The following is a 56,558-nucleotide window of genomic DNA, read 5'->3' on the forward strand; positions in this document are numbered from 1 at the left end:
GGCTGGCAGAGGAATTGTCAGGAGACTGTGTGTGGCCAAGACCAGTGAGAGGGGAATGCAGGAGCTTCCCCAGGGCAGGGTCCCTCCTCTCCTCGGGAAGTGGGGCCCAGGCCAGGTTGTGGACACCTGCAGGGCACCCATGCCTGCCATGTTCCCCTCTCCAAAGGCCCAGGCCCTGCCCTTCAGCCAGCTAGGCAGGGACAGAGCAGGGCCTCGGGGGCAATCTCACAGGGACTCTTTCACAGGCCTACAGAGGTGCTCACTCCCAGCGGCATTTGCTCTCTCCCTTCCAGCATGCATGCTGTGTTGCTGGGCAGAGGCTGACCCAGATATCTGTGGGTGCAAAACAGTGAAGAAAGGGCTCTGTGCCCACACCTATTGCTTGCTGAGTTCTCCCAGGGCTCGTAGCTTTATGGCAGGGATGGTCCCTTCCTTGCCGATCTAATGAGCTCCTGGCCGCCTCTGCTCTGCAGCTTCTTGCCAGCAAGCTTTCCCTGCAAGAGAGCAGGCAGGGGTTTCTCATTGAGGACACCAGACGTGCAATCCAGGTGGCAGCCCGTAAGGTGAGGATCTTGCAAGCACAGGGAGGTTTGCACCAGGAGGGGTTTGCGGGTGTTCTTCCTGGACCCCAAGAAAGAAATGCCAGCTCTTCCACCAGGTTTGGGACTAATGCCTGCTCCCAGCAGCTCCACAGAGGCTCTGGCACAGGCAAAAGCCTTGTGCACCAGAGGGATCTGCAGGCTGTAAGCCAGAAGTGCCCACAGCCTATGATTGCCTGGAGGCATTGGGGCTGGTCACGCAGGCCCTGGGAGTGCTGCTGATGGGGGCTGCTGTGCTCTTTCCAGCGCTGTTTCATTTGTGGTGGGATGGGTGCAACCATCACATGCAAGAAGAAAGGGTGCAACCGCAGTTTCCATCTGCTCTGCACTTCAGGGGGTGAATGTGTCACCCAGTTCTTCGGGCTGTACAGGTGAGGGCTGCCAACCCTCGTGCAGGAGCCTCCTATGTTTTCAAACCCCCTCATGTCAGCAGTGGACACGCAAGTGAGGAACCACAGGGACGCTTCCCAGCAGCCTTTCACAGCTACAGGTAGAGCATGGACAGGGTCTGGGGCTCCTTGACAGCTCCTCTGCCCTCCTCACCGTCGCAGGGTAAAGACTCAGCACTTCCCACTTCACCTTGCCTATCTCTTCCATCTGCACCCTAGGTCCTCCTGCTGGGAGCACCGCCCAGAGCAGGCAGTGCAGGCCAGTCCAGTGCAGAACAGTACCTGCATCACCTTCCTGGACCCCGTGGAGAGCAAGTCCTACCACACCACAGTGTGTCCAGCATGCCCACGTGCCTGGCTACACCAGAGCTGCATTCTAAAACAGGCTATCCAAGCTGGCATCTCCTTCCACTGCTTGCATTGCCAAAACAAAGATCCATTTGTGATGGAAATGCTCACCATGGGGATTCGAGTCTCCAAGAGTTTGGGTTTTCTCTTCCTGTTACAGGAGGGTGAAATTTTCTGGAACCATTCTAGCAGTGATTATATTTGAAAAGTTTGCAGTTTGCAAAGAAAGCCTTTGTACCTCTGTTAAAATTTTGTGACTTTGCTGTTCTGTATTTCAGACACTATTCCAGTAGGCGATTGTGTTTAGAAATCATAAATCAATAGAGAAGCTTCATACACTGAATGCTGCAACTGTGTTGGTTTGTATCTTAGCTACTTTATAACTAAACGCTACAATGGTGACTTTAGGAATAGAAACAAATATAACCTTGTCTAATAAAAGGAGTGTAGAAAAGAATATACTGTGAAACTCCAACTTAGCAGAACCAAAGATTAAGTAAGCCTGAACCACATACCAAGGGAAGATAAAAGAATGCTGTATCCACATAATGGTTGGGATTTGTCCAAAGAACAGAAAGGTAAAAAGAGGACAGAGTGAGGAAGACTCCTTAATTCATCAGGACGACCACCAGACGACCACCAGAGGGGGCCGCGCAAGCACAGGAGAGGCTGATGTCGTAAAGGACTGATGAAGCAATCCCTGATACCTATTGCGAAACTTCTAACATATAAATTGCGATGTCTAATAAATCTACAGTTGCCACTAATCTACCTTAATCTTGCTACTCACAAAGAAAAAAACCTGCTTTATAATATCTCAGTGATAGCCTTGGCTGCAGTGAGCGTATCATTGTGGAGTTTGAAATCAAGCTGAGAGTCCTGAAAGTTAGTACTAAGACAAGGTTTTAGATTTCAGAAGAGGAAACTTCAGCTCACTTCAATCCCAGTGAAGGGACTGAAAGGGTCCCTCCCCATTCTGTGCCCTAGGAGAGGAGCTAGAAGGAATATCAGTTTCCCATGGGACCTAAAGGCACCAGAGGTGAAATTCCCTCTGTGAAGTTCCCTCTAGGAAGCCACATGGCTTTATACAGGCACACTCGGAAGCTGAATTCCAGCTTCCTAAAATGCTACAGACTTGGAAAGGCAAATGGTCTAGCTCATCTGACTCCTGAGATGGCTTCTTAATCCACAACATGGCAGTCTTCACCAGCACCAAACAGTGAAATGTGGCCATTGCTTTCCACAGCCTTATGTGTTCCTTTCTCTGCACATCAGCCTGTCCCGCCTCCTCTCTTGCCATAATGCTTGACTGCAGGCACCTGCAACCAGCCCTCTTTTCCCTTGACTAGGGGAGCTAAATAATGGAAGTGAAGGTGCCTCAGTATACCACCATGGCGTATTAGGGTACAGAAATACACCGCTTACATAAGAAGGCTACCTCAGTAAGTACATTAATGATTTACACTCATTTACAAATTCTCTAAATTTGAAAGATGATGGATTATCACTGGCATCCATAATAGAAAGTGGCAAATGTAAGATTTCTGCTGTTTTCAGTCATAATCACCCATCCAGGGTGCTTGGAGTTGGACTAGTCAGTCAGCTCAACCTTCCAGATTGATGGCACCTAACCAGTTAATCAGTTTTAACTTCTTTGTAGGCATTAGGTTGAGCAGAGCATCGCCCTTGGCTGGACCCTCAATCACCTGTGCTAGGAAGTTGTCATGAGTGTACTCCAGAAACGCCCTGGATTATCTGTATTCTGCTCTATTGTCCTTCTATGACATGCCAGGGTGCTTAAAGTCTTCCCTTAGGACTTGGGCCTATGAGCATGAGGTTTCTTCCAGCTGTTTGATGAAGACCTCATCTACTTCTTCCTGATCAGGCAGTCCATACAGATACCTCAACTCACATCACCCATGTTATTCTGCCGGCTAATCCTGAGCCATAACCTCTCAACCGGCTTTGTTCACCCCAAGGCAGAGCTCCATGGATTCCAGCCGCTGTCACAGTAAGGGCAACTCCCGCTCATCCCTTTCCCAGTCTGTCCCTCCTAAAGAACCTGTGTCCATCTGTTTCAGCACTTCTGTCATGTGAGCTTTCCCACCACATCTCTGTGACTTCACTGAGACTGTAGCCCTCTAATGGCATGTAAACTTCTAATTTCTTCTGTGTGCTCCCCATACTGACTGCATTAGCGTACAGACACTCCTGAAAGATGAGGAACAACCCCCACACACCCCTTGCTAATGTCCCCTCAGCAATTCCTTATTTGTGAGTGTGCACCGTTCTTCCCTGTTCTGTAGATTTTGAAAACCGTCAACCACATCACTCTGCACCTTTGCTTGCCAAACCAATTCACCGCTTCCTCACTTGAAGTCATCATCTCCCTCCTATCTTATTCTAGTCTCCTCAGGTTTGCCAGTCTGTTAGCAAAGAGGGGTTTCTACCTTCTTTGTCGGGAAAGTTCTACTTGTCCCTACCAATCCTTGACCCCCAAAGGTGGTCCTGTGGTTTTAAAATCACACCGTTGTCATTGACACAGCTGCACAACAACGTGCTGAACCTCAAGATACATCCACTCCTCCTTAAGCCTTTCCAATTTGGCAATAGGATTAAAGAGAAAACCATCTGGACTCACGCTGACCTTAGCCCTCATCCCCCCAGCCATGTAGTCACTCTCGATATGCTCAGATACTCCCTCCCTACTGGAGTATTTGTGATGATGTTTAATAAGGGGCAATAGTGTGGTTTAAAATGTATATACATATATATGTGGCATTAGACCATTAAAAGCAATCTGAAGTTCACTGTATTTCTAATTGCAAAAATTTATAGAAACACATAGCTTGCATATACATACACACACCGGTTTTCGATGGCATTATAATCCTTGAGCTCATATGCAGTATCTTAGAAAGACGGGTTTGGCTTTACTTTCTCAAAACATGTCAAATTAGATCACTTTCAAGCTTAGCAGAAGCGCATCACAAGGCAGAAAGAACAGTGGAATTAAAACTTGTCCTAACAACAGCAGGAGTGACTTGAAACAAGTCAGTCATTCTTTGCGATGCTCTCTTCCACCAGTCCCAGTTTTACTCTTTCTTCCACCTCTCTCTTCATCTTTTCTTTCTCTTCCATTTTCCCCCTTTTTGCCAGTGACATTCTTTTGGCATCCTGCACTGCTTCCATCCGGAGCTGCTCGAGCTGTACTCTTCTCTGAAAAAAAAAACCAAAGCCGGCCACGTTTCTTTGTGTGACTTTTGTTTCTCTGAAACAATAAACTGGAAGCACGTACAAGATTCCTGGAAGTTCCTATTCTGGCATAGTTTATTAAATGTGATGCTAACAGACACAACTCTTGGGGTAGCTGCGGCTACCTACTCACCTATAAACTTCCTAGCAAACAATGACTACATATGCGAGTGTAAATGACACTTGCTTCTTCCAGTAAATGTATCTGCAGTTAATACTATTAGTTACTTCAAAACTCAGATAAACATTGAGAGTTTTGCTTATGAAGTACAAAATAAATGCTAATCACATCGTACTACAGTGAAAAGGAATCAGGAAAGGGGGCGAAGGGCATCAGAGCCTCTCAGAGCAACAGACTGAATTGCTAAAACTCATCTGAGGGAATTTCAGGTCATTTTAAATCAAGGACACAACGGGAGAGAAAATACTATAACAAAGGAACAAACAAAACCCTTTCCACCTCAAAATTAACTAGACAGGGAGACACTACTGAGGAAGCTTGTTTATTACTGAGAAAAATTCTGTCTACAGAAAGGCATTCACACTTGCTCTGAAGTCACTGAATCTGAATTTAATGAAATTTTGCATTTGCCATACAGGAAAAAGCTTACCTCAAAGAGCTTAAATAACGACCAGTTAACATCCTGATGTTTCACCCAGCTGTATCCATAATGCACTAAATTTTTAAACACAAGGTAGTAAAATTCTGTTTTCTAAACGAACGTCCTTTTTTTCATGTTTAAGTCCTTCAGTGTACAGCTGCCGTATACAGCTGCCAACTTTCAGTCTGATGTCTATTCTGTTCCGTTCTGTAATATTTTGATTCTCTAGAGCCCATACTGGTAAACATCTATGTTTGATATAACTTATCTCCAGTGGGACAGACCCCACTATTCCAAACACACAGGGTTTTATATGTATCCAAGATTTAAAAGTCCCATTCAAGGCAGACGCTAAAAGATACATCAGTTGCAGAACTTCTGTGAATAAAGCAGTTCTGTATCCACCTCACACTTCATACGTCAGATTTCTCATTCAATCTATGTGAGCATCTGATATAATTCAAATAGTGTAATTTCTACCTTGCCAGTCTTCTACTGCTAGGTAGCATGGGGCTTCATTTTTATGAGCACAAGTGTGGTTTCCAATAAGCACAGTGGTGTGGTATTAACGACTCCATGCGTAAAAGTCAGAAATCTCATTGATTTCTCTTCTAAAATACAGGTACAGATGATTAATTGGTAGAATTTGTACCGAAAGCTCCACCCTGCCTAACTTGTTTGCTCTATAGCGGTCTTTCAGCCTGGAAAGCTGTCTATGGATGTTCACAGTAGCTAACCTTAGTCTCGGAGAGTGCATTTCCTTTGCTCTGCACTCACCTTAAAGATTCTTTTCTCCTCACGTTCCAAGTAATGACACAGTAGCAGCTCTCTTAAAGCTGGTGGGTTTACAAAGATCACAGCCACTAAAGTGAATGAACTGAACCTTCTTATTTAAATTCTTTTGTAAAGCACATTTTACCGGTCCGTTACATGGAAGACATACCCCAGTCAGTATACAAGCACAAACCACTGTACTCAGATCGTAATGATGGGAAGACTTGCTCAGCAATCCCAAACACTCCTGCTTATGCCGCTCATTCCAGGATTTCTTTTTGCAAATATCACTGCAAGTGAAGACTTCATGACAATGCTGGCAAGGTGAGAGCTGAACACCAGCTGAACGTCCACACTGATAGCAGTATTTAAATACAGGTAATCTAGAACAAAGACAGTTGTAAAATGAAAGCACACTGTTGTTTGGTTAATGCTTTCCTCAAGCTGACAGCATGTTTGCAGATCACAGTAAAACTGCATTAAAACGGCTACAATACGAAAATAATAATGTTCAACAATAATGCTCAGCAATAAAGAACAGGAGTCTCTGCAGCTTATCACAGGGGTTTGTGGGGAGCAGACTGCAAACCAGCTGCAAAGCCAGCCCCCAGAAAAGCCTAGTGAGAAAAATGACCAAGCTTTTACCAAACCAACATCCACATCCTGCCATACACTAGCACACTGCATGCTTTAGTGTACACTCGGCCTGGAGATGTCTCTTTTCAAACTGGCATGCAAACAGATCATATATGGCCAGAGATAACAAAGCCAAGCTGGCAAACTTAAAACACTCACAGAACACCCTGGAATACTGCAGAGACAAACAAGGGCTTTCATAGGCCTCTGCACCACAACAGTTATTCCAAAGTTGGAACATAAAACAGATTGCTTGGACTAAGGCTGTCAGTGGGACAGGGAAGCAGAATATTAGATATAAGTGCAAGCTGGACTACAGATTCACATCCTTTTAAAAGCATCTAAGGATCATTTCCAAATAGCAAGTTTCACTAAGGTTTCATTTGTTGCTGGAAGTCATCATTGAGATTTATTTGTAAAATCTTGGTGTACTAGTTTAACTTTCCAGGTTTTAGTTTGAGTTAGTTCATGTTCTTCTAGGTATTTCTGCATCTTATGCTACTATTGATCTATCTTGGTTCAGAAAAAAATGCTACCTCAAAATTTCTGTCTTCAAAAAGGCCCCAGCTCCTGACACCTATCTTACTTCCTCTTGATTCAAATACTGAGGCAAAGTTCAGAAGCCTGTGAATTCCGTACAGTATGAGAAACTGGTGACAGAATTCAATATCCTTGAGGCCAGTATTCCATTATTACTCAAACTTTTGTTAATACACAGTTCCAAGAATAACATTCAAACTGTACAACTTATTCCTGAAATTTCTGGAGAAATGTAAGCTACAAAATTTTACAGGCCTAATTCTTAGTATTTGCATGCTCCTCTAATGTACTGATGTCATTAATTGGTTTAAAACACAAGGACACTCTGCTTCTCACAAGAAGACTGAATATTATAAACAGTAATAGCAAAGTCTGGAGCTGAAAAGGAGGGATGTGATCAGAGCCCAGAAAGAACCTAATGGCAGCTGGTAAGTCTGGATAGACTGGAGAGAAACATTAGAAAGGAGAAAAATGGCAGGGTGACAATAATTTTGGTGAGGAAGAAAAATCCCCAGGGCATAGGATTTTTGACTTGTAATAGTCAATCCTTGAGAGCAGTATCCTGTAGTACTGTCCTACCTCATTTCTTCCACATGCTGGCTCCCTCCTTTCTTCTTTGAAACACGTTTATGAATGGCTGAATCCGCTACACCAGCAAAAGAGAACAGGGGGGAAAACAAAAATTGGTATTCTGACATAAGAATTCAAATACTAGTCACAAGACCCACTGTCATTAAAAGTCTGCTTGGCTTTGTCTACTGTAGAAAAATTGAAGATACATAATAAAATGCATCTTCCATCCACAAGCTTCAGAAGCCAAGAAAATAGGAGCCAATTGCTGCCTGTCACAGCCAAGAGGAAGAAACCATACAGATAACTTATTCTTACAACCTGCTTGTGACAAGCCACAGAGTCACAGGTGATGCTGAACTGCAAAGGCCTTACAATCTGAGTTCACTTCCCAAGTGTGCTACATCTTTTGTCCCAAAGACCTATCAGAGACCTAGGATCTAAGCCTCATTTCACCACGCATTTGACCAGTACTGAGGGTGTAACTCAGACCATCCAAATTAAGATTTATGTAACATATTAATATATTCATTGTTGCTACTTTAATAGCAGAAGAGCACTGACATAATGGGAGAGGACCTGATAGTCAGTTGCCATAAGGAATGAAGGTACACTAGATATCCGCAGTGACCACTGCATGTATCCTGATCCCTGCAGTAATGAAAAGCAATTCCAAGGTTCTCCCATGAAAGAAGAGCCAACTCCTCCAATCACTCCTTAACACATGGTAGTAGATCTTGTACAGGGATTTACCAGGAAGCAGCTGACAGGCACTAAACTCATATTCAGATTTCTTCACAAAGCCTGTTCATTCTCTTTAATATTTGTAGAATTGGGGAGGGACTCTTCATTAGGGACTGTAGTGAGAGGACAAGGGGTGGCAGGTTCAAACTTAAACAGGGGAAGTTTAGATTCGATACAAGGAAGAAGTTCTTTACTGTAAGGGTGGTGAGGCACTGGAATGGGTTGTCCAGGGAAGTTGTGAATGCTCCATCCCTGGCGGTGTTCAAGGCCAGGTTGGACAGAGCCTTGGGTGACGTGGTTTAGTGTGAGGTGTCCCATGGCAGGGGGGTTGGAACTAGATGATCTTAAGGTCCTTTCCAACCCTAACTATTCTAGGATTCTATAACCCCTGCATCTCCTTACCAAACATGGATAAGCAGGTTTTATTAGGAGTTACCTTTTCAGACAATAATGAGAACTATAATAATCAATTCCCCTTCAAACCAGGTGATGCTACCTTTAATCTTGAACTAATCTTAGACTTGAACTAATCTTAGACTTGAACTAACATTTCTTGGATCTTCTCAGCTCTTCCTCATCCCACTCTTTCTCTTTCAGGATGACACGCTCACGGAGCTTCACTCTAAAGTGTTCCAGCAGTGATCGGCGTGTTTGAAAAGCTTCCTGCTCAGATGCTGGCAGTATGTGGTATGGTGTGTGAGCAATTCTATCCTGCAATATGAGATAATTCACTAACACCTGGGAACAGTAGCACACAAGTTAGTGTTTCAGAGTTAAAGCCAACCAATTCCAAAAGCACAGCATCGTCCCTGCTGGATCCTGGCTTGGATCTCAGTTCATGCTATGGAGCACAGAACATGTCCAGGTTAGATGTCCTAGTTGTTCCAGTTATCAGTTTGGTGAGTGCTCAAGAAATTAACTAAAACAATTTCCAGATGTTTCTTCAAGAGAAAATCATAGAATAATAGAATAGTTTGGGTTGGAACAGGCCTTTAAAGGTCATCTAGTCCAACCCCCCTGCAATAAGCAGGAACATCTTCAACAAGATCAGGTTGCTCAGAGCACCACTAAGCCAGAGATGGTGTTTCCAGGGATGGGGCATCCCTTCCCACTGGAATAGGTTTCACAGAGAAGATCTTTCACATCTTCTCTGTGAAACCTATTTCAGTGTTTCACCACTCACATTGTAAAAAATTTCTTCCTTACATCTAGTCAAATCTACTCTCTTTCAAGTTTAGAACTCCTTGTTCTATTGCAACCAGCCTGCTAAAAGGTTTGTCTCCATCTTATAAACTCAATTTAAGTACTGAAAGGATGCAGTACGTTCTCCCCGGAGCCTTCTCTTCTCCAGGCTGACCCAGCCCAGCTCTCTCAGCCTGGCTCCAGAGCAGAGCTGCTCCAGCCCTCGCAGCATCTCCGTGGCCTCCTCCAGACTCGCTCCAACAGCTCCACGTCCCTCTTGTGCTGTTGCCCCAGAGCTGGATCAGGACTGCAGGGGGGGTCTCCCCAGAGAGCAGCAGAGGGGGAGAATCCCCTCCCTTGACTGGCTGCTCATGCTCTGGGGATGCAGCCCAACACAGGGTGAGGGGTTCTGGGCTCCAGTGCACACTGCTGGGCCACATCCAGCTTTTCAACCACCAGTACCCCCATGTCCTTCTCTTCAGGGTTGCTCTCAATCGCTGCTTCACCCCCAGCCTGCACTGATACCAGGGGTTGCATGGACCCATCTGCAGGACCTTGCACTTGGAAGCTGCCCTCATCTTGCAGAGCTCTTCTCCCAGCACGTCTGGAAGCACCACGAAGTTTCTTGAAAATTAAAAGACAGCTGGGGGGCACTGTTTGCCCACTACTACACTCCTCAATTTCCCGTGCTACTTCCCTGTAGCAAGTGCCAGGAAGGAGAGCATAGAAAAAAAAGTCCAGAGCAAGACAGTAAGATACATGGAGTACAGTGATCAAATTTGACCTGTGATTACAGCTATGAATTGCTTAATTTATTTTCCTGTTTGAGAATCAGCTATGATCACAAGGTAATATCTACGTAGAACATTGGTGAGGGATGAAGAAACCCTCAGTAGTTCTAAGCAGGCTGCTCTGTGAACAAGGTGACCATTACTACCGTTCTTTTCAGAACAACTGCTGTTTATGTTTCAGACATAAGCAATCTGCTCAACATGTAAGTTTTCTTGTTAATAAGAATACTATAAAAAAAAAAAGAGGTTTAATTGAACTGTCACAGAATCCCAGGCCTTTTTAAAGTAGTTTTTTTAAACAAATATATACAGAAAAAACACATCAGCAGAAGTTTCTCATTATACTTCACAGTGAGATTCTTTTTATAAGGCATTACTAAATGATTAAAGATCCCTTTAGTAAATTCACTTAATAAATATATATTTAGTTATTTATCTATAACATATAATGCATAATACATATTTTAATGTATTTTTTATTTAAATATATGTATTTTAGTTAGGAAATCCATTATTTTTAAATTTGACCAATAATGTCCTCTCATGGCTTGCAAGACATCAGAAATTAACATGATTTATAACCCATAATAACTTCCCCTGATTTGGTTGTAGCCTCACAGAAACACATACTATTTTTGGTTTTAATGCCCAAGTTTAAGACTACGAGTAACCCTGTTCAATCAGATTATGAATGGAATCTTACGATAAGATGGACAGCAAGGATTGTCTTCACAGGCAAAACTATCAGAGGGTATTGAAACTTAACTGATTAGTGTTTCATTTGGTGCTGAACTGAGTCTCACCAAAAAAAGAAGAGAAAATCAAATTTCCATAAAAGGTTTTGAAGGAGGCCCTGGTCAATTCATAAGGACATAACAGGCCATATATTTGAATGGATGCAAATGCACAGGACTTTCAGATATGGAAACTGAAGTTATACCTGGTAATACTCATAATAGGCGTAGTCAACAACTGTTCCCACAGCTTTTCTCTGTCCTTCCTGAAGAGTAACTGGTGCAAGGATATCTGCACCAGCTTCAAGCAGCTTATCAACCTGAAGACAGCAAATCATGACACATTCAAGCAAAAAGAAAACCTTCCCAGAAACTGCATTCATACCACAGCTACAGAGACAGTGCTGAGCATCAGAGCTTAACCTCTGTTTGTGAGACCATTTTGTGCACCAAACCATGCATTTCTTCTGCCCCTTTAGAGCTGATGATGAATTGTCAAATCTAAACATGTTCTGTAAGTAAAACCTTCTTGCAGGCAGTAGCTATTTGTTTCTGGATATCTCACGATATTCCAGCAACACATGAAGCGCAGACAACTAGTGAGGGAGGGTTCAGAACAGAACCCACCTGAGGAAATTCCCTCCTCTCCCAGACCCATCAGCTGCAGCCTTTCACTTCCACTCTGAATAATATCAGCCCTGTGCTCCCTTGGATGAGGAGAAAAAACTCCAGTTTTCACAAGGCCAAATGCTGCCATTGACCTAATCATGAATGAGAAAGCTCACTCATCACCAGTGGTATTGAATATTTTGCATTAACAATCAAAGACAACGCAGCTCTCTTCATGTGGATGCTGGTTGGGTTCATAAACAAGGTTATAGTCAGATTTGATAGGACTGTGGGCACTACAACTACCCCATCTGACTTTAATGCAGTTTTTCCTTTTCTACACAAGGAAGTTATCATCCTCTTTACTTGAACATGAAAATGAATTTCCATACAAAACACCTGTTCCTCAGGACAGAAATAAACAGCATTAGGAACAGACACAGGAAGAGTGGGGAGAAATCAGATTACCCATTACAGAGAAAGGAGACAGAACTCTCTGGTTTTCTGAGGTTTGAAAAAAACCACAATAAACACCCAGAAGTTATCTCACCAAGGCAATCCTCTGTGCTGCCGTCCTCTGCTGTTCATATGCCGTACTGAAAGCAGCACACAGGGCACTTCTTACTGCTCCAATCAATGGCAGATTTGGGTCAGCCCCATGTCTGAGGAGTTCAATCACTGCCTGCAAATGTGCATATGCAAATGTGACACGTTAGTGACTGGAGAAGCCTTTATTGACAGTTCTACAGCAGGAAACCCAGACCCTGGTCAGATCAGGCAAAGCCCTAAAGCTTTACAGTATTTACCACAGCACACTTGCAGTGTCAGCCTGTATTTGTCATAGCTTCAGTAACACTCAAAAATTTAGTCACCAGACAGTAGTTTTTACTTCTTTTAGCATGAATCATAGCATCACCATCGAATCTGGAATATTGTGTCCAGTTCTGGTCCCCTCAGTTCAAGAAGGACAGGGACCTGCTGGAGAGAGTCCAGCGCAGGGCAGCTAAGATGATCAAGGGAGTGGAGCATCTTCCTTATGAGGAAAGGCTGAGGGAGCCGGGTCTCTATAGTTTGGAGAAGAGGAGACTGATGGGTGACTTTATTAGTGTATATAAATATATAAAGGGGGAGTGTCACGAGGATGGAGCCAGGCTCTTCTCAGTGGCAAACAATGATAGGACAAGGGGTAATGGGTACAAACTGGAACACAAGAGGTTCCACTTAAACTTGAGAAGAAACTTCTTCTCAGTGAGGGTGACGGAACACTGGAACAGGCTGCCCAGGGGGGTTGTGGAGTCTCCTTCTCTGGAGACATTCAAAACCCGCCTGGACACATTCCTGTGTAACCTTATCTAGGTATTCCTGCTCCGGCAGGGGGATTGATGATCTTTTGAGGTCCCTTCCAATCTCTAGCATACTGTGATACTGTGATACTGTGAAAGGGTAGCTTTAAAAATCACCTGGTCTGAGTCATAGCGTATTTGGAAAAAAAAAAAACAACAAAACCTTTACTACAAAGATAAGGATTAGATAGGTTGATCCCTTACAGCCTATTAGATCATTACTTTATCAGACATAAGGAACCAGTAGAAATTGTTGGATATGGGACTATTTCATTAAAAATCATGAAACCTAAATTTTTGTGTTGCAAGAAAACACTTTTGCCCAGAAGAATACCAAAATTGACTTTAAAATTATGAAGACAGCATACGGAAAAAGGTTGAGAAACAAAGACTTGATACAGAATCTATTTCATGTTGTATGCAGTTGTCAGCCCTTTCATAGCACACACTCTAGCTCCTCTAGCTGTATATATTGCATTCAGATTTATTTTTATAGATATTTGATACCCTTCCAGTGAACGGAATATAGTTAAAGAACAGCAACACACTACAAATATTTTCTTTGTTCTACTACTTATCCTATGTAAAGTATAAATTTTGTAGTGACAGAACAAAAGGTAGAATGTTGGTTTCATAAAAAATACTGAAAATGGTTTCCTCTAGATTTGCTCATGGCTGAGTTTCCAACAGAATGCCGCTCTGGATTATTGGTGTGCTTTTGTATTGGAGAAAGATAAACAGGGATGCAGAAACCACACTCCAATCCTGCCCCTTTCAGCTTTTCGGAACTGCTAGGCTTGCCTCCCTTTGGAGTGTTCTTACCATGGCTTGCTCAGCCCCACAAAAACAATAGCCACCCTTTTCCTACTTTCTTTACATTCATGTCTTGCTGGCTTTCACACCACTCACTAGGAAGTTTAGTAAAACGACTGGAGAAGTCTGGGGATAGCAAATTTGAGAGATAGATGTTAATAACTTTCACTGGGCCAAATGACAGAGAGTTGGGCGTGAGAGGGAAGCAGCAAGCTTTCAGGCACAAAGGACCTGCCTTGAGTGGGGCTCATTCACATATTCATTTAAGCTCTATGAATAAAGGGTTACCAGATCAATATAAAAGTGATATTTGAAAAAGTAAATTTTGCCTAGACTGTGTCTAGGCATTCTGTAACTAAATACTGTTGATAAATAGGTATTAAGTTCTCCTGTTTACTAGTTAAGGACAAAGTACTAAAATACAACTCCATGGAGATGAAGCAAGCAAGTCCCATAACAGACATATATATCTTCAGACATTTGAGTATGGATCTCTGTCTGGGGACAGGTGATGAGTCAACAGAGAGCTTGTGAGTCACAGTCAAAGGAGATCTCGTACAAGCTGCTGATCAGGAGGACTCTCTGGATGAAGTGCTCTACAGACAGATAGGAGCAGCCTCGTGCTCATAGGCCCTTGTCCTCATGGGGGATATCTGCTGGAGGGACGGTACAGCCTGGCACAAGCAGTCCAGGAGGTTCCTCCATTGTGCGGAAGACAACTTCCTCTTGCAAGTAATAGAGGAACCAACAAGGAGAGGTGCCATGCTTTACCTCGTACTCACCAACAAGGAGGGGCTGGTTGGGAAAGTGATGCTCCAGGGCAGCCTTGGCTGTAGCAATCACAAGATGGTCGAGTTTGAGATCCTCAGGACAGTAAGAAGGGCACACAGCAAGCTCACTGCCCTGGACTGCAAGAAAACAGACTTTGGCCTCTTCTGGAACCTGCTTAGTAAGGTTCTGTGGGATAAAGCCCTGAAGGGCAGGAGGGCCAAGACTGCTGGTTGATATTCAGGGATCAACCAGGTTGAGGGAAGGGATGCTTATATCCTGACTTACAAGCTCAGGAGTGTTGTGTAACAACTAGAAGGAAATGTGGCAGGAAGGCCAGGAGACCTCCATGGATGGATAAGGAACTGCTGAGAAAACTTAGAGGGGAAAAAAGAGGCTTATAAAAGGTGGAAGCAAGGACAGGCAGCCTGTGCAGAATACAGGGACATTGCCCAGGAAGCTAGGGACCAGGTTAGGAAAGCTAAGGCCCAGTTAGAATTAAATCTGGCAAGGGAGGTGAAAGATACCAGGAAGGGCTTCTATAGGTATGGAGCAAACAAAAGACAGACTAGGGTTAATGTTGGCCCTCTCCAGAAGCTATCAGAACTGGCTACCCTGGCTTTGGAGAAGGCTGTGGTTCGCAATGACTTCTTTGCCTCAGCCTTCATCAGCAAGTGCTCTGACCACGCTGCCCAAGTCTTGGAAGGCAGACACAGGGACTGTGAGAATGAAGACCCTAGGCCCACTGTAGGAAAGGATCAGGTTCAAGACCATCTTAAGAACCTGAACATGCACATAGTCCATGGGACCTGATGAAATCCATCCGCGGGTCCTGAAGGAGCTGGCAAATGAAGTTGCTAAGCCACTGTCCATCATATTTGAAAAATCATGGCGGTCAGGTGAAGTTCCCGATGACTGGAAAAAGGGAAAAAAAACCCCTCATTTTTAAGAAGGGGAAAATGGATGACCCAGGGATCTACAGACCAGTCAGCCTCACCTCTGTGCCTGGCAAAATCTTGGAGCACATTCTCCTGGAAAGCATGCTAAGGCACATGAGAAATGGTTGGCGGTTGGTGACAGCCAGCATGGCTTCACTAAGGGCAAATCATGTCTGACCAATTTTGTGGCCTTCTATGATGGGGCTACAGAACTGATGGATGGGGCAAAGCAGCTGAAGTCATCTATCTGGACTTGTGCAAAGCGTTCAACACTGTCCCACATGACATCCTTGTCTCTAAATTGGAGAGACATCAATTTGATGGATGGACCACTCAGTGGATAAGGAACTGGCTGGGTGGCTGCACGCAAAGAGTTGTGATTGTCGGTACTGGGACCAATCCTGTTCAACATCTTTGTCGGTGACATGGACAATGGGATTGATGCACCCTCATCAAGTTTGCCAGCACCACTAAGTCGTGTAGTTCGGTTGATACGCTGGAGGGAAGGGATGCCATCCAGAGGGACCTCGACACGCCTGTGAGGTGGGCCAATGCCAACCTCATGAAGTCCAACCATGCCAAGTGCAAGGTCGTACACCTGGGGCGGGGCAATCCCAGGCACGGCTACAGGTTGGGCAGAGAAGAGATTCAGAGCAGCCCTGAAAGAAACTTCTAGACTCTGTCTTATGTAAGACATGACAGAGTGTTCTGGGGCACCGGAAGCATGTGTTTATTTACAACCTAATACAATACACCTCAAGTGACTCTAGTTTTTTGGGGGGTTGGTTTTCTTTCTTTTTTTAAGGCTCTTTCAGGGAAATGCAAAGCTTTCACTACAAAATCAGGCAGGCAGTAATCTCAACTCCCTGCTCAGGTCCTCTGCAATCTGAATTTCAATAGCTGAAAGATGAGCTCAAAAAGCAACATACCTTGTCTGGACCATATAGCTCATTTCCATCTTCTGCCCTTGCATTAAGATCTGGGGCAGAATGCAGGAGGTACTGAGTTATCTGGACCCCTTCCTCCCCAGGAATCGAGGCAGCTATGTGGAGGGGAGTTAACCCCCCTAACTGAAAACACAAATATAGCATTAAGACTCCTGTTTATCAGAAGCAGCATTTAAATAGTGATAAATATTATTTTAAGAATAATCCAAGCTCACTCTTCCCATATGCTGCGCCTCACAGACAGCCACCAGAAATCTAGAGCCCAGACTTATAAGACTGTGGAATACTAAAGGCCCCAGACACTTGGCCTGTTAAATATCACAACAGCTATAACCAACGTGAGGAGCAGCTTCGCAAATATTCCTCAACCACTCACAAGCTTGGCAATCAGAAAACATAGTAAGAAAGAGAAACTTGGAGAGTAAGGAGCTTTGAGTTCTTTCTACTAAAAAACAGAAAAATAAATCTTTGAACAGGATAATCGCTTTAAACAGCTTTCTGGCCATTCTAAAGCTGATTCTGACATGCAAGATATTTTACAGTAGGGCACTGAAGCTGCAGTACACACCTTGAATCCCATATTATGAAATATCATTCAGTAAAACCTTCGATGGAAGCCGCACATCAGACCTGGCTCCCCTTTTTAAGTGGAGTTCCACTGCTTCTGCGTCTGCAGCTTTATCAGCAAAGAACAGAAGGTGTGGTGGGGCCCAGGATGCGTTGGGATCTGCACCTCGACGAAGCAGTAGCTGGATTGCTTCCCATCTCTTCTGTCGTCTAGAATTGACATAGAAAATACCAGAATAACATATTAGCACCTTCCAAGAAAAGCTAGTGGACTAAAATGGCTTGCAGGTAATAGACATTACAACTGTCACTTAGCAGAGGGAAGACATGGCAGTCTTTAGGGTCACATCACAACTGTCATACACCAGTCAGGCAACAACATTATGACCTGAAGAGGAGACAGTACAGTCAGTGTATCTCAGCCCTCTAAACTAAAGCAGTGGCATGCAAAGAGCAGTCTCTGCAGTCATGAAAAGCTGCAGCATAGGGACAGGTAAAAAGCTAGGCAAGGTTATCTGCGTCTTTACCAGTCTCACATGTGACTTGTAAAACATTTAGTCTTCGTATTGTTTAATGAAAGAAACAGAGTCCTCCTTCCTGCCATCAAAGACTGCTTGGAAGTTTCTTTCCTCAAGAAAACTTCATTCACCCATCCATCCCAACAAAACAAAGGTCCAGTGTTTCTCTTAAACAAAAGCTGGAACCAGTGCTATGCTAGATTAGGACAGTATATTCCAGGTGCCATCTGCATCTCTATGGAGGCAAACTATCCACACACACAAAAGAATCTGACACCCCTACAAAATGAAGCAGACAGCACTTGGATGCTTGGATATCACCCAGAAATTCCATCACAAAGTGTTCTCACGGTATACTCATCTTTGCAGGCATTGTAATAACTCGGCTTTACCCACAAGCCCTACATTCAGCAGATCTCTATATTCCAATGAACAATATGCAGTATGCACAGTATTTCAGACAACAAGAATCATGGGAGGTGGGAGCATGTTTTACTTTTGTGCCACAAAAGTAAAATGTGGCACAAATAAGGGATGGAGGTCAGAAGGCCAACCACGAACTTTCAGTCTGAGGGGTCTGAGATGTCAAAACGACCTACACTGCCATAAAACCCACACAAAAATTTGGACATCTTTGGTGACTGCTCTGTAAGCAAAGCAAAAAGCAAAATGTGTCCCTTTCAAAGATCCACAAATGCAAAACAGTTGGACTATGTTTCAGCTGACACTGGTGAACAGACACTTGCAGAAAACAACAAGCAAGTTCCTATGTAGTCAAGACTTCAAGTAACAAATATATTCTCCTTCCTCAGGTCTGCACTACACTGCAACTCTCCTTGGCATATTTAGAAGCTTTTCACAATCTTCTAACAAGAAATCTTGTCTTGTTCAAGCATGATGTCCTTTGCTTGAACTGCACTTTTCAACTATAGTCTTTCTCAGTGCTGCCGTGAGCCACATTAGAGCGTATAAACAGTTAGTGGTTTCTACTCGTAAACAAGGTTTGCCCAGTTAAACAATCAAAAAATATCTTTCCTTGCAACGGATGCACATTTATGTGAAATATGTGAAATAATGTTACCTTCTTTTTGCAAAACCATTTATGAGAGTTGGTCTCCCATTTCTAGCGCATGAGACTTACTCTCACACTATGCCTTCAGCATCACTCACAGTTTCTGAGGATTCTGATTTTTCAGTCCACTTAAAGACTAAAAAAAAAGAAAAAAGAAGTGTTACTAAAATGAAACAAATCTTCTTCCAGTGCATGACTCAGTATATTAACACGCCTGTTAATCACAGCTTTAACGCAATACAGCATATAATGATACTGGAATTTTGTTAACCGCTGTTAGGGATATAATTTAGAAGTAAATTGTAACTAAGTTTTTGCTTGTTCATTTGTTTTAATTTCTTAAAATAACAGAATATTTCTCTTGTTCAATTTCAGGGCAAGTTCAGGTTAGATATAAGGAAGAAGTTCTTTACTGTGAGGGTGGTGAGGCACTGGAACAGGTTGCCCAAAAAAGAAGTGGGTAAATGCTCCGTCCCTGGCAGTGTTCAACGCCAGGTTGGACAGAGCCTTGGGCAACATGGTCTAGAGGGGTTGCCCGTGGCAGGGGGGTTGGAACTGGATGATCTTAAGGTCGTTTCCGACCCTCACTTTACTATGATTCCATGGTGTCTAAAGCGTGTTCAGAACAGTTGAATCTTTCTTCCAGTATACATCACCTAACTTAAGAGAAAAAGAATTGCTGAAATAAAACGAGACACACACAGATTTTCAACCTGCATTAGCTTGCATGAGAATCTGATACTAGGATCTACAAGGCTAATTTTTCCAAATCTGGATGCAAGTTCAACTCAGAGGAAAAGTGAAAGCAGTGTATGTCTACTCGCCAGATCTCACAGACTGCTACAGACAACGACCAACATAGAAAGATCCCCTCTCTACTCCTAATTACCTTATAGTACTATGAGAGGTAATAGCTCTACACTGATTTTCTGTGTGGTTTTCAGCAGCAGTTCTCTCTCACTCCCCTTCTCCCTTTCCCATATAGTTGCCTTGCAACTTTAGCAGTGTTTCGCACGACCACATGATCGTACTCTTGGAACTGGAACAGTGACTTCAGAGCAACCAAGGATTATTTGGTACTTAATTTCCAACAAGTTTCCTCAAAGCACAAGCCTAATCTGTCTAACCTCATGTGAAAGTTCCAGAGGCACCCCTCCATTTCTAGGCTACGCGGAAGCACTTCTAAGACCACACAGTTCCTGCCCAGACCCCTTTTTCAGCTGTTTTCTCATCCTGGCTGGTGAGTCCCAGCATCCTTGCTTTCATTGCTTTCCCATTCCCAGGTTTGTACCCTTACAAAATTCATATCCTGTTCCTACACAGGAAGTAAGAGCAGGTGTTTCATTTTGTGGCAGAAGAAAGGTTAGGGATACGACTCTTCCTTTTTGAGTACTCCCCAAGCATCACCAGACTTCTGACAGAACAATCTCTTCGTAGTAGCCACCTCCATGATGCCAGCAAGGTTACGTAGTACCAGGAGAATCACCTACATCCTACTGTTCTACTTACATTTTTGTAATTCCCATTAACTCTCCCACTGCATCTTCACTGTGTTAAACACCTAGCCAGCACAGCCTCGCATTCTGCTATTGATATAGTGCCTTATTTCAACTGCTGAGTAAGCTTGTAACTGCATAGGAGCATGTTCTTCGACTTAGGAAGTGAGTGCAGTGAGAGCAGAGATTATTCTGCAGTTTCAGAATGCAAAATGTATTAAAGTTCTGAGGCTTTTATACAGCAAATTTTAAAAGCAAGCTTGCAGGTTGGCAAAATACTACATTATGATTCTGTTATTTTAGATTAGAAGTAAACAAACCTTGTAACTGTGCAAGCTCCTCTCAGCAATATTACCCTTAAAAGATTCTTCTGGATAAACAAGAATAAAACACATGGAGAGAGCAGAAAATCCTTCATCACTACACTTACTCACATCAGCTCCACTATCAAGAAGAAGATTGACAAGAGCATTACGGGAATGCACCTGTAGAGGGGAAGCATCCATATTTGCATATATAAGTACACACTTCTTGCCTGGGACATGGAAAGAACTGACAACACAATTTTGAGGTAATGATGCTCTACACTGTTTATCTAATTCACATTGATATTTTCCTCAAAACAGAAGCTCAATGTCTTACAGGGTTCAGAACATAACTTCTTTGGTTAATTTTCAACTAATGGATTTTGCAGGAATTCATCGAGGATTCATGCACAGAGAGACTAGAAATGACTGAGACGGCTATAGGAGAAATACAGTGTTCTAAATTATCTAGCTTCTGCTTGGCATTTACAGTGAATGCTGAGTATTGAGGCAGCTGACAGAAAAACAAAGAAAAAGGCAGGGGGAGAGATTGCATCCCCCTCCTACAGAAACTGGAGTTGTACATGCGTAGTTTCAGCCACAACCACTTTTCAGCAAAAACAAAACAACTCTGTGTGCATCTGATTGCAAATAGGATCAAAAATAATACGGGCACAATCACATCCAAGAACATAGATCTAGCCCACGGCATAATCACAACCTGAAATCAAACCTGACATTTGAAATCACTGCTAATATTTACTGAAGGGCTTCTTTTAGGTTCTTTGTTTACCATGGGGGTTGGCACGATACCAGTCATTACAGACACTACTCATGCCACACCGCTTTTCTGGGTTTCCTGCTTGTTGAACATTCCTTCATACTATGTAATGAAACAAGAGAAAAAATTAATCCAGCCTACTACGCCAGGAATTTTCTCATCATGTGGTAAAGAGTCATGCTTAGAATCTTACAGCCGCAGCAGCAAGTGCTGTGTATCCATGTTTGTCAGCTATGTCTGGATGAGCAAGCCCGTTCCTCAGAATCGCAGAGACCCCATCATAGTCTCCTCTTGCTGCCTTCCTAATTAGCTGCTCCGAGGCAAGTTCTCTGGGGCCTGAAGGCCCATAAGCATTGCGGGCTCCACTGAGAATGAGGTTGACATCTGAATTGAACTCCACTTGACAGCGCCTAGAAAAGGAGAGAAAAGCACAGCACATTTAAGCAGCTAGGTACTCTTGGACCACTACTGCAGCTAAAGAAAATGCATCAAGAATAATATATGCTGGTCCGCAAGATGGGAAAATAAGGCCAGCTATCATTTTAACGAGCTATTTTAGGTAGTGTGAGCTTGCTTATATGAATGGGGTGCTGGCAGTAGCATATAGATTTTATCTAGACAAGTTAAAAGTATTTTAGTAGATGTTTGATGGACGGGTAAGAAAACAAAATCTAACTACCATGTGTTTTTATGACCCAATTTATCATGCACAGTCATGACATTTGTTTATGATCTAATTTTCATCACCTGCTTTAACTATGACTATAAAATATACGTAGGTAGCTTGTGTTCCTATCAGAAAAGCACACAAGGAAATCCTCCGTGGGCTCAAAAAGCATCTGCACATACAAGTACCAAGCTACATAAAAACTGATGTGCAGTTGGCAGTTCTACTAGCTGTCGACTTTTTTGTTACAGCGTATTTTGAATAGCCTTGAAGAAGAACAAGAGTCAAGACAACCACAAAGAGTTATCAATAACCATATTTTCAGTACTTTTGAAAACCTGGCGCTATGATTCCCCATATTTTTATTTCTATGCCAGACTACACTCTCAGGACAGCGAAGGTCAGAACAGGTCTCTACAGCCCTTGACTCCCAATTCTTTTCAAAACTGGACTTCCAGAAACCCTGACTTGTTAATGAGTAATGGGATTATTTTTCTAGGTGTGACCAGGATAAACCCAATGTTTAACTTAAAGGAATAAAATCTATAAATTGAGAGATGAATATGTTATTTGCTTCCTTTTTTAACAAAAAACAACCCTTATTGGCAACTTGTAAACCCAAGGACACAAAACCCAATCTCGAGTGCAGCTTTTATCCTGCAACGTAAATTTGAAAACAACAAACACCCATGGGTAGTAATTGTTAAAAATCCACACATAATAAACAAATCATCAGCAGTTACCTGTGCTTATGCACGTGCATCTACCTTCGAACCAGCAGGGAGGTTACATTTGCAACAGGCCAAGGGTCCTCCTCAGGCAGCTTCTTCTGAAAATACAGAGCATCACACTCTCCAGGAAGGAGTGAGTCAGAGTAAGACGATCCATGTTACGAGAATATGCAAAGACTCCTTCAGGTAAAATATCCTTATCATCAAAAGGGAGATGTTTATAGCTACGGAGAAATGGGTCTTCCTCAAGTGAAATATACCCCTTCTGAGATCTGTCATCAGTGTACCTGTAGTGCGCTGGATAATCCAAGACAGGAAAATAACCAGGTACTTCAGTACATAGCTTAATTAGATGATCTCTGAGCCACAAGCCAACATCCTGACAGCCATCTGGATAGCTCTCAACCCCTGGTCCAAATTGCTCATCAGATTTGTACAGCCCCTTAAGAAACAAGTAAACTCACGAGTATCAGTCAGAGATCAAACAATTTGTACAGTTAAAGTCTGGATTGTATTTAAACCAATCTGGCTGCTTTTGGCCTTACTGGTCCACTTACTATTGACAGAGCAATAACTGCCAAAGCCAATCTGAACAGCAAAGCCTTCACGTTCACTTTGGTCTATTAACAGCAAACACAAATCTTCTAGCACACGAACAGTGGAAGGCCCTAAATTTAACTACAGTAGGATGTAATGTTTAGATTACAATTCCTGATGCTTTTAAGGCCTAGGCAAGATTTTATTTTAATTTTATTCTGTGATCAATTTTAGATTGCACCTTTTGGTCCAGGACAGGTTTTTGGTTAGATTTTACTACCTTCTCAAAACAAACATTTCTGAAACACATCTGGCGCAGACACAGATTCTGGAAATGGCACATTTCTTTTCTTACAAAGTAACTAAATTTAGGGTATCTATAGTCTTGCAAGCATGACACGACATGCCAATGGAAGAGTCTCAGCAGCAAATAGTGCACTACAGGACAGGAGTTGCAGTCTTCCTACAAAAGGTATCCTAGTTTGACCTTGACACTGTGGTAGGTAAGGCATAAACATCATCAAATTCAAGCAGACTCATGCGTATCTGGACCACACAGATGGTTCAAGACAGGTTCACACTAAGCTATCACAACCTCATAACAGCCATTTGGAGCAAAAATCAGCAACTTCACACTGAACTGTTTACCTACACAGATAAATGAGTAGGACAAAAGCACTATCACTGGCAGAATATACTGGCAAGAATAAAATTCTGAGTATGGTTATGATCTCAAGTTTCTCTCTTTTTCCCCGAGCTTTAGATTTTACATCATATACTCAAACTAAAGCTCTCCTAAATCTGTAATTAACGCCACATTATCAACACTGAGCAAGAATGCTGTGTTCTTGTTGATGTCTCCTCAGTGTTGATTGGCCCTCTAAATGCAAACACTGTTATGTTGTTTCTCTCTATGTTTTAGATTATTTGAGGACTTGCAGAGATACCCAGGGATCAGCAGGAACAGGTGGGCACTGTTCCCCTACACTTGGGACTGGTCAGATATACCTTTTAGGAAAATAAAGAAGGACTGCAAGCTCTTAGAAAACAAGATTTCCAGCTTCTACTAGCAACATCAGGGCTGAAAATGATGCAAACCAGCCAACTAGCTACCTGGAAACTTCAGAGTGCTATCTTCACAGTTTCCTAAAATGCAGTGCTTTTCCAGTTTCTAATTCATCCTAATATGCCTTTTGAGAGTACTGTCTAACAAATAAGCTCTTCATCAAAGAAGGAGAATAAATACCCAAATTACATACATTAGATACGTGAACAAGAAACTTTTCCAGGCAGCACTGGTGAGGCTGCACCTCAAATACTGTGTTCAGTTTCAGGCCTCTCACTACAAAAAAGGCATTGAAGTGCTGGAGCTGGTCCAGAGAATGGCAGTGGAGCTGGTGAAAGGCCTGGAGCACAAGAGTGATGAGGAACTGGGGGTGTTTAGCCTGGAGAAAAGGAGGCTCAGGGGAGACCTTACCACTCTCTACAACCACCTGAAAGAAGGCTGTAGTGAGGTGGGGGTTGGTGTCTTTTCTCAAGTAGAAAGAGAAAATGGCCTCAAGTTGCACCACAGGAGGTTTAGTCCGGATATTAGGAAACATTTCTTCCCTGAAAGGGCGGTCAGGTCTTGGAACAGGCTGCCCAGGGAAGTGGTGGAGTCACCATCCTGGAGGTATTTAAAAAGACATGTAGATGTGGCACTTACGGATATGGTTTAGTGGTGGACTTGGCAGTGCTGGGTTAATGGTTGGACTGGATGATCTTAAGGGTCTTTTCCAGCTCAAATGATTCTATTATCATCTCCTTCAATATTTCCCCATGGGAAAGTTGAGTACAGAAGCTAAACTGTTGAAATAGCACCCTAACTCATGGGAGATCAAAGCATGACAATTTTGCTCTAAAGAACTAAAATACTAAGGGAGCTACTCGGAAAAAGAAGAAAAACAACCAAAAAACACCAAACCAAACCACTGCTGACTTTGAAAGGCACAGGAATTGCAGTATTAGCACAGCAATTTCCCAGTTCCCTGAAATTTTCTGACATCCTTCCATTCCAGCATCCCATAGGCTTCTACACGGCCAAGATAAACAGCTCCTGTGAATTTGGAACCATCAGGCCTGTAGTTAACCCCATTTCTGTGGCGGTGGCCTATGTACAACTTTCCCACATATCTCTGTAATCCACAAAAGAGGACAAGACAAGAAGAATGATACAACTGATAGGACAAAAATAAGTGAAATTGCATTCTTACTGCAGCAGAGCAGGACTAACAAGATGCAGGCAACTGACACACGAAGAGGATGAATCTGTTACACAGTTAAGACTGGGCACAGTCTCAATGTCACTTTAGTTGTGGGCTTCAAAGCCCAGCCAAGATTTTACCAATTTCTCTAGAAGCTCTTCCATCACATAGCAATCAGTAGTCCATACTACTTCAGTAGATGTATCTCAGTGTTCATATTCTCATTGCTAAACGACAGAGGAGAAACCAACATCTATTCAACCATTCAACAGCTGTCCTAAAGACCGGTATGCCAATATACCTTCAGCATTCTGCATTCAAAACAAAAGGTAAAAGTCTTCAACTGCCAGATGCATGTGAAGTGACTGGATTATTAAAACTTTACACACCACTTGCTTTAAAAGTGCTCCAAAACTGCCACTTTAACCCTTCCGGAGAAAGCACTGATGAAATTTTGTACCATAGGCAAACAAAGTGCTGGGCTGTATGAAAGTGGCTGATGCGCAGTAAAAAGTTGTCCATAACCCCCTCTCTTCTGTGAAGAAAACCTTAGCTACCAACCTGCTCATCTGACTGTACCTGACTGAAATCTGATCGTCATTGATTTCAGTCACAAACACTTCAAGGTATTCACCACTTTGAAGCAAAACCAAGCATTTGGAAGATATTTTATATAAATCAATCAAAAATTGTTAATTAAAAGCAAAAACCACTTAAATAACAATCTCAATTCTTCACTTCTTCTCTTGCATTAAAAATAATCATAAAGTATGCAGCCCTGCCACAGTCTTGGCACTTTGTGGCATAAAAGGAGTGACTGCCCCTGGCTTAAAACAAAAGAACATTATGGTGCTAATAACAGCACTCACAGCAACCATCTACCATCTTCTCTGGGACTGAGGACAGACTGAGTGGTCCGAGGGAGAGAACAGAGGGTGTTATGTGAAACCGTGGAGCTCAGTTTTTATTTTCACAGTGGATGTGTTACCAACCCAGACACGGACTGACAGGAACACCAAGAAGAGCAGTGAGGGCTGATTCCCCAGGTGAACGTGCTCTCAGACATCACACGGATGCTGTGAAAGCTCTTGCCTTACTCAGAATAAGCTCAGACTGAGTTTGGCACCAGTAGAGGGCGAGCAGAGAGAGAAAGCCCAGGGAAGGCGGCATCCGAGCCGCTCTTCTTCCAAGGAGGAAGCAGGGCCTCCTGACCGCCCCTCCCCTGCCCACGGACGGGCAGGGCTCCCAGCGAACACACGCTGGGGGACTCGTGGCCACGGCGCATCACCGACAGCCGTCCGGGGCCCGCGGAACGCTCGTACCCGGGTGGCAGAGCGGGGGGCCTCCGGCGGTCTCTCCCCGCAGCCCAGCATCAGCACCGCGCACGTTGCCGGTCCCCGGCCCGCGGGGCAGGCCCTGCCTGGAGCTGTGGCCACAGCTAGCCGCCCTCGCCTCTTCCGTGCCCTTGGCCGCCAGCAGAGCGAAAACTCGCCCCACATCGACGGCCATGGCCGCGCCCCCGACAACACTGCCGACTCCGCCTGGTGGGGTGCGAGGCCCCAGATCATGGCCGGCGCCTTGCCGTGGACACCCCGGCGGCCTCGCCCGGCGCTGGGGCCTAGAGGGAGGCCCGCGTAGCCACCCTGCGCCGCCCCCCCGCGGCAGTACCGTATAGGACAGCAGGCCTGACCGTGAGCCCGGCCCTGCTCACTCCAGCCCTTTGGCCTGCTCTTTCTGCCAGCGCTCGTCGTCTCTTCTGCAGACTCTCGCAGCTCTCCTGGCCGCCTTGCTCAACCTTGCTGTGAAATACGAGCTCACTCCTCTAAACGAGATAACAGGGTTTTATTGAGGGACAGAGTCAGTAAAGCAAAAGCAACAGCGCTGGGTGCACGACCGTAGCCAGAGGCGCGCTGATGAGCATTTGTTACAGGTTTATATACTTTCACTATTGCATTACCCATATACATAGTCATAATTCCCGCGTATAGGCAGGGAATATTATATCTAGCTCCAGGACCTTATTATCATAAGTCTCCTCCTCTTGGCATCTGCGCGCTGCTCTGCGGTGATTGTGGGCAGGGGTCTTGAGGATGAAGTAAGCAGTCTTCCTCATGTGAGGAGGGGTCTTCAAGATGAAGTAAGCAGTCTTCATCATGCTGTACTCTTCACCTTTGGCACACTTGGATGCCCCAGTAATCACAGAACTAGCTGAACCCAGCCGTATCTGTAATTCTTCTGATAGCTGGCAAAGATTTAGAACAGCGTGACCTTCCTGCAAAATTTATTGCAGGAGGGGCAGACAGGGAGTATCCCAAGCTAGCAGATGTTTGGGAGCTTCTGTCTCTAAACTAACTGATAAGTAGAAGGATGGTGTGAAATAACTCATTCAGGTTTAGTCAGGCCACTAAATTCCACAGACTTACAACACAAACATTGATCTTTCTCTTCGACCTAAGTTAGGCTAAAAGTACTTTAGCCCTATGTTTTCCAGGCACTAGCTTTCCTCAAATCAAAACACACACAAACCTTTTGTTTTACTTTTACAAATTTTTTTGTTGTTTGACTCCATTTTGCTAAAGAGTCCTGGCCATTTTCAACTTGTTGCCTAATCTTGTGTCTTCAGCGAGCTTTGTTTCTGTTACTGCGAACTCACACAGTTACATCCACGTAGTAACACCTATGATTTGCGAAAGCCAGTACATTTATGTGCTTATCACAAATGAATATGCATGTTTGTGTGTAATAAATATCTGCTTGCTTAACCCCTCGGTGTGCAAGTCAGGAGGAGTGACCCCCCTTGCAGCCGGCGCCATGATAAACATACCTGCTTTATAACTCCCTTTGAGTTGTAGAGTCTCATTCCGTGCATCAGTTTCTTTTCTCAATAATCTTGTAAAAAGTATTAAAGTCTTGTTTTTGCAGTTAGCCGAAAGATGGCGGTTAAGGCGTGAAAACTTTGGCAGGAGCTGGGTTAGTGCTTACAGTGTAGGGAAGCCATCCCACACAAGCAGGTTGGCGAGGCGGGGTCGGGGGTGGGAGGGTAGTGAGCTCTCAAAGGAAGTAATGCACTCTGTACCCGGGGGTGGACTTGGTGTGGGTAACTTAGGCACTTCAGATAGGCTGTAAACTTTGGAGTACCTAGCCAATAGGGAAACAAGGGAGGGACTCTGCGGTTGGAGGTGGGCCATCAAAAGGTCATAAAAGCCTTGTGACCAGGGTGTGCCTCCTTACTGCAAGGCCTGTTTTTGCAAAAACTTGAAATAAAGAGATGCTTCACTGTTGTGTCTAAGCTGAGCCTTTACAAGAAGCATTTTTAAGTTTCTAACAATCCTACGGCAAGCACAGGCCACTTTGTGAAAGCCAAGTCAAATGAAGCTATTTGCAAGTTGTTCCTAAGGAGCAGGCAACTTCCATGTTGCCCCACGGGAGCCCAGAGGGAGCCCTGCTCAGCCCCACTGTGACATCATAGAACTGGGCACCCATACAGCGTGGTGGGGCAGGGAGAGAGCCCACAGCTGCGCGTGACTGTTGCCCTGAGCAGGGACACTCCTGTGGACGGGCAGTGCGGAGCTGCTGCTGGAGCTGGTTTTGCCTGAGGAGCCCAGATTGCTGAGGCTTAGGAGGAAGAGCTGAGCAGGGAGGCTGCCTTTGCCCAGAGATGGAAAGGAGAAAGGCATCACGGAAAAGAGGCCAAGGGGCCTTAAACGTCTCCTTTGAGAGCGAGACTGACCAGCAGTCAGTAGGAGAGACTGCAGGGCAGAGCCACCGCCAGGCGACTAGGTACGAAGTTGGCCGCGCGTGCCTGGGGCATCAGGTTAGGACGGTAGCTGGGACATGGCCTAATACAGCCAGCAGGTCATGGATCAGCATGGGGAAGCTGACAGCCACTTCTGCACAACAGCCCTGTGCATTGCCAAGCCCCCTTCTGGTGGGCCTTGGCTGAAAGCATGGCTTGCTCTCCCAGCCAAAAGGCAGTGTGCAGCAGGGGCTTCCTTATACTGTGAGGGTTGGGGCCCAGCTTTGCCCGGGGGAGGGGGGTCCCAGCCCCTGGCACCTCAGGTTGGTCTCCTGGGACCCGCCTGACTGACAGAGGGAGGCTGCATGGGGAGGAGAGCTCAGCCCCAGGAAAGAGGTGCGGGATAGTGGTTGAGGCAGCAGTCCGTGCCCCTTGTGTGAACAGCCACTGAGAGGAGCTGCTGAGAGGCATGTTGGGGCAGGGAACACGGAGGGAGGGGATGAGAATCAGGCTGTGCTGCGGCGTCACCGAAAGTCGGTAGAATAAGACTCCTTAACACCAGCCATAGAATCCTAGAACAGTTAGGGCTGAAAAGGACATTAAGATCATCTCGTTCCAACACCCCTGCCATGGGCAGGGACATCCTGCCCTAAATCACCCTTCAGATACTGGAAGGCTGCTCTGAGGTCTCCACGCAGCCTTCTCTTCTCCAGGCTGAACAGCCCCAGCTTTCTCAGCCTGTCTTCATACAGGAGGTGATTGAGCCCCCTGATCATCCTCGTGGCCCTCCTCTGGACTTGTTCCAACAGTTCCATGTCCTTTTCATGTTGAGGACACCAGAACTGCACACAATACTCCAAGGGAGGTCTCATGAGAGCAGAGGAGAGGGGCAGGATCACATCCTTCGACCTGCTGGTCGCTCTCCTCTTGATGCAGGCCAGGATACGGTTGGCTTTTTGGGCTGTGAGCGCGCACTGAAGCCGGCTCGTGCTCATTTTTCTCATCAAATGTAGCATTAAGAAGCAGGCATTATTTATTATGGCACCCGATGCATGGGGGAATTGCTCCACCAAACGTGCATGTCGATTCTTACAGATTTCTTGCTTATGAGAATTCATCTCATACATATACGTTATAATTCCCAGGGACCTTGTGCATAATTTCTTCCCAGAATTAACTGACGTAGGTTGCAACCTACTAGAGCATGCATGGTAGCTCGCTCTGGCGGTCGTAGGGGTCGTTACTCCTCTCTTGTCTTCCTCGGGTTATCCAAAGGTCACACGGAGGATGATGAAGATGTGATAGTTCATCTTTTTCTCGCTGTAGCAATCCTCCACACCGCAGTGTCAGATGTCCTTCTTGATTGCCTGCAAGAGCTGGTTCTCTGTGAACCACATGTATATATTATAATGTGTTTCCATGGTATGAATGGGCTACTTTTAGCTGAGTTTGCAAGCCTCGAGTCACTTAAAACAATTGAGCATTGTAGGAGCGGTTTTAGATGTATTATCAGGGTGCGCTTCCAGTGGTGGAGACTGCTGCTGCTGCCACCAGCTTTTTCCTCTTCCTCCACTGCAGGCCTGTAAAGCAAAGGCTGGGGAAAGGAGAGAGGGGGCCCCTGGAAGCAGCCCAGCTGTGCTGTCCTCTCTTGCTGCAGCTGGAACATCTCTTGGGAGGCTTCCACAGGCTTAGATCTGGCAAGGGCCTTGGTCCTCACAGCGTGAGCGCTGCGAGCAATTGGCATCTTTTTCTCTTCCTCCCACAGGAGCCTTTTCACAGAGGTGGAGCTGACGAAACGCATTTCTCAGTCCAATCCCAGCTCATCCGCTCGAGGGCCACCAAAGTGTCATGACAAGGCCACAGCACTTGCAAGTAAGCTCAGCACTGGTTCTTGCTGCAGAGTCCTTGGGGGTGAGCTCCGAGAGCTGCACTGTGCCACAAGCCTGGCAAAATGTCACGAGTGGCTGGAGAAATGCAGGCTGCCCTGCTCTTCACCCCAGAGAGGTGGTGCCTAGGACTCGGTGCTTGCCTCCCTGCAGGGAGCCAAAACACTCTTGGCTGAGCATCCTGGAGAAGAGACCTCAAGAGAGAGGCCTAACTTTTCTCTGGTTTCTTTGCCCAGGGACGGTCTTCAGCCTTGTTTGCCGCCCAGCAAGTATCCTTGCATCCCCGTGGAGATACTTGCTGATCATGTGCATCTTCACTGTGTATGTACTACCTGTTTCTGCTGTTGGGCTTTTGGGGAGGCGGTAGCCTCATGCTGCAGGGGTCAGGGTGCAGGGAGGGAGGGGGTGAGAACTGGGCTGTGCTGCCGCCTGTGCTTCAAGCAGTGGGGACTGCTGCTGCCGCCGCCAACTTCTTGCTCTTCCTCCACTGCAGGCTGCATCTTTGCTGTAAAGCAAAGATGGGGAGAGGAATATGTATGTAACTACATGTTTCTGTGTTGGATACGGGGAGCAAGAAGACGTCTGAGGGCCGGTGCAAGCAAAGGGGAGAGCAAGGGGTGTTCCTCAGCCAGCTTCCCACTCTCACGAGCACTGCTCGTCTTGTGGCCATTCTCAGGGAGAGCCAAGAGTAAAGCCCCTGGGCGGTCTCACTGCCACACATTCGCCAGAGACCCAGATTTTGGTCATGGTAGGACAAACTGCTGTGTAGCCAGATGCAGGGGTGCAGAGCCAACAGTCTTGATTTGCTCAACCTCTTTACTTTCTGGGAGTAGTGAGTCCTGGAGTTCTTTTGGGGAAGAGCTGCTGGCAGTTTTGAAAGGTGTGGACAGAAAGTGTTCCTTCTGGGAGCTTCCCTGGCAGCTGTCTGTCAGCAGCAGGCTTCCAAAACAGTGGCTTTCCTGCCTGGAAGTGGTAATGCCGCTGCTTTGCTCAAAACCTGGCTCATTGACAGACATAGGACACCCTCCTTTTTCAGGCAAAAGATGGCCGTGCACAAGAAGAGGTGCTTGAAATTCATTATCTTCTTGCTTCCGATGGTTCTTGGTGAGTCTGCCTGAGCACACATTTGAGAGTAACAGCCTGGTTGTGCTGGATGCCAGCTTTTCTTTTTGGCCCATACGTGTGGAAACTCGCAGGGTCCAAGTGCTTCTGGAGTGCGTCCTTGACAAGGACTTGCTTTTCAGCTACCAGTAAGACTGGTAGCCTCCCAGCCATGCTGCTGCACTGGCCACAGAACCAAAGGTTTTGCTTAGTCTGCAAGCCTGCGAGAGAAGGGAGTATGTATTTCCAAGCCTGAACGGGGGGATACCCAGAGGGGCTGTGCAGGGTGACTGATGCCCCTCCTGATACCTCTCCTGGCTGATGCAGCCTGGTCTCGGGGCTCACAGAAGCAGTAAGGGGAAATGGGGAATAGCTCTGGGTCACCGAGCACACCTGAAGATCGTGGCTACACAGTGCCCTGAAGCCTGTGGTGATGGCTTCCAGTCAGAGGCACGTCCTCTCTCTGCACCCCATGTTCCCCACCTCCTCGGCTTACCTGCTGCCCCAGCCACAAGGCAACCAGGAGGAGACCACGGTGCTGCAGGGATCACTAGCAACCCAGGTCAAGTAACTGTCTCTTGGTGATGTGTATTGCAGCTGGTGTTTACTGTGGGACCTCCCTGCCAGTGTGGACAATGCGGGCAGAGGCACAGAGAGAGGTTGGTGACCCTTTGGGACAGGCAGCTCCTGCAAGGGAGCAGTGCTGACAGTGGCTGGCTAAATCATGGGCTTCTCTGTGTGCACACAGAGTGACCCAAAGAAGCAGCAGCTTTTGCCGGGGCTTCCTAGGGAAGCCTCTCCTGGGAAGCCCCAGCAGCTCTGGGGGTGGATACTCTAACAGAGCGTTTTTCCCTTTCAGGATCTGACATGGGCATCTGCAGCAGAAACAAAGATGCTGAGGTAAGAGATGTTTCCTGGGCTGGAATTGATCTGTGCAGAAGCATCAGCCAACCTGTCACGGTTTAATCCCGGCCGGTAACTCAGCACCACGCAGCCTCTCGCTCACTCCCCCTCTTCTCTCTCCCCGTGCTCCCCGAGGGATGGGGAGGAGAATCAAAAGAATGTAGCTCCCATGGGCTGAGATAAGAACAGTCCAGTAACTAAGGTATAACACAAACCGTTGCTGCTACCACCAGTAACAATAATGATGAAAGGAATAACAAGGGAAGAGAATACAACCACTCACCATCCGCGGACCGATACCCAGCCCGACCAGAGCAGTGATCGAGCCCTTCCGGGTAACTGCTCTGGGTTTCTATAGTGGGCATGAAGTGCTGTGGTATGGAATACCTCTTTGGCTAGTTTGGATCAGGTGTCCTGTCTCTGCTTCTTCCCGGCTTCCCCTCCTCCCTGGCAAAGTGTGAGACTCACAAAGTCCTTGGTCAGAGTAAACATGACTGAGCACCAACTAAAAACATCGGTGTTATCAGCGCTGTTCCCAGGCTGAAAGTCAAAAGCACAGCGCTGCACCAGCTACTGAGAAGGAGAAAAATGACTGCTACAGCTGAACCCAGTACAGCCTCGTGCTACCTGCACCCATTTTTCTAACAGCCACGGTTCCCGTACTTCCCTCTGGCCACTGCCTTTCTTTCAGCCTGGGGAGGAAGGGAAGCATTCACAAAGCAGAAAGCCCCTGTGTCTCTGCTCCTTGCTGAGCTCAGACGCTCCCAAGGGAATGGGCTGCTCTCTGACAACATCTGCTTTCCTGTTCCTGCAGGAATTTGCACACCTCTTTGACAGAGCAAACCCAAAAGTTGCAGCTTCTGCTGGAGGAGATGGCTCATCTGGAGGTGGAGATAAGCAGTTTGAAGAAGGTAACCCTGCATTTTGGAGAAGAAGGCTTGGCTGGGCAGAAGCCCTGAGGAAGCACTCCTTGGGATTAGTAGTGGGCTCAGCCTGCTGGCCGCAGCAAGCCAGCCTTTGCCAGGGGATTGCTGGGTGAGCTGTGGCACTGCCCAGGCCCTTCTCTGGGCCCAGGTTAACTGGTGCTTTAGGCAATGGGGGTCTTCCAACAGCCTTCCCTTGGCACGGGCACCTCCGGCTGCTGTGGCTGGGCCCTGAGCAGCAGTGAGACCCAGGCCCTCTCCCATGGCCAGCCATCGTGGGCATGGCCTGAGCAAGGAAGGTGGGACAAAGGGAGTGAGGACACCATGGTCGTGGCCGCAGATACTGTGCTCGTGACTCACGTCAGCTGCAGGCTCTGAGCTTACTGGACAAGGCGTGCCTTGTGTTTCTGACACTGACCCTTTGCCTTTCTGGGTGCTGGCAGCCATGCTGAACTGCCTGCTGATGTGCTCGTTTTCTGTGCTTGTTTGCGTCTTTCCCAGGAGAGTCAGGAGGTGAACCAGGCAGCGCTGGAGCTGGCTTCGGAAATCTACGTCGAAAGATCTGACTGGGCCCTGAAAAGTGCTGGTATGGACACAGCAGCCCATTCTCCTTGCCATGCACTTGTCTGTAGCACTCCCCAAAGGAGGATGTCCTGCAGGTGCTGCTCTCCAAAGCAGGGGAGCTGAAAGCAGGGGAGCTTCATGAGGTCCGAGAGCAAGTCTGTGGCAGTGGCTCTCTTGGATTCCCTCCTGGTCCCACCTCTGCGCAGGTGCCTCTGGCACTGCCCCACACACATTCCAGGGCTGATGGAGGGGCTCCTTTCCTCATCAATGCATTTGGAAAGGGAACGGATGGCTCATCCTTTATTGCCCACACAGCAAGCCCTCAGCTTTGGTCTGCTGTCATTCACCGGCACCCTCAGACCTTCTACTTGTGGTGCTGAGAGGAGCAGACACCAGGCATACGGGTGCTGCCGTCCTGCGCAGCTGGCACCCCTACCAGCATGGAGATGAGGAGAGGACTGACAGACACGGAGCTGTCCAGCAGCATCAGAAAGAGGGTCTGAGCACGGGGTCCTACTCTGTGGCCTCTTGCAGTCACCTGCTCTCCCTTCCTTACAGGTGCCATCATTGACATGCAGAGAACTTCAAAGACTTATGACTGCAAAGAGAATTGGGTCTGCAGGCTTTCACGGTTCTTCCACGCTCCCAACTCTCCTGATCTGATTTTGCAGGTATTGTAGCAGAAATCACCGGTGCATGTTTCCTTCCTGTGGAGCTGGGGACTGACCTTAGGGGTTGTCCTCTCAGTCCAGTGGTGATGCTCAAGCCCACAGTGCTGATCTGTTGCCTGAAACCAAAGCTTGAACTCAGGGCTGGGCTTGATAGAAAGCAGTGGTTCCCCTCAGGAGGGGAACAGAGCTCAGCTGCTGCATCTTGCCCACAGTCCTCTGTCACGGCTGGGTGAACGACTTTCTCCCTGGTGACCTCATTTCCATACTCACCCCTAACAGTACCTTTTTGGGGTGGGAGGCAGGGGGTCCTCTGCAGAGCCACTGGGCACAGAGGTGTATCTGTAAGGCCCGGACTAGGTTGGCTTAGTAACAGGGATTCTCCTCTTTCCGTAATACCGAGAGGCTGCTGCGTTTGCCCATTTCCCCAGACGTGCCTCATTTTCAAGCTGGAATAGACCCCCCAGACACACCAGCACCTGTGCTTCAAGCTACATGAGCAGCTGTGTTGAACTGAACGTGGGCTCACCTTTCATTGCTCTCACATTCTGATTGCAGCCGGATATTTCGCCAGGAAAGTGCTGGCCTTTACAAGGGCACCAGGGCCAGGTGGTCATCAGGTTGCCAGCACGAGTTCATCTGACTGCTGTCAGCGTGCAGCACATCTACAAAGAGGTCTCTCCATCTGGGACCGTCCTCAGTGCCCCCCGAGACATCGCTGTCTTTGTAAGTCTCTGCTGGGTGCTGCTGGCTGGCATGTGGCCCTGGGGGAAAGCTGTGACTGGAACTTGCTTGCTTTGTGCATCCTTGGAGGTTCGTGTCCTGCTTTCTCCTAAGCCCTGCAGCGCACTTGCAGGATACTTCAGGGGGTCTAGAGGTTCCATCCCTCTCAGGACTCGTTCTGGTGAGAGCACCTTGAAGAAAACACAAGGTGGAGACAGTGCTTAACTGCTGCTAGAGCCCCAGGAGAGGCTGAGTAGATAACAGCCCACGCAGCATGTGCCGATCCAGCACACACAAACATCCTCTTTGTTGGAACAAGCCTGAGCTTCTCTCCTTCCTCCTTGTGCTTTTCCCTCGAGGGAGTGAATGTGGACAGAGAAGAGGAAACTCTCCTTGGGATGTTCGTGTACGACGTGGCAAAAGAGGCCATTCAAACCTTCCCTCTGAAGGTACGGTCCACGCAGGAGGGCAAGATGCCCAGGAGAAAACCAGGAGTGCCTGCAAGTCCGTGGCAGGAAGAGCGTGAATGCTCTCTCCCCTGGCACAGGGGCCCGGACCACTGCCGGGGAGGTGTGGTGGAGCTGGGAGGGCTGAGTAGCCTGCGGTGGTGGTAGCAGCAACAGCTTTGCAGGGGCAGGGTTGTTCCCGTGGGAGCTTCAGTCCTGAGAGAGCCCTGGCTGCAGCTGCTGCCTTCAGCGGAGCCAGCTGCACACAGGGCCTCTCCACCAAAGCAACATCTTCGTGCCAGGAGAAATAGAGATGCCTGGTGGGGAAAGCTGCCAGGCAGCATTGTCGCTCCACCCTGTGGCCTGCTGACAGGCTAGACAGTGTCCTTTGCTCCCAGCACAACACGTCCCTTTTCTCCTGGTGCCCTCACACCTGCCAGTAGGAAGGCAGGCAGAGAGGATAGCGGGAGCTTCATGGGGTTTCACACCACCTGTCTCACGCATAGGAGGACCTCCCCAGCCTCTCTGTCAGCACGGAGCAAGCCGCAGAGGGAAAGGGGCAAAGGGAAGGGAGGTGCAGTCCCCAGCAGGCCAGGTTGCAGAGGGTGCCTTCTCCCTTCCCATGCCTCCAGTCTCTGCAGGAGCCCCGCTGCCAGCAGGGAGCCTCGGGTGCCTACAGCCACTCCAACCCGCTTTTGGAAGCTTGTTCCTGAGCAGGAGCAGGGCTGGCAGGGGCAGAAACGTCAACGGCACCGTCACACTTAACGCCTCAGTTTCCTTGTCACTCTCTTCACAGAACACACAGAGAGCCTTTTCACACATCAAACTTACCGTGAAGAGCAACTGGGGAAACACAGCCTACACCTGCATTTATCGAGTGCAGGTTCATGGAAAGATGGCAAAACCAGAAAACCTCAACTGAAACCAGAGAAGGAAAAGAACACAAATAAAAAAGAGGGAGGAGGGATAAATGGTTTGTCAGATCAGAGTGGTGTAGAAGATCTGTCTCCAAAGTAGGGTGTGCAGGAAGGACCACTGGGGGATGGGTAGGAGCACCCGCTGACATGGCTACAGGGCAGCCTGCAGGCAGCGGATGTGGGTCACCAACAATCCTTGGGACAGCTCCTTGGGGCTGCCAGGGGCTTGTGAGCTCCCCCTTTTAATTTCCCAGTAGAGGGGCTGGAGAAGCACCGGGTTCCCCAGTGCACCATCAAAGGGGTGTGTGTGATGGCTGCCTTCTCCCGGGGATGGTTTCAGGGGTGTGCAGCCAGGGGTACCCAGGGTTGTCCTTCCAAGCAGGGTCCCTGCACCCCAGGGGCTGTGTGCTGGAGCAGTCTGGGGGAAGTCATCTTCCTGCTGAAAGACCCAGCACAGGACAGCTGAGACCAAAGCTGATGGACAGATGAGATCTTCTGAACAGCTCTTTGATATCTCGTCTGAATTTCATCTGACACAACACCCCCATAGGCGCTCCTTCCATGTTCCTATTTCCTTACTGCCGGAGGGCAGGACTGGCTCTGCCAGAGCCCCCAGCAGAGCCCCCTCCTTCCACTGACACCCTCAGCCTGCAGCAACCAGAGCTCATGGAAGGGACCTGCCAAAAGTCTTCCTGAAACCAGAGAAGAGGCAGTTTCAGGGTGTTCTGTGAGAAATGCATTAGGTTTCACTCAGAGAATTCTCCCCTAAATTGCCACTGTCTTTTCCCTTTTGGAAAGCCCCCATAAGAAGAAGCAGCAAATGTCCAGTGGCAGCTCCGTCACCCGCTTCCTCCGCCTGCCATTTGCAGACACGTGGGAGCTGCAGCTCTTGCATGCCTGACTCTTCCTCGGCATCTACCTGGCTGTGCTCCTGGGCAACGAACTCATCCTCACCACCACAGCCTGCAACCAGTGTCTCCACACCCCCATGTACTTCTTCCTCCTCGACCTCCCCTGCTGGACCTGCGCCCCATGTCCACCACTGTCACTAAACCGATTGCCAGTTCCCTCTGGAACACCAGGGCCATCTTCTTCCTGGGATGTGCTGCCCAGGTCTTTTTCTTTCTCTCCTCAAGCACAGATGAGTTTTATCTTCTCACCATCATGCCCTACAACCACTTTGTGTCCATCTGCCAACCCCTGCATGACGGGACCCTCCTGGGCAGCACAGCTTGCGTCCGCAATGGCAGCAGCTGCCTGGGCCAGAGGGTTTCCCAGTTCTCGGCTGCACACTGTGGGACTTTGTCACTTCCCTCTGCTAAGGCAATGCCCAAAGGACCAAAGCTGGGGGAGCAGAGTGGGTTCCTGTCCCCTCTCTGCCTGTTCTGGGACAGTTCTGCCACTGTCCAGATGCTCTGGGAGAGCTTGGGAGCCCTTCCCTGAGGCCGTGTATGAGGAGATCGGTTACAGCTCAGCATGGAAGAAGCAGGCAAGGTTCGGTTGCCCATATTCAGCGAGTCCCCTCCATGGGGCACATCTGCCAGGCTTTTCCCCCTTACTGCCCCACCCAGGGCTGACCCCTGCGCTGGGGTGTGTGGGGAGAGCAGCAAGGTCCTGGGCCCAAGAGAGGAGCTTCATCTCACCAGTTCTTCCTGTCCCCGCCAGGGACAGCCCCTCTCTGTGTGCTCCTGCGTGCTGCGTGACACCTGAGGGTTGAGGGAAGGTCCTGTCCCAGGGCAGCTCTGGGAGACCCTTTGAGACAGGGCTTGTCCCAGGGGAGCAGGGTGAGTCCTGAGCCCTCCTCCCACTCAGCCTTTTCTCCATGGCTCCCCCCAGCAGTGAGCACAAGCTTGGCCACCAGAGCACATCCCATAACACCTCCAGGTTCCTATTCAAAGAGGTCCCTGACTTCTAAGATTCTGTGATTCTTTCAGAGCGTAATTCGTGATTCTCTCTCCTTAACTGTTGGTGTTTTGGGAGACTCCTCTGTGGTATTTACCCCATGGCAAAGGTCACGCAGAGCATCTGCCTTTCTGGCTACACCCTTCAGAGAAGCCACCTGTGTGCACTGCAAAGGGGAGTGCTGAGGTGGGCTGTGTCCTTGGGGAAAGCCCTGTTCCTGCGGGGGACACAGCCCTGGGAGAGAGCATGCAGGGAAGGGCTGTGCTGCATTCACAGGGCAGTGTTTAGCTCCAGTCAAGTGACATGATGCTGTCAGAGCTCTGTGCCTTGCTCACGCTGCTCCTCTCCCTTCGTCCTCACCTTGCAGGGTTTTGGCTGAGGCACAGACATGGAATGACGACAGCCAGTCATCCTCAGCCATGCACACCCTCGAGCCATGGCCTTCCCACCAAGGAGGGCAGTGCTGGGGGCACCAGGGAGGAGCAGATCTCGGGCACCCCGTACACTCACCCTCACTGGGGCTCCTCACTCCCCTGGGACAGGCTGGAGCCCAGAGGTGAGGGCAGTCCCAGGGGAGCAGCCTCATGGCCAGGGTGCCCCTCTCTTTCACTGCCCTCCTTGGTGGGCTCTGCCACTCTGGCTTAACCTCTCCAGGTTCCCCCTCAGCCCCCCATTATGCATTCTCATGAAGCGGCAACTTGCAGAACATGCTGGAAGCAACAACATGCTCTTGCTGACAGGTTCCTGTGCCACTGGCCCTGGGCAAATACAGCTTATCAGCCACACACACACAGAGGAGGGATGACAAGAACAAACATCTCTCCTGTTGCCATGAGAGCTCTCTTGTTCCTGCAATTAGCTCCAAGTGGCTGCCTGAGGACAAGCGCCTGCTTCTCGGTGTCCCTCTGGATGGCCACATCCTGCTCGGGGACAGAGCTGGCCTGGCCAAGGATGAGGGCATTGAAGGGACATGCCTTGGGGACAAGGGCCTTGGGTGACCAGTGTCTGAGTGCCACCCAGGGACGTGGCTGGAGCCAGAGCCTTGTTGGGGACAAAGTCATTGGGACCCCCCATCTGGAGGCAGCTCTGCAGAGTGGGACTCCAGTGATCGGGGTGGGTATGGTGGCCCCAGGCAGTGGCAGGCTGGTGGCCAGGGCAGGGGATATTCTGCTCTGTTCTCTGCACTGGGGAGGCTGTGGCTGGGGACCAGACCAGGCTGGGGCCTGCTGTGTGTGGGAAATGGGGTGGGCTGGAGCTGGGCATCGGGACCACCCCAGCACGCTTTCAAGCCGAACCCTCATCTCCCAGTGCCCAGCACTCACCAGTGCTCCCCATTGCCTCCCGTGACTGAAGGTCGCAGTCACCCGGCAGTATCCCCACCTGCCAGTACACCGCAGCTGTCCTCCTACTTCCCAGTGTTCCCTAATGCTGGGATCCTTGATGCCCCAGGAAGAGGGGTCATTCCCAGCCCCCTGTTTACCCAAGGGATGGAGAGGGGGCAGGGACAGTTCTGCTTAGAGACCCCTGGTCTGAGGCTAGCATCATCCCTGGGGGAGTCCTGGGGGGAAGGACAGTCCTGGGAGGTAGGCGGTACTGGGAGATGGTAGTGCTGGGAGGTGAGGGGCACTGGAAGATAGGGGGATCCGGCTTTGGGGGGCTGTTGGAGGGTGCTTTTGTGTTGGAGCAGTGGGCAGACACTGTAGGATGTCTGGCTGTCAGGGGTCCTTTGTCTGTTCCCCTTCACCACCCCCAGATGCCTGGGCACTTGCATGTCCAGCTGCCTCGTGCAGGAAGCTGGACTGATGCCGGCAAAGGTGGCTGAAGCCATGCTGGAGGCAGGGGTGACTGCGCCTAGGCCGGGCTTGCTGCCAGGGCTGGTGTCTCTGCCAAGTCTGGCTTTGCCCTGGGGGCAAAGGAGGAGTCCTGGGAGGGATAAATCTGCCCCTCACCTTCTCCAGCCTCATCCAGGACTCACCACACCGCAGAGAAACATGAAGGTCGCAGTGCTCAGCATGGCCCTGCTCTTCACCATCCTGCTGTGCACCCCAGCAGATGCTCAGGTGAGTCCCCAGTGCCTCATGGAGGGGCTCAAGGCTGGGAACAGGTGTTGGCTGCAAGACATCAGCTCCCCTGCAGGATGAAATCACAGTGGTGAGCACGAAACCCCTTGAGTTGGCTTCTCCCTTTCCCAAGCAAGAGGAAAGGGAGAAGCCCCAGGCGATGCAGCTTTCTGCCTTCCACAGTTCTGTCTGTTCCCAAGCTTCCCAGCAGTATAGCTCCTGATACCCAGAGCCCAGCTTCTTCACTGCATGGTCGGATCTATCTCCTCGCTAGGAGGGCCCCAAACGGTTTCTTTTCTCGATGCCCCCACACCCCTCCCTTTTGGGCCCCTTCATCCTTTTGGACCCCTCAGGCATCCCCTCCCTGGGATCTCCTCTGTGTCCTACCTAGGGTCCCCAGATGCCCTCCCTTTGATCGTTCCCAATGCCTTTGGGACGTCACCCCCCTCAGTCCTTTACCTTTCATCCTGTCCACTGTGGTAATGTCCCCAAAGCCACTTCCTTGAACCTCAGCTCCCAAACACTCTCCCAGTCCCCTCACTTTGGTCCTCTGCAGTCGGCCTTCTGCCTCTACCAACCACCACACTTGAAGTCCCCGTATCCTCTGCACCTGAATTCCTATACCCCACATTAACATCCCACACGGTCCTGTCCCTTCAATGCTATCAGCCTAGCTAGTTCACGCCAGTGCCCTATCTTTGGGTCCCAGTCACCCCATCCCCTTTGGAGACCCCTAGTTCTCCAGGCTGTCCTTACCTCTGTCCCCACCCCTGGTCACTGCATGAACAGGTATCCCAGGTGAAACTTGGAGCAATGGGGTGGGGGGGAGCAGAAGGGATCTTCCTGCTCAGACCAGAGGGAAGCTGTGGGCCTGGGGAGGCTGGGGACACCTGTGCCCCACACAAAGCCCCACCGAGGTCCAATCCAGACAAGCTCTTTGCTCTCTTTCCCAGGCAGTCTTAGAAGAAAGTGGAGATTATGGCCTGAGTGTGAGTATTGGGGTGGACTTAGAGGGCAACCAATCTGGGGAACTAGATGGCAGTTTACGCCTCCCATCCCTTGCTGGTCCCTTGCTGGTACTGGGGACATACCAGTGACCAGTGAGGTTTTGTGGTCTCTCTACAGGGGGAACTCGAAATAGAGGAAGGGAAGAAGCCTGAGGTAGGTATCATGAGTTCTGCTGTCCCCAGATGCTCCCCCCTCACGGCCACAACACTCCAGTGTTTTTCCAGGGAGGCCCCCTTCCCCTGGGTCCCCCTTGCACTCCCATCCATCCCATTACAACCCAAAGCACCCCAGGATGCCCCAATACATGGCCATGCACCCAGGTGACCCCTTCCCCAGGACCCCCATTGCTTTCTGTGTACCACCATGCAAATTCTTGTACCCCATTTCTCCCTGAAAGCACCTTCTCCAAGGACCCCATTGCTCATCGCTTTTCCCTGCCTGCCAGTACACCCCAGTGCACCCAAGCGTGTCCCTAACCCTCCCTTTCTCCCCAGGTTCCTCTGGTGCTTCTCCGCCAGAAACGCCTGGCTGTAGGTCTTCGTGTCTAGGTGAGCAGCATCAGGGCATTTCCAGCCCCACAAGGGATTCTGAGGCCCAGGAAATCCCTGAGCCCTCAGGGGTGGCCAGAGCTTGGGTATGGAAGAGGGAAACAGAGGGGACTGTCCATGATCCATGTGCCAGGGCAAGCTGGACAGAGCTGCCTTTCCTTGCACTCAGCGGGGCTCAGCAGACCCAGAGGATCACTGTGCAGGCCAGGCAAGGGCTCTGGTGCCATACAGACCCCCAGGATGACCGTGAGGGCTGGGCAGGGCTCTGGGAGGTTTCAAGGCTTCCTGTTGTAAGGGAGTCTGGGTGCCCTATGGATCTCACAGGAGCCAAGCCCTATCCCAGGCATATTGGGGTCTCCAATTCCCTTCTCCTTCCTCAGGTCTCTGCAGAGAGACACCGGGGACAAGGCCCCTCTCGTGTTCCAGCAGACACCGCGGGCGGGTGTTTCATTTAGGGATCTGTCTTTCAGGACCGAAGTGGTGGTGACCTCCTTATCGTGTCCCCCTCCAGCGCCATGAGGAGATGGTCATCCCTGGAGGACCCCACCTGATCCCCTGGGAGCCCTGGGCCGTTTCCCTCTCATGATCAATAAACCCGTTCAGCAAAGCTGCACTCTGTGTGTCTGTGCCTGTGTCCCCTCTCCTCTGCCAGCGGCCGCATGCCTGGATCCTCTCCGGCTGCATCACCACAGTGAGCAGAGTGGCTGAGGGAATGTGGGCTCCTGTGGTGTCTGTGTAAAGGAGATTCCCTTCCCGCACACCGTGTGCCCCAGGTAAGGGCAGATGAGGGCAAACTGGAGTGTCCCTCTGTCCTGGTTTAAACCCAGCTGGTAGCTCAGCACCAGGCAGCCGCTCGCCCACCCCCTGGGTGGGATGGGGAGGGGAATCGGAAGAATGTAAAACCTGCGGGTGGAGAAAAGAACAGTTTAATAATTGAAAGCAAGTAAAAGATAGTGATAATATAAACAACACCAACAATAACAGAAATTATAATAATACTAGGAAGCAACAGAATAAGAGAAATGAAAATCCAGAAAACACAAGTGTTGCCCAATACAATTGCTCAGCACCCGCTGACCGATACCCAGCCTGATCCAGCATCAAACGGTCCTTTCCGTCCAACTCACCCAGTTTCTATACCGGTCATGACATGCTGTGGTCTGGAATACCTCTGTGGCTAGTTCAGGTCAGGTGTCCTGTCTCTGCTTCCTCCTGGCTTCTTGTGCTCCTCCTCACTGGCAGAGCATGAGAGACTGAAGAGTCCTTGATCAGGATAAGTGCTACTGAGCAACAACTAAATCACTGGTGTGTTACCAGCATTGCTCTCAGACTGAAGCCAAAACAGAGCACTGCACCAGCTACAGGGAAGAGAATTAACTCTGTCTCAGCCAAAACCAGGACTACTGCCTGGGAAAGGGAAAGCAGCCTGCCCGCCCCTCGTCCTCTGCTTTGCAACTACCAGCCCTTGAGTATCCCCACCTTCTGTTGGGGCTTCTGAGAACACACAACCACCTTAGCAGAGAGACCAGCCACAGGACAGCAGGCCTGCTCCCTGCCTTGGCCCAAAGCTGAGCAGAGGGAGGCCAAGGAACACATCTTTGCCTTTCACTAGCTCAGCTATTCAATGCTGATGCGCGCTCACACATCACGAGCTGTTCAGAAGGCATAAGCAGACCCTGGATCGGACCTTTCTCACACACTGGGGATCAGCTGGCAGAGCAAGGGCATCCAGCAATGTCTGGCTGGAGCTAGGAGGGAACTGGAGCTAGGACTTGGAACCAATTCCAGTGCCAGCTCAGTTCCAGCCACGAGCTTGCCCTGCCACGTGGACAGGGCATGTCACTCCAGTTTGCATCAGAGACTAGATCTTTCCTTTGGGAGGCCTTCTAAAACCCCTTGAGGGATGTATTTTATCTGCCCCTTAGCTCTGTCTCTCTTGCCTTTATCTTCCTCACCAGAAAGGGGAGAAATGCCAGTCAGTAACAGCAGCAGACCATTAGCAATGTCCTGATAACACGGGAGTTTTCCATCAAGTTTTCTCCCCGCCACTGTGACAGGGGGACTTCAGCTAAAGGTGCCCAGGCATGCACACAGCAACACACAGCAACACACAGCAAAGGGCAAATGCACGTACAGCAACTCGTTATGCCAGACGCCTGCACTGCGGACAAGTCTTCTGGAGAACAAGGCGCTATGGGCACCTTCTTTTCCTCCCTTTTCCCCTTTCAGGTGATGCTGATCAAGCCACAGCCACCTGCTCTCTCTTTTGGGCTCAAGAGGCACTTTCCTCTTGTCCTGCTCCTTGTAAGTTTTGAAGAAGAGACTGACCCCCACCTCTCTCCATCCTCCTTTCATGTAGCTGTAGAGAGTGAGAAGGCCCCCCCTCAGCCTTCTCTTCTCCGGACTAAACACTCCTAGTTCCCTTAGCCATTCCTCACAGGACTTGCTCTCTGGACCCTTCACCTCCTCTGTTGTCCTTCTTTGGACATGCTCCAGCACTTCTCTGTGTGTCCTGTAGGGCACCTCCTGCATGTCTTTCAGGACTGCGAAGAACAGATCAACTTCCAAACTAACAGAAAGCTGCATCGGTTGTTAACACACCTGTGGAGAGAGAAGAGAGGGACAACTGGAATAAAAATAGCTTCAAATTCCTCCTGACCTTTGACAAAGAAGCAACCAAGTTTTCCATAGCAGTTGCACTGAGGTCTTGAACGGATCTTATCTGACCAGCCCCTTGACAGACATGATATTAATTTGCTGCTTTACTTGGATAATCTTGATTATTTCCACTTGGAATTGGGCAAAAGAGAGCAGCTAAATCATATGGTGCTCTCAAATCACAGGGGAAATCCATACGCCGGCCTCTTCATCATGTTACCACAAAATCTATTTCCTCTTTCATCGAGACAAATGTCAGTAATTCAGTTGGTGGGCTGGCACAGGACAGACGCTGTGGTGTAGGGATTGTTAATAGTAATTTCTGATTCATTGAGATTGTGCAAAAGCACCAAGAGTTGAAGACCAATTGACCCACGGTGGTCTGTCTCCAAAGGCTTACAAATTGGGGTTTGGGGCTTCTTTGTTTGTTTGGAGTTTTTAAATAGGATTTTTTAGATATTTCCTAAGTGGTCTTGCAAAAAAACAATCGCCACTGAGCTCTGAACAAAAGAAGCCACCTCATAACTTCTCTGGTGGTCCACCGAGTTTGTGGACTTTGATGTTCGCAAAGCCACCAACTCAAAAAGCCATTTCCTGGATGCAGCTGGTCTGTTACAGCCAGTCGTCCTGTGCAACAGGAGAGACAGAATTAGAGACATCAGCTTGTCTTGGAAAACTAAGTGGAGTTGAGCAGAGTAAATGCAGGAAGATCTCACAGCAGGAATCCAGTCCTGCAGGCATGATGCAAAAAAAGTGCACATCTCCCTTTTAGCGTCAGATGTGTTTTACTTGGCCATTCCTGTTGCTTTTATATAAAAGTCTGCCACACAACAGAATTACAGAATGGCGATGTTTAACTAACATATATTACAATAGTAAAAAGTGTGGGAAAAGACCCTAAGACCAGGCAGAGCCCTACTGTTTGCTTTAAAAACAAAACCCTACACAAACCCACAGAGCAGCGGAGCTGCTTTATGCAGCCTGCATGTGGCCTTCAGGACAATTCCACATTCAGCCTGTGCTTTGAGCCTCCCTATTCCTCTTACCCTCAGGCTCCTAGAGGGCAAGCCACAGACCAAATGGCAGAAACAGGTTAACCCTCATCATTCTTGTTGCTGGCAATCCCACATAGAGCTACCACTTGGGCCATGGAATGCACAGGCATTGAGAAATCCCTCTCTTTTCCCAGTGAAATAGCATTGGCTATGCTTCTGAAAACACATTTCAGGTGGTCACCAGGAACGTACAAATTCCAGGAAGCTGCAGGATCAACTGCAGCTGCTCATCACCTTCTGAGAAAAACACCCCCAAAAGAGCAACAAACCACAGAAAGGCAGCCAAAGGAGTTGCCCTTTAGGGTGTTGTAAGGGGCATATGAATAGGTACAACTCATCTAATTCTTCTCTGTCTGTCCGCCTTCACCACCCCCAGATGGCTGAGCCCTTCCATTTCCACCCTCCCCGTGCAGCGCTGGGGAAAATGAGGGGAATTAGAGACCAGAAGTAGAAGAACTGGTGCAGACTGGGTGAACGAGAGAGCAGACCTGGGAGCACAGGGGTAGGAGGAGAGAACAAAGAAGTGGCCCTGGAAAGGTGGGAGAGAAAGGAAGCAGAAGTGGGACCACTGGGGCAGACAAAGGGAACCAGGGAGTGGTGTGGGAGGGCACTGGGGCAGGTGGCTGGACTGAGGGAGTACTGGGAGCACTGGGGTTCAGGGGGTTGAGGTGATGCTGGGATCGCACTCAGGGTGTATGGGATGACACTGGGGGCAGCACTGTGGAAATAGGGGTTGCTGGCAGGGGTGGGGTGACTGAAACCCTGGGAACAGAGAACCTCTGTGCCCTGCTGGAAGTTGTCACCTCTCTATTGTTCTCTAGAGGCAGCTGAAAATCGGAAGTGACCACAAGTAACCACCAGCCAGGCCAGGAGCCCCACATCTCTCCCCCCTCCAAGTCATTTAGATACTATCTGGTGGCTTCCCACCTCTCTCTCTTCTCACATTCAGGACCATTATCCCCCAGATGGCTCTCACAGTCCCTAGAGGTGTTGATTGAGGTGGTAATCAGTATCCTCCAGCCCCCTAAATTACAGGTCCTTGCAGATGATGTTCCAGTTGGGCATGAAGCTGTAGAAGGAGGCAGATCAGCTCCTGCATAGTAGGCTTCACTTGTATGCTCTGATACTGCTGATACAGAAGGTCCAAGGTACAGAAAGTCTCGAGTCAATTTACTGACGATAAAATCATTGCTGGTCCATTTGTGCTGCTCCCAGTGATATTTGTGGATGTTGGTGAGTGAGTGACTCAGGAAGGGTGAAAAGGTAAGGGATGGAGGGATGAAGGGATGGAGAGAGGGAAGAAATGAAGTGGGAAGGGATGGGGAAACCAACAGATGCTAGGTGAGTGAAGGGGGAATGGAGGGGATGGGGAGATAGAGGAAGAATTGAGCTCACTGCAAGGACGGAGCGAGTGGCTGGGTGGGCTGCACTGCCCACTGCACTTAACTACTTACATGCATGCAATGCCTTGAACAACGACTTCACAGCTGTGTCATAGCCCTCTGAAATGCTAATTATTCAGCACTCTGTGGCTTCAGCAGCTAATGCACAAGGCAGAACAATTTTCCAGTTGACTGCCTCTCCTTTAAACAATCTCCAAAGCAAATATTCAGAAGTGCTTGATATCTTCTCAGAACTGTCCAACAACAGTTCTCTTCTCTATACCAAGTCTTCTGTAAAGAACAAGCACTCATCATGTAATGGGTAATCTTCAGAAATGACCTTTAATGTTTCACTGGAGAGTCCCAGCTATTTTCAGCTCTCAGCCACACACAGTGCTTCTTTGTTCCTAGCTTTCCATCTGAATCGAACTAGGCAGGCTTTATTTGAAGCTACGACAGGAGTCTGTATCATAATGGAGACAAACCAGGTGACCTCTTGCTTCCCCTGAAATATCCCATGGGCTTCAAGATCCAAGTCAGGTTTTCCCCACCAACCTTGTAGAATTATCCTCACAGTGGATTATTTTAGTTATTTTAGAGGGAGCAAGTGCTGAGGCTTCTGCTTGGTATGTGGAAAGACTGTGACACTTCAGGAGAGGACGAGTCTGAAGAATAGGACAACAACTTGGCATTCACAGCTCTGCTCTCCTGACACTGACCTCAGAGGGCCTCAGTATGGCCACTCAGTTCAGTGCTGCCGTTGCTCAGAGCGGTTGGTGGGTTTGCTGACAGTTGCACATGAGCACTTCTGATGTTCTGCTCCCTCGAGAGACTGGTAGACAGGCCACCCCAATAGGGATGGGGGATTGGAGTGGTTCTTTGGGAACAGCAGCCTTTGTCCCCATCCCTGGTGGGACACCTCAGCCAAGCTGTCTTGGGGAGGAGAGGTGAACGGGGCTGGAGAGAGAAACCTGACATGCTTCAATGGTTACCTTTCAGAAACAGGCAAGAGAAACAGATCTTTGTCCTGATGTGAAAATTGCCCGGGATTGGCCAGAACTATGAGAGTGCTCTCAGTGTTGTTCTCCTTTCCTTCTAGCAATGGCACGTGGACAGCATTTTGCTTGTCTCATGGAAAGAAGCCAGGCTGACAACCATGCTTTAAGGCTCTATTGCAACTGCAGTTGATTGTTGCGCACGATGAGGTTGCAGTGCTTGAAAACAGGCATGAACAGTTCCAGGCTTGGCAAGTTCCCAGGCTCTCATGGCTGCCCCTACCCCACACTGGTCAGAGGATGCTGCCCAGGATAGGCAGGGAAGGAAATCTCCCCAGTACCCAGGCATACCGGATGCTTCAACTGCCACAGCCCACCTGGGTCAGGCTCTTTCCAAGTTTCCTCGACAGGATCCTTGTCCTGTGGGCCCTGGACAAACAAAAAAACCCGCATCTTATCAGAGGTGCTGTGGGGACAGACATCCTTCCTACAGCCAGGGGAGCTCTGTTCCTGCAGTCAGCTCCAAGTGGCTGCTTGGGGACAAGCAGACAATTCATTGTGTCCACTCTGAATGGTCACATCTTGCTCGGTGACAGCGCTGACTTAGGCTGACAATGACGGTGGTGGTGTCGCAAAAATTCACACTGACTGAGGTAAGAGAGGTCAGGACACGAAGTACAGAATTACAAGAACAAATATTTATTCACGCACATAAGGTGTTTCAGCTAAATTGAGGCACCCAATTGTGGTTTTACACAGGGTGCATGGAACCTTCAAATGTTCAGGTAAGGCGTGAATCAAGTGATCACTAACATCTTTACAACCAATTAATAAACATAGTAAATCAAAGGAGGAAGATGAAGATCACAGTGCTCAACTTGGCCTTGCTCCTCAGCGTCTGGTACACCAAATCAGATGCACAGGTGACCCCAAATTATTAAACCTCATTAATGAATAAGGCTGGAGGTTGGTCTAGGCTGCAGGAGATCCCAATGACTATGGATGTTCTTTGCCCTCATGGACATCTGGGTCCCAGCATAAGGTATGGATCCGCCTCTGGAGTCCTGGGTCCTTAACTCTCATCCCATTGCCCTCTTCTCTCTCTCCAGAGCTCAAATCATACCTCTTTGATTGTTGAACTTGGACCATGTGGTAAGTGCCCAGATGGCCCCTCAGGTGCCAGCCTGGGGTAATGGGATCCCAGGGAGCCTGGAAATGCCCCTCCAGAGACATCTAGGGAGCTCTGGGGAGACTGGGGTAGGATTTCTCAGCAAGCTCATATCATCAATCCTGCAGAAGAAAGCTGCAATGTTGGGGACCAAGCCTCTTCGGCTTTGCCTCTCCCTGACCAATCAAGGGGCTACCCAATCCCATCAGTCCCTCTCCTTCCTTCCATAAGTCTTTCTTTCCCCGGAGCCCAGGTTCACAGTGAATAGTCACATCTGTCCCATGCCTGTGAAGACACATCCCAAACTCATGGAGGGGCCTCCACCAAGTCTATGGTTATGTGTCCATAAAGAAATCCTCCTTGCTCTCTCTCCATGACCTTTCAGTTCTTCCTAGATCTATGCTTATTATTTTGTCTGGTCCATAGCCTAAATTCCCCTAACAGTGGTCCTCCCAGGCCCCTTAACTTGGATCTGTTTCAGTTCTTTTCCTTCGGTGCCTACCAATCACCTCAGCTGGACTTCCCAAAATCCCCTCCCTCGACACTCCCCCATCTCCTCTCCTTGGGTACCCAAATTCCCTGCAGTGTCCTATGTGTCCGTCTCCACCCAGGTTGTCCTTGCACGGTTAGACATCCCAGACAAACCTGGAAAGCAATGAGGCTGGGGGTGCACGAGGAGGAAGCCTGGGGAGAGATGAGGGGAAACATCTCTGATCCTCCCCACCTCTCAGGTCTCATCACAACTGCTTTGTGGATCTCCTTCCCTAGGACGTGGCAGATTCTCATCTCCCAGCAAATGGAGATGTTCCTTTAACCACAAGTAGCTGAGAGAGATTGGACTTGGTGCCAGACACCATGGGAAATCTGTCCCCTCTGCTCCCTTATTGCCCTTGGGAACATCCCTGTGACCCTCAAGGTTTCTCATGGCAACCTTCCTGTTGCGGGCGGCTGACATTCAGGAGGAGGAATCTCTGGCCAGCACCATGAGTTCTGCAAGCTCCTTCCTCTCTTCCTTCTCTCTCTTCTTTTCCTCTTCCCCAGACCCAAGGGAGTTGGGGAGAATCAAAATCATAGAATCATAGAATAGTCAGGGTTGGAAAGGACCTTAAGAGCATCCAGTTCCAACCCCCCTGCTATGGGCAGGGACTCCTTACCCTAGACCATGTTGCCCAAGGCTCTGTCCAACCTGGCCTTGAATGCGGCCAGGGATAGAGCATTTACTCACTTGGTTTTTTTGGGCAACCTGTTCCAGTGCCTCACCACCCCCACAGTAAAGAACTTCCTGCTTATATCTAACCTGAACTTCCTGTTTTAATTTGAACCCATCACCCCTTGTCCTGTCGCTACAGTCCCTGATGAAGAGCCCCTCTCCAGCATCTTTCTAGGTCACCTTCAGATATTGGAAGGCTGCTATGAGGTCACCACCCTGGGAGATAAAGGCAACAAGAACTGATGGATCAGGCACTATCAGGTGGAATATTTGTACCCAGTCATTGATGGCTTTTTGATCCTATACAAATTGGTAGGCAGGTTTTCCGTCCAGGCATAGTTTAGGTCGTTGTTAATGGTTTGTTAACTTTGCCTGCGGTTTGCTGTGTAAATGCGTCCCTAAGACGCTGGTTGGGCTGTTTTCAGATAGTACAAAAGAACGTGTAATTGATAGGTGGCCCACCTGGAAGGGTGTCTTTTCTGAAAAAGGGCACGTCTTGGGGACCTTTATTCAATTCCCATGCTGTATTGTAGTCCCACTGTGTCCATGTATTGTGGTCATTTGTTAGAATCGTAGAATAGTTAGGGTTGGAAAGGACCTGAAGATCATCCAGTTCCAACCCCCCTACCATGGGCAGGGACACCCCATACTATCAAGATAAAGAAGACAAGTGATGCAAAAAGCCACAATTGCTCACCATGAGCCAACTGATGCCTGTCCAGTCCAGAAGGAACAAAAGCACAAGCCCAAACTGATCAAGGCTGGAGGGCACCTCTGGAGATCATCGAGCCCAAGCACTTGCTCAAGCAGGGACCTCCTGGAGTAGGCTGCCCAGGCCCATATCCAGACAGGTTGGGCCTGGCTTCAAAGCTGGAGACTCCACGGCCGTTCCGAGTGACCTGTGGAGCACTGCAGCCCTGGAGCGGTGCAAGAGCAGCCAACCTCCTGATTCAGGTGCCAAGGGCTTGGCCCTGGCCTCAGCGCTTCAGACCCACCCACTGCGAGGTGATGGCGGTGTCACAGCGGGTAGCAGGAAGCCGAGGCTGTCCTTGCCCCCTTACTGGGGCACCTGCAGGTGAGTGGTGCTGTATCACAGTGGCTACTTCCACCGTTGCCAAGGCCTGGGTAAAAGGGTGGTGGGCTCCAGCTGTGTGTTGGTGTCAACCGGTGAGGTGAGGGCAGGGAAGGAAGGGGTTCTCCTGGGGCTGCTGAGGGAGGAGGAGAGCTTCGCACTTTGGGGCTCTGGGGCCTGTGCAGAGAGCTCACCCGCATCCCACTATTCCCTCAGGGTTGGAAGAGGAGCATCTGGACGAGAAGCATCTGGCGCTGCTGGGGCAGAGGTGCTCCTTTCAAAGTGCTGGCTTTCAGGAGGCACCGTGTGCGCAATGAAGCAGGAAGATCCCAACTCGAGGGACAAGGTGAGAGCAAAGTGTCCCTCTCCACAGCTTCTCATGGCTGGCAGAGGAATTGTCAGGAGACTGTGTGTGGCCAAGACCAGTGAGAGGGGAATGCAGGAGCTTCCCCAGGGCAGGGTCCCTCCTCTCCTCGGGAAGTGGGCCCAGGCCAAGTTGTGGACACCTGCAGGGCACCCATGCCTGCCATGTTCCCCTCTCCAAAGGCCAGGCCCTGCCCTTCAGCCAGCTAGGCAGGGACAGAGCAGGGCCTCGGGGGCAATCTCACAGGGACTCTTTCACAGGCCTACAGAGGTGCTCACTCCCAGCGGCATTTGCTCTCTCCCTTCCAGCATGCATGCTGTGTTGCTGGGCAGAGGCTGACCCAGATATCTGTGGGTGCAAAACAGTGAAGAAAGGGCTCTGTGCCCACACCTATTGCTTGCTGAGTTCTCCCAGGGCTTGTAGCTTTATGGCAGGGATGGTCCCTTCCTTGCCGATCTAATGAGCTCCTGGCCGCCTCTGCTCTGCAGCTTCTTGCCAGCAAGCTTTCCCTGCAAGAGAGCAGGCAGGGGTTTCTCATTGAGGACACCAGACGTGCAATCCAGGTGGCAGCCCGTAAGGTGAGGATCTTGCAAGCACAGGGAGGTTTGCACCAGGAGGAGTTTGCGGGTGTTCTTCCTGGACCCCAAGAAAGAAATGCCAGCTCTTCCACCAGGTTTGGGACTAATGCCTGCTGCCAGCAGCTCCACAGAGGCTCTGGCACAGGCAAAAGCCTTGTGCACCAGAGGGATCTGCAGGCTGTAAGCCAGCAGTGCCCACAGCCTATGATTGCCTGGAGGCATTGGGGCTGGTCACGCAGGCCCTGGGAGTGCTGCTGATGGGGGCTGCTGTGCTCTTTCCAGCGCTGTTTCATTTGTGGTGGGATGGGTGCAACCATCACATGCAAGAAGAAAGGGTGCAACCGCAGTTTCCATCTGCTCTGCACTTCAGGGGGTGAATGTGTCACCCAGTTCTTCGGGCTGTACAGGTGAGGGCTGCCAACCCTCGTGCAGGAGCCTCCTTGTTTTCAAACCCCCTCATGTCAGCAGTGGACACGCAAGTGAGGAACCACAGGGACGCTTCCCAGCAGCCTTTCACAGCTACAGGTAGAGCATGGACAGGGTCTGGGGCTCCTTGACAGCTCCTCTGCCCTCCTCACCGTCGCAGGGTAAAGACTCAGCACTTCCCACTTCACCTTGCCTATCTCTTCCATCTGCACCCTAGGTCCTCCTGCTGGGAGCACCGCCCAGAGCAGGCAGTGCAGGCCAGTCCAGTGCAGAACAGTACCTGCATCACCTTCCTGGACCCCGTGGAAAGCAAGTCCTACCACACCACAGTGTGTCCAGCATGCCCACGTGCCTGGCTACACCAGAGCTGCATTCTAAAACAGGCTATCCAAGCTGGCATCTCCTTCCACTGCTTGCATTGCCAAAACAAAGATCCATTTGTGATGGAAATGCTCACCATGGGGATTCGAGTCTCCAAGAGTTTGGGTTTTCTCTTCCTGTTACAGGAGGGTGAAATTTTCTGGAACCATTCTAGCAGTGATTATATTTGAAAAGTTTGCAGTTTGCAAAGAAAGCCTTTGTACCTCTGTTAAAATTTGTAACTTTGCTGTTCTGTATTTCAGACACTATTCCAGTAGGCGATTGTGTTTAGAAATCATAAATCAATAGAGAAGCTTCATACACTGAATGCTGCAACTGTGTTGGTTTGTATCTTAGCTACTTTATAACTAAACGCTACAATGGTGACTTTAGGAATAGAAACAAATATAACCTTGTCTAATAAAAGGAGTGTAGAAAAGAATATACTGTGAAACTCCAACTTAGCAGAACCAAAGATTAAGTAAGCCTGAACCACATACCAAGGGAAGATAAAAGAATGCTGTATCCACATAATGGTTGGGATTTGTCCAAAGAACAGAAAGGTAAAAAGAGGACAGAGTGAGGAAGACTCCTTAATTCATCAGGACGACCACCAGACGACCACCAGAGGGGGCCGCGCAAGCGCAGGAGAGGCTGATGTTGTAAAGGACTGATGAAGCAATCCCTGATACCTATTGCGAAACTTCTAACGTATAAATTGCGATGTCTAATAAATCTACAGTTGCCACTAATCTACCTTAATCTTGCTACTCACAAAGAAAAAAAACCTGCTTTATAATATCTCAGTGATAGCCTTGGCTGCAGTGAGCGTATCATTGTGGAGTTTGAAATCAAGCTGAGAGTCCTGAAAGTTAGTACTAAGACAAGGTTTTAGATTTCAGAAGAGGAAACTTCAGCTCACTTCAATCCCAGTGAAGGGACTGAAAGGGTCCCTCCCCATTCTGTGCCCTAGGAGAGGAGCTAGAAGGAATATCAGTTTCCCATGGGTCCTAAAGGCACCAGAGGTGAAATTCCCTCTGTGAAGTTCTCTCTAGGAAGCCACATGGCTTTATACAGGCACACTCGGAAGCTGAATTCCAGCTTCCTAAAATGCTACAGACTTGGAAAGGCAAATAGTCTAGCTCATCTGGCTCCTGAGATGGCTTCTTAATCCACAACATGGCAGTCTTCACCAGCATCAAACAGTGAAATGTGGCCATTGCTTTCCACAGCCTTATGTGTTCCTTTCTCTGCACATCAGCCTGTCCCGCCTCCTCTCTTGCCATAATGCTTGACTGCAGGCACCTGCAACCAGCCCTCTTTTCCCTTGACTAGGGGAGCTAAATAATGGAAGTGAAGGTGCCTCAGTATACCACCATGGCGTATTAGGGTACAGAAATACACCGCTTACATAAGAAGGCTACCTCAGTAAGTACATTAATGATTTACACTCATTTACAAATTCTCTAAATTTGAAAGATGATGGATTATCACTGGCATCCATAATAGAAAGTGGCAAATGTAAGATTTCTGCTGTTTTCAGTCATAATCACCCATCCAGGGTGCTTGGAGTTGGACTAGTCAGTCAGCTCAACCTTCCAGATTGATGGCACCTAACCAGTTAATCAGTTTTAACTTCTTTGTAGGCATTAGGTTGAGCAGAGCATCGCCCTTGGCTGGACCCTCAATCACCTGTGCTAGGAAGTTGTCATGAGTGTACTCCAGAAACGCCCTGGATTACCTGTATTCTGCTCTATTGTCCTTCTATGACATGCCAGGGTGCTTAAAGTCTTCCCTTAGGACTTGGGCCTATGAGCATGAGGTTTCTTCCAGCTGTTTGACGAAGACCTCATCTACTTCTTCCTGATCAGGCAGTCCGTAACAGATACCTCAACTCACATCACCCATGTTATTCTGCCGGCTAATCCTGAGCCATAACCTCTCAACCGGCTTTGTTCACCCCAAGGCAGAGCTCCATGGATTCCAGCTGCTGTCACAGTAAGGGCAACTCCCGCTCATCCCTTTCCCGGTCTGTCCCTCCTAAAGAACCTCTGTCCATCTGTTTCAGCACTTCTGTCATGTGAGCTTTCCCACCACATCTCTGTGACTTCACTGAGACTGTAGCCCTCTAATGGCATGTAAACTTCTAATTTCTTCTGTGTGCTCCCCATACTGACTGCATTAGCGTACAGACACTCCTGAAAGATGAGGAACAACCCCCACACACCCCTTGCTAATGTCCCCTCAGCAATTCCTTATTTGTGAGTGTGCACCGTTCTTCCCTGTTCTGTAGATTTTGAAAACCGTCAACCACATCACTCTGCACCTTTGCTTGCCAAACCAATTCACCGCTTCCTCACTTGAAGTCATCATCTCCCTCCTATCTTATTCTAGTCTCCTCAGGTT

At 48.5% G+C, this 56,558-nt stretch overlaps 1 pseudogene across 1 annotated transcript; it reads right to left on the bottom strand.

The window, feature by feature from the left end:
• Window positions 1-4,390: 4,390 nt before the first annotated feature.
• LOC308232741 (ankyrin repeat and MYND domain-containing protein 1-like) lies at window positions 4,391-25,653 on the bottom strand (annotated as a pseudogene). Its single transcript has 13 exons — window positions 25,284-25,653; window positions 22,732-23,161; window positions 21,515-21,731; window positions 20,556-20,720; window positions 18,838-18,875; window positions 17,188-17,359; window positions 16,565-16,705; window positions 11,371-11,484; window positions 10,102-10,263; window positions 9,006-9,195; window positions 7,723-7,789; window positions 6,137-6,350; window positions 4,391-4,555 (listed from the first exon to the last, which is right to left on the bottom strand). The product of its transcript is annotated as an ankyrin repeat and MYND domain-containing protein 1-like (transcript).
• Window positions 25,654-56,558: the final 30,905 nt, after the last annotated feature.

The sequence above is a fragment of the Psittacula echo genome (genome assembly GCF_963264785.1).
Source record: "Psittacula echo genome assembly, contig: SCAFFOLD_48, whole genome shotgun sequence".
NCBI classification, from domain to species: domain Eukaryota; kingdom Metazoa; phylum Chordata; class Aves; order Psittaciformes; family Psittacidae; genus Psittacula; species Psittacula echo.